The 72,089-nt window shown below is 25.5% G+C and overlaps 2 non-coding genes and 1 pseudogene across 2 annotated transcripts; 2 read left to right on the top strand and 1 right to left on the bottom strand.

Annotated features, from left to right (window-relative positions):
• The first annotated feature begins 44,932 nt into the window (after nt 1-44,932).
• LOC147066635 (uncharacterized) lies at nt 44,933-46,342 on the top strand (annotated as a pseudogene).
• A 7,563-nt stretch (nt 46,343-53,905) lies between these two features.
• TRNAP-UGG (transfer RNA proline (anticodon UGG)) lies at nt 53,906-53,977 on the top strand. The gene has a single exon. It is a non-coding gene; the product is annotated as a tRNA-Pro (tRNA).
• Nucleotides 53,978-60,334: 6,357 nt separating this feature from the next.
• TRNAK-UUU (transfer RNA lysine (anticodon UUU)) lies at nt 60,335-60,407 on the bottom strand. Its single transcript has one exon. It is a non-coding gene; the product is annotated as a tRNA-Lys (tRNA).
• Between the last annotated feature and the right edge of the window lie 11,682 nt (nt 60,408-72,089).

Below are 72,089 nucleotides of genomic sequence, written 5' to 3'. Positions count from 1 at the left end.
ATGTTATTTCTCACTTAGAAATGAGATTGAGTGCTTTAACAAGCCAGTTTCATGTGAAAAATTCATTATAATGATATTTCTATTATTATAATAGCCGTTTGAGCATGAAATTCGCTTATTGTTTATTTTTTTAATTTGTATTTTAACCTTAAGGATTGAAAACTTATACTAAAAATGATTTTAAATGAAATCTCGCAATATAATGTATCTTAATACAATAGATCTTTCTAAAAGCAGAAAAATTAAACATGAAGGATTGAAGTAAAAAAGCAACAGATAGAATAAGCAACTGGTATTTTTCACTTTTTTTCATAATAAAATTTTTTATAGGGGCTAATTAACATATAGATCGTTATATTGCGCAGAATTTCGTGTTTTAACTCAAAAAAATAGATGTATTTAGTTTTACCTTGTATAAAATATCATTTTTGGTAACTAAATAGAATAAAGGTGTTTCAATAGCTATAAAATTATAAAAAACCTACAATTTACTGGATTTTTTACTAAATACTCTTACAAATTACATATCATCCCAAAAAATAGATTTCTATGTAAAACACAAACATAATTGATTAATTTAAAGCTTCGAATTATATTCACATGCAATTTAGTTTATATTTATAAGATTAAATAACTTAAAAGCTTTTTAAAACGGATTTTAGTAAAATAATACATAATTTTGGATATATAAACAGCAAATAATAATGAATAGAATATATAATATTCGCTTCTAAAATTTATTTGTAAAATTAAATGCTTATTTTTTTGAATTACGTAAATATATTATTAACTTCATATAAAAAAATTTAGTTTGCGTCTGAATATATTAATTAATAATAATAAAAACTAATAAAATATTTACGCTAAGAAAATGGATATTTAATTATGATTTTAAAATATTAAAAATACATCATCATATCAGTTTAAACGTTAAAATTTTTATATATAAAAGCACATATGGTTTGATGATATGCTGTGCTTATAGATTTTTCCATCAATGTTCGTTTCTTCTTGTTTATCTCTAGGTATAAAATAAATTATTTAAAATGGACTAAATGATTTAAAAACCTTAATCTTTTTTAAAATTAAGAAAAATTTTTAGAACTAATTTTTTTACAATTATGTACATTTATATGCGTAAAAGAGACTTGATATTTTTGAGAACATATGATACGTGAAAGGACATATAATACAGTAATATTTTATCATTCTATGAATTAATAATTAATCTATCGACCCCGTAGTTATTATAAAACCTATAGCAAACAAATTTATTTATAAATTATAGAGAAAATATTAGTCTCAATGATAGATTTTTGTGTTTGTTACAAATATCGACTAGCTATTTTTGTTTCAATTTATGATAAACACCCACAGGAAGCGTCTGCCACCTATTTCTGTCACTGGGATGTAAAAACCAAACTTGATGCAAATTATGCATAAAACGGCAATTTTTAACTCGACATATGTGATGCATTAAAATTGATATTATTAAACGATATTGCATGATTTTTATTTATGGGTTAAGCTACTTTCTTTTTAAATTAATCTACTGGGATGTAGACAAACTGTTAAGAATATTACACAACACCAAAATGCATTTTTTTGACAATTTCCCCATATCCATATTCGTCAACACCTCTTATTCTGTCAAATGATATGAGTTCAAGTGCCTTGCAAAGTGTGAGAGCTTGTATGTATGCTTCTAATTCATCTAAAATTTTGAATTCTCTTTAACATTTGAAGATAGATATAGAATTTTATTTGTAGTATTTTGAGGCTCTACTTCATGTTATGATGGCTTAATCGATAAAAAATCAATGTAACATAGTAAAAGCTTTTATAAAGCTTATTGTCAACATCTTGAATCATTTATGGTGATATAAATGTAAAAATAAATTTTTCAATGTGTAATAACATCTGGTAACCTTTTACACATAAGATAATCATATATTGCGATTCTCTGTAGAAGAATTTTAGTAAATTTGAGCATAAATTGTTAATAAAGTACGGAAATACATATGAAGACGAAATATATTATATAATTTCATATATTTAATCATTTAAATCACGTAAAGTAAAAACCATAAATGGCATAAAAGAAATAAACGTATTGTTTCATTTGAAAAAAACGAAAAAAATACCTATTGAAGTTAAAGATATCTTAGGACTGAAAAATTAACTAAAAAGGTTATAAAGGAGGTAATAAAGCACATATATAATTTTATTGAAATAAAAAATTACTTTAAATGAGAATATTCATATCATGACTGTACCAATAGTTCTTATTTTTCGAATCATACCAAGAAGTTTTATATATATGCAGTGAGAAATGGGTCCAATTTTTATGCTGATAAATTCTAATATTATTTCAGAATTTTTTTTTGTGTTTTATTTGCTTCTATGAAATAGAAAATACATTAATTAAACAATAAGATATTTAAACAACTTAAAATGAAGTGTTTAAAATTAATTGGTAATTTGTTTCAACAAACACATCAAGATTTTAAAATGTCTTTATTGATATCTCTTAAAGCATCTTAAATATCCTTTTGTGACTAAAACATAATCAAATTGATATATCCATAACAAATTTTTTAAGGTTTTACAAGGGGTTAAAAGAAAAAGTTTAGAGTATAATTACGAAATATCTGGAATAAAGCAGTTTCATATAACCTGTAAACTAACTTAAATTCAAAAACTTCAAATAAAGTTGCAATAAAATAATCAAAAGGTATTTTCAGAAAAATTGAATGTAAGGCATAATTTCGGGATATTATAAAAGATTTAATATTCCTTTTTTATGTTTATTTCTTGGAGGTATTTATAGATACTTTATGTATTTAGTTCTTCAATGATGTTTGTGAAACGAATCGTTTTTAAATTTATACAAAAAATATACTATAATATATTCATAATGATATTTTATGCTACTTAATGATGTAAATTATGACTTATTCCCTATTGAATAAATAGGGTAAGTAAATTTCTCATGAATACATTACAATCCACATTCAGAAATTTTATATTTTATGGCTTTTCAAACCCTCACGCATCCATCCTTGAATATTTACAATTTAACTTTACGGTAAAAGATTCGAGAAATCAAAGAGGAATCTTTGTAGTCCATAGATAAGCCCCTAATGAATCCGCTAAGAGTCCTAGGAAATCATTTTAATTATTTTTCTGCGACTTAGATGAAAATTTAAACTTTGAACTATATATAGGTATTATAAGTTGAAAAATTAACCACCATTCTATGCATCATTAAAAATGGTCAGCAAAGAATTCACGGGTCGCTAATCCTGGATTATCTATAGCGATGACCTTACCACAACAATACCAGTCTTTTGTTCTGTGAAATTTATCTATGAAATATTGGTCGAGAAAAATGTATGAAAATTAATACATGTGTATTCTAAAAGGATCAAAATATTTATTTTGTTTAAGCGCTTTACTCATATAATTCAAATATTTTCGAAATAAATGGAAGACATATATTCTAAAAATGAACTATCTAATATATAAAAAGGGTGCAAATATAGTTTATCCTCCTTAAAACCCTCAACTTCATGTATAAAGGCTTTAATTGACCAGGAACTGTGATATGTAGACCCTAAACACGATTTGCGATTAAGAGGAGGCGATGTATCATTTTTGATCATAATTTCGACAATCAAAATTGCATTTCTTGGTATAGTAATATCTGACTAGGGGTTTTCAAAAAGTAAAATAGACCAAAAAGTGTATTTAAAAATCTTTATAATAATGAAAAGCCAAAATTTAATCTTTTAAATGCTATATTATGCAATCCATAAGTTATTTGTGTTTTCCCACATTTTGTTTTGTAAAAGCAAAAGTTTAGATTGCTCTAACTAAAAAATGCGAAACATTTTTTCTGTACCACATCATCGTTCCCATCTTTCTTATGCATATTTATATCTTTGACCTTCCGATACGAGAGATTCTTCTATTCTCTTGTTCATGCGTACGCTTTTGATACAACTAGTGTTCCATAATTTTATAAGATCGCACTATGATGTTTTGCGACCACACTATCCGTTTTTATGATGTATGTTACTGTTTTTTCTGCTAATATTGATCAAGGTGTGTTTATTTCCTGGAATGTCAATAATATTTTGCTTTGGATATTAATATGTGCTGCGCATTAAAATTACAAATTCTATTTCCATTATCGTGAATATGTTTTTCGTTCGAAAACTTACCAAATTATATTATCAGACGTTTGATCTTTGTGTAAAATCTTTAATTCTTGATTATACATTTTCTCCTGGTCTTTTTCTAAGTTTCTTGACTCGAGTAACCCGAATTTTATTTTATAGGAGACCATTGACTTTTCTTATAGAGCATAAAGTGTATAAATCTTGCTGTTTTTTTCAGCATGCGATTTTAAACATACATCTTTTTACAATCATTTTTCAAGTAAAATATAAATTTATGACCTCTCCACATCTTAGGAATTTGATTTAAAACCTTAAAACATATTTATATCACGCTTAAAGCTGGTTATCGCCTTTATTATTGCACATTTTGCATAATTACTACCTAATGTGACTTTAAAGTTATGCTTATTATCTATAAGCTGCAAATTTTGAGAAAGTTTCGGATGCATTCATAAAATTTTGTTTTGCTTATTTAAAAATTCGCTGTATAGCTTCTAAAAATTATACTATGATCAATAGTCAATCTTTAAGGAAGGTTGCGTAGTTTCATCCTAGCTTATTTTGTATTTGTTGCTCTTATTTGTAATATTCCTTTATCAAACGGTCAATGTATTATTAATAACTAAAAAATATTCTTTTAAGTTACAAATGCGCCATTTAATACTTCTGGTACAATTTTAACCGATAGAATATAATTTTTCTATTTTTTCTGAATGAAATTAAACAATTTTGACAGCTAAAATTTCAATTATAGAATCATGTATTATGAAAAGTCTATCTATTTTCGTTTCAAAACCTTATTTAGCCATTTAAAGGGGAATTGGGGGCTCATTCAATTTTTTGTGTGGATTTTTTGTCGTGCTGATGTGTTTGGGTAATGATAGAAATTCCTAAAATAATTTCATAACAATTTTTTCTAAAGTTTCTGCTCACATTGCAGAAATTATGTCTTCTTAGAAAAACTGCAAATCATATTTTGATTTGCATCTATAAGAATTATATATCCACTACTTCAGAACTTATTTTTTCCTATTTTAATTTGTTCATTTCTAATTACAGGTACGGAGAAACTTATTTTTTTACCCTGGCCTGCTTCGATAGAATTGAGAATCTTTAGGGTCATATTTAGCTCTTCAATGATTACCAAGAGGTCTTTCATCAGGAATAATGTATAAAGACCCGTCTACTGTAAGAAATTTATCCTTTAATATCTGTAAAATGAATCCATTTACATAGAAAAATTAGAAAAAAATAAGCTTAAACACTGTAGTACTCGCATATCAGATCAAAAATTATTATTATTTTCGTAATACCGCCGCTATTTTTATTTACTAGTTCCGCGCTTGTATATTTATACACCCAAACTAACCTTTTTCTTTTAGCATCACCATAGATGATCTTATATATTGATTCGTATACTTACTAAACAATAATTTATTGGTACTCGTCTTTTGCTGTATTCTTATTTTTTTGCCAATTTATATAGCCTTCTTACTTGATATTTTTTGACTGTTGTACAATACGTCGTTTATTTTCTGTTAAGAGGTTTCGACTTAATACTTCTAATTGCTGTATTTCCGCATCCACTTTTGTGGTCAATTCGTAATTATCATAATGCTGATTTACATCTAAATGTACCTTAATTTATATGTTAATCTTTTAGAATGAAGTATGATGTCCCTTCTTAAAGCCAATCAATTTGATCATACCATATAGCCGTTATAAGGGTATAAAACTTAAAAAAGTTAGTTTAAATAATTTTTTTCCATGAATTATTATATATTCGATATGATAAATAATGCCATATGTAATGACTTGGGATGGTTAGGTTACAAAATTTCATAAAAATATGTTGAGGAGTTAAAAATACCAGACGAAGAAGAAGCATACATGCAAGCTCACACACTTCGCAAGACACTTGAACTCATCTTATTTGAGAGAAGAAGAGCAGATGATGAAGATAGATCAGGGAAAGGTGTTAAAATATGTATCAAAGAATTGTGAAATATTCCCGATGGGCTGACCACGTTTAAATTGATATAATTGATAAAAAGAAACGTCACCCATAAATAAAAATCAATTCAATCTAAGCCAACAACTTTAAAACTAGGCGGATAATTTGAATATTTGAAATTTTACAATAAAAAAATATTCAAATATCTTCTCAGCATAAAGTAAAGTTAGTTTTTAAATTTTATCTGAAACTTGGTTTTTATAATATTTGCGATTAGAATTTAATGCTCTGAATTCCATTTGCTTTAATTATTATAATGTTTGATCTGCTTTTTATCAATATTACAATTGTAACTTAAGATACATCCTATTTTTTGGTTTTTTTGATCAGATCCTTCTTTCACATCTTATAAATTTTTTATTAGATTACTTGATATTTTATTTACAATAGATATTGTAATGCGTTTTAATTTATAGTATCTTTCTTCTTCCACTTTATTAATTAAATTCGAACATTATTATTTTTTTCTGTGTTATTCCGTAAGTAAATTAAGTTCTATTTATGATTTTGGAACCTTCACACATACTTTATAGTGATTCGTATTGGTACTTTTCTTATAAAATATTTCAGATTTACTTTGTTTTTTGTAAAAAAGCACTTTCTAAAACCTTAAAGTTGTTCTTCCCCTGAATAATTACTTCATATTATTTTTTATGATAAATTGATTAGCTTGTTTCCAATTTTTTTCTTTCAATTTTTGTCGTGTAAATTTCATCGCTTTTTATTTTTAAAAAGTTTCATAAAAAAATCTTTAGAAATATTTTTTGTGCTTTGGGTGCTGGAATTTTATTTCATCTGTTCTTTTTGTAAAGACCAGTTTTTATTCCACGTGTCGTTGTAATACCTTATCATTTTACTAAAGTCAATTTTCGGCAAACGCAGAACGTTGAAAATCTAATCAAATTATTTTTGAAGTATGAATATACCGAATAGGTACATATTTAGAAGTTTTTAAATTATCAGATAATTAAAGGAGCTGGTGTGTTTCTCATCTAGTTATCTTTCTTTTATTACAGCCTACTATTTTTACGTGAGTAACTAGGATATTTTTAAATTTGTTGCTATTTTATTCTAGTTTTTCTATTTTATACATCTTTTATTCATTTTCGAGAAAAATTCACTTCAAAATTTAAAATAGAAAGATTGTTTTTTGTTTAAATTATGATCCTTTATGTACGTATATTACACCCAAAATTCTAAATGCCTTGATGCAATTTTAATCAGAAAAATCTTGATCGATTTATAATTTTCTATAATTTTATGCAAACACGGTTTCGATTCTTTGTTAAGGTTTTATAAAATAGATCGTATTTTTTTATTGCATATTTTCTTCGTATACACAATGTCATATATGGTAAAAATAAATTCTTGTCTTTGATTATGTTTTCATGAATTTTAATTTTCCATATGAACACAAAAACGCAGGACAAAATTTTTACGATTGTTTTGTCATAATTCATTCACATGAAATTCCCAATAGTCAATTATTTTATTGCTTTTTGTCTATCAAATTTATCAAAAAGAATATTAAAATGTATAATACAATTCATTGAATATTTTTATATCAAAGACTGTATCACTATGGAATAAAAAAAACACATTTTCTTTGTGATTCTTTTAAAAGTTTAATAACAGATTATGAAGTTATATGTTAGTATAAAATACAAAGTTTACTGGTTCTTAATTGTTCAAATATGTGTGATTGCTTTACCCATAACATATCAATTTTAATTTGGCATGTCACCATGCGAAACGGCGTTTTTACTTAAATGAAAAATATTTGCATGCTTTTTTGCTTATTTTTAGATGTTATTTTCAATAAAATATGTTTTACATATAAATATAGATATTATACACTTGAGATGACCACTAAAATTTATTGTTCATCGTAAGATTCGGGTACAGTAAAAAGCCTAACCTTTTCTATCTCGAATGTGAGATAGAAAACTCTAAAATAATTCCTAGAAAGGCAAAACATATATGAAAACCCATAGATAGAGATTATAGAGTTTATAAACTCTAAGTGTTTCGCAATTCATATCCTTTTCTATTTATTTTATCATTTATTAAAAAGAATACTTACTCGATAAAAAAAAAATAAAGCATATTATTAGTTACGATGATAAATATAGCTATTCTAATTTTTCTGAATCACCTAGCTTCTTTCATATTATAATTTTCAGAAAAATAAATATCGCTTTATCTTGTGATTTTTAATTGACAAAAAATAAAGACAACCTAAAATTTTATAGATTTTATTTTTTAAAGTAATCTGTGGTAAAATTTATTAATATAATGATCTGAAAAATGTAAAACAAAATTTTAGAGCTAATTTTTATGATTTTGATTTTATTTAATCCATGTGTTGTCATGCCATACAGCATAATTTGACACTATTGCATTGGAATAAACATGAACACAATTGCCAATAAATATTTTACACTGATTATTCTTTAAAATATTAAAAGCGTTGTCCGATAATTTTCGCCTAACTACATCATCTTTCAAATATTCGTTCAATACACCAGATAAATTTTCTCCAATAATGGAATTATTGTTAATAACTGTTTTATCCATTATTTTCACGTGATTTGAGATATTAATGTTGTAATTTATAATGCAGTTTTTCCCTATTGTGCAGTTTTCTGAAATGCTGGTATCACTCATAACGATTGTTTCCTCGCCAATTTCAACATCATTTGCAATTCGACAATTTGGAAAAATAATTACATGATTACCCCATGTAAAATTTTTTTCTATGACAGCATTTTTGTGTATTGCCACATTTTTTTGGGTTTTTTTATCTCTGTAAATAAAGAAAGAAAATTTTTCGTATAATTGATCAAGGATTTCAATATCTTCATATTTTAATTGATGGTTTTCTCTGATTCTTGAATTAGGATTCTTTATAATCCATGAATTCAAATCTGTATAACTGTTTTTTGTGTCATACATATCGTAAATCATAGATAAAAAAGGTAATAACATGAGGGTATCGTACAACATTTTTTTATTATTGCTTTTGTTGTTTATTAGATCACATATGGTAACTGTTCCTTTTAGGTATTGGTCACCATTCGGAAAATAAGTCTTTCGTAATATTTGAAACAAAAATTCTAGACATTCAGATGTGGTTTTGTCGATATTACTTTTTAAATAGAATTTCTTTTTTAATAGATAAATAATTCTTTTTTCGTATTTTTCTTGATTTATGATAATATTATACTTTTCACCAACTATATTTATTTTTTCAGGATATAAAAACCCGAATTTCAATAGAAATGGCTGGTCGTTACTACATTTAAGGTATTTTCCACCAGAAATTATTGAATATAATGTAAGATAAGGGTCTTCATTGAGATTTGGTTCTATATTAGATGGAAATCGCAGATTGGTCATTGTAAAATCCTCTATAAATAAAGGTGTATATAATGGATTGTATAAGGCGCTTTTATATCTTGGATTAAGTTGATTATTAGCACCTAAACTCGTAATTTGACTGCAGAATCGATTGAATTTTCTTTTATCTTGGAGAAAATCCGATGATTGTGGTGATGGAAAATTAGAGTCGGGATATTTTTTAGGTTTAAACATTTCAATAGATGGCGTATTTCCATCTACACTTATGGGACTTGGTCTATTACTAGGATTCGACCATTGCGCTTCATCTGCAACTACAAGTCTTTTATCATCTGCTAGATCTGCAACTACTGGACTTTCATCATCTGCTAGATCTGCAACTACAAGTCTTTTATCATATGCTAGATCTGCAACTACTGGACTTTCATCATCTGCTAGATCTGCAACTACAAGTCTTCCATCATCTACTACGCTTTGCTTATGGTTATCATTAATAATCGGTCCCCAAATATTGGGGTATTGAGTTAAAGATGATAAATAAGGAATGTAATGTTGGCTAAATTGACGAGTTAAATTTGAATCATACCCAGCTTGCAACGAGGATCCTCCATTATAATTTCGACTTTTATAAGTATAATTATCTTTGTGTGTAATCTGTTTATTGGGGTTATCAAGTGATTCTGCATACTTTTTAGTTGATTTGACCACTATGGCGAAAATAAAAATCATATTTTGATGGGATATAGGAAATTTATATTTATAACTATCAATCAAAATGACTATTTTATTGATTGGCTGACTTGGTATTATTTAAAATGCGGTAAATCATTGAAAAATTGGCATTTTACTTTTATGATTTGAGTTATGTCAAATATTTTCAGGAAAACTCTCAATTTTTATGTTTTAGTAGTTCCTTATACCTTTTTAAAAAAGATACTTAAACCACATTTATTCTAAAATAGCAATAATAATTGATTGCGGATTTGAAATATGACCTATCCATCTTTATAAAACTGATGAAATTTCAATAAGATGTTGAACAAATCAATACATAGTGTATTTTTAATACAAAGTATGCAATAACACAAATTTTACACCTTTATGGTCATACAATTTCCAAATATATGATGTGATCATATTTTAATTTCATAAATCCGGAAAAAATCAATAAATTTCATTTTTAAAGCGAAAATTTATGAAAACAACTTGTTTATACACTGAAAACTTATCAATTTAAAATGACTAAATTATAAAACAAACAAAATTTAACCCTAAATTTCTTAATTCTATAAAATTATATATTACAGAGAAAATATATTTTACAAACCTCATCTAAAACAGACATGTAAATACATGCTGTACTTTGTCTAAATAAATGAATGTAACATTTTTTTCTGAACCATAGACAATAGTTTTAAATTATTGGCCAGAACAATTCTTATATCGGGTAATAATTGTGAGTCATTAGAAATATAAAGACGCTGCATTTTTAACTTGAAATACACAAAATCACGCTTGATATAAAATAAAAGCTATCCCAAGGGTAGGGGTAACGTCGGATAGGACCAGGCTACATTTTGGAATCTATAACTTAAAAATCAAAAATATTTTCTTATTAAACTTTAAAAAAAATACATAAGATTGGACAACTACGATTCTTAAAAATAAAATATGTTTGTATATAGTTTTGATTCCTGCTATTTAGATTTCTCTTGTAAAGGTTTTAATATATGACTTTTAACATCATCTTTACAGTATCTTTTTTGTACTGAATTTTTTTTGAGGATTATAGTTCTGACCGTATCGAAATATTAGCAGATTAAATACATATTATAATTAACCGAAAGGGGATATAAAGCATGTATATTTTCTATTAGTCCAAATATTATTATTGTATTTAAGATATTTTAAATATATTATACAGTCATAAAGCTTTATATTACCCAAATTTACAATAATTCTTATATACACAGCCTTTAATACATAAAGCCCCAAAAAAAAAATGGAAAAATTTTGATGGAATTTTAAGCCTAAAAAAAGCTTTATATCGATATATAAATCATACCGAAATGTAATTTTTACATAATAAAATCTTATATTATAATAGGCTTAAAATTTTTTATATGCTTTTTTTTCGTTCTTTATCATATTTATAGTGTTTCAGAATCAGCCTTTATAATTTAAATCTTAATTCAGCATCAAATTCTCATTCTTTTCAATCTTGTTAATTACAGTTTACTAGCGTTGAACTTTATTTTTATAAAATCTCATATGATGATTGATAAGTGAGTGCAAAAATCTCTATTAATAAATCTAATAGTAGTCTATAGGTAAATTTGAAGAATTTGAAAAATTATAATTATAGGTATTTATTGTATTTTAACATTTCAGGATTTGATTAATTTTGACAAAACGCTTCTTTTTGTGCCAGTTATAATTGTAAAGTATGATATTGTTTTTTTCGACAAAAAAGGATACAATCTGAGCTTTTATTTAAATAAAGTAGTTTCGCTATAAATTACAAAATGTATTTTTCTACCGAATAATGAATTTTATGCATCAGATCAATGGCAATCATGTTATATAAAAATTCAATATGTTGAATATATCTTGTATCTTTTTTTTAACAGTGAGCATGCTACCATTCAAAGACAAAAAAAGGGGATATTTCATGTGCTAAAATACGTTCATGATAATAATCCCCTTACAGTGCTTCACAGATACATCAATTACACTAAATTATTTAGATGTCATGGTTTTAAAAGATAAAAACATAACACATATTTTATATATCATATTTATGCAATCATTTCCAGAGTTTCAAAACATAGGATATAAAATAAATTAAATACAAGCTAAAAAACACCCAGTTTCTTATAAAATAAGTTTACATTTATTAAAATCAACACTTTCAAGAATTTTCTTAATAAATATAATGCAATTAATTGAAACATTAATATGCTGAATATATAAATCTAAGTTTTATAATTTGAAATTATAAGGTATTTAAATTTCCTGTTCATTATGCCCAAAAAACAAGATTCTAGCTAAATTATTGTAAATAATACATTCTGTATACATTACTCGAACTTTTCTGAAAGCCTGTAGTCTTTATCGAGATGAATAAAAAGAAATTGTATTTAAGATATATAATGGGTGATTTATATATCATATAGTTTTATTCACAACAAAAATTTATCGACGTGGGCTAATTGGATTGAAAAAAAAATTGCAATGACATGTGTGAAGTAATTTTTATAATCGATTCTAATTATAAGGATCAATAATGCTTTTTACGCAGAAGATATGCAAATTTCGGACTCGATACTTTTCGCCCATATTTAATTATACACATATTTTATATAGAAATATATTATGCAAATATATCTTAATTATGTGAATATTTCTATCATATGCATACTAAATGTTCTCTACAATTTTTAATTTGATTTTTCTTGTATAGTATTGACTTATTACATCAGATCCTACTCTTAACTATTCTTAACGTCAGAAGAAAATCCCCAAAACCTTATAAAATATTCAATATGCCTATATATGAGCTTAAAGACTTTATATATAAGGGAATATTACATCTAAGATGCACAAAAGTTGGAAATTTTGGTGATGACAAAAGTAATGATAAATATATATTAAAATTTTTTATTTATTACTTGTTAATCTTATTAAAAATATACTTAACAATACAAAATGTCGCAAATTAATATAAATTAGAAACAGAAGTATTTTTAAAAATAATTAATGAGAAAGCCCAAACGAATAATAAAAAATTTAATATATGACACTGATTTATTTAAAAAAAGTCCAATAAATATGTAATTTCAATAGTTTAAAATAAAAAAATGAAAATGTATACAAATAATTATTGAATCCACTGAGTATTACAAAAAAATAAATATTTTACAGAAATCCTAGTATTTATTTGCATATAATCATACTAGACGAAAAAATCAAATCATTAAATCACTTTTAAAGCTAAATTACTAAGAATTTTGACGTTTTTATCTGTATCCTGCATATAAAAAAACCAAACTATAGCCTCGACATGATGATAAATCGAAAAAATAAATAAGGCATCAATAATATTTTGAAGACAAGAATAAAATAACTTTTGTATTTATAATTTACTATCATACATACTTTATATACCGTAATAAATTTCTGTGATTTTTATGAACTAAAAATATTCGTGATTAAATACTTCGGATTCATGCTGCCGATTTTATAGTTTTTTTATTTTAAATTTTTATGGAAATATAAATTGAAAAAAAGAAGAAAATTAATTGATTTATATCGAAAAAAGTTAAGATAATGCTGATTTTATTTAGAATAAGCGAATCTGAATTAACTCATCTAGCTAATCCCATTTTTTCAATTATATGTGTATGTAAATTACTTTTTATGTGTTCAAACTGGTTTTATTTAGCAATTTTTTTACTTGTTCTGGGTAAGTATATTATGAATTAAATCAAGGGGTAAATAACAACATTACAAGATTCTAAAGAAAATCAAATTGTCTTTTATTTTTTTTTCATATTTTTGAGTGCAACTTTATAAGAAGGATTCAATTTATTACCATGAGTTCCACTACTTTATATAAGCAATAATTTTTTGGGATTTTGAAACATACGGATGTTAGTATAAATATTAACTGAACAAATGACCAAATTATTTTTTGTATAATATATAGAACATTTTCTTATATTTATAAAACATTGTGCTTACTATTTATGATATCTTTAAGTTTTTTGTTTTATTTTAGTTATGTACATCTTGAAATTTCTGAAAAATGAATATGTGCTTATGCAGTGTTTGCCAAAAATTTTATTTCAAAGAACAAATCTGCATAAATCTGATTTTTAATGAGAATTTACAAATAAAAAGTGTTTATTTCATCTTTAATTATTCACGTAAATGTATAATATCCCCTTAATTCATTTTGTGAAATTTAAATTCGATTTTTGACAAAATAAACCTCAAAAAATTCTTTTATTCTATTTTATTTAGATTCTTTAGCTTTATTATCGTTAACATCTTTGAATTTTTTTATGTTGTGGGGTTTATTTGTCTGAAGTTGATTGTTATTTGTGCTTTCTGCAGCATGTTGTGTATACATGAAAAACATATAAATTTCTAGGTAGAAAATACAATTTAAGCCTTGATTATAACACATAAACTATAAGATTGAAAAATAGATACAAATACATGTCTAAGTGTATTAAAATATGCCATTTATGTGGAATAAAATATAATCATTGCGTGAAAATTTATTTAAAAGCTTTTAAAAAGCAAAACATCTTTTTTTATAGCTAAATTTATACTTCTAATTTTATTTTGTTCTCGAGCATAAATTGCTTGATTTCCTGTGCCCACATTGCATTACTACTTCCACTATCTTCTCCTCGGCTATTGCTCCTTCAATAATTATCTTGCTTTCGAGACCTATTAATCCATGTGTATTTATGAATGCCAAGATTTGTATATATTCACTATCTGTTAGCGATTTCGAGTTCCTTTAGCAGCCTTTTATGATACTGTGTAAACACCATAATAAACATTTATAATACCTATTTTTTCCAAAAAAAAATACAATTGAAAATTTATCATGTCGTTTATTTATGGTTTATGATGCGATAATTTAAAAAACTGATATTAATTTTCATTACCATTTCATATGAACGAAATAATAGTATTTTATTATATAAAAAAAAAATTCTAATATTTTAATATATCCTAGAAAGATCTTAATATTCTTTGATATTTTAATTTGACTTTAATGCTAGAAAAACATTGTAATTTTTGTCTTAAATCGAAAAAATTATTAAAGAATATTATAATCTTTCTAGGATATATTAAAATATTAGAAAAAATTTTTTTATATTTTTTGATTAAAAAAATAAGACCGAAAGTTATTTATTAGCAAAAAAGCCTTAGTGAAAATCATTTCTTTTAAAAATTCACAAAATATTGCGAGACAAAACACAGAAATGGCTTTCCCATGTGAAATATTAATTTTTTACAATGCCCATCTAAAACCCACCCTTGTGGTCAAAATAAATAATATGCTCGCTCTTAAATTTTTTTCTAGAATGTAATCATTTCAAAACTTTTCTTGCAATCTAAATAAATAATATTGGTACGGGTTTTAATTTTGTTCTAAAATGTGATCATTTTAAAACTTTTATTGAGTTCTGAATAAATAATATTGGCACGGGTTTTGATTTTTGTTTTAAAAACCATTATAATTTTTTTTTGATACTTTTCAGTATTATTTGAAAAACTTCAACTATTAAGTCTAAAAAGAAGAATTTATATTTCGTAAAGATCGTAAAAATTATGAGGCTGAAAGAATTTTTTTAGTATTTTGTTCTCCATATCAAGCATGGTTTTGATAGAACAAATTTAAATGGCTAAAAATCAAATCAACCATAAAATTTGTTATTTATATTTATTTTACAGTAAAATAAACTGCTTAATCTGTTTAAATAATAAATTTTTCTGTTTGAGAAAAGTAAGATTCCTCAATATTTATATTTCCTTTTGAATATCATGGAGTATTTATTTGTAAATTGTATTTACTGTGTATATGTTGCAGAAAAGAATGAGATACAAAAATCCGCACATTCTAGAACAACGTTTATAGGCGAATCCGGATTGTCATATAAAAGAACACATGAGGATGCGAGATCGTGTAGCATAAAAATTCTTTTTAAATTAATACAGGGTACTTCTATGGCAAATCCAAGAAAATTACCATCATTATTCCCATAATTTATTTGTGGGATTTTAGTACACGTCTCAGATTTTTTATCCTTGCTGAAAACTGTAATGTCTGTTAGTCCAACGATTAAATCCAAACTTTTACAATTGAAATGTTTAAGAATATCGAAAAATAAATAATAATCGAGTTTGACATTTTGATTTGCAATGAATTCAATTTTGTAAAGTGAAGATTCTGAAATAAACAACGATGTACTATATTTGTGGCCTTTAAAAACCCAAAAAAATTTACACATATATTGCGATATTTCTAATTCAAGCTCAATCATTTGTGGTCTAAAGAATTTAATACGAGATATTGAAAAAATAAAAGGCAGAGAAGGTGATTCTTCATCTTGTTCTATCTTCAAAAAATAATCGGGTGCTAAGGTAAGATTTAGAATTAACGACTTGTCATCTTGTACTGTCTGTAATATAACATTGGCTTGGTTCAATTGAATCGTTATCATCGAATCTATGAATACACCCAGTGATTTATCTATAGTTCGTGCATTTTCTGGAGATATTGTATATTTCATGGGGGACATATTTAAATGGCCACATGAACTCCATGTTTGAATTATTCATCTTCTAATAATTTAAGAAAATTTAGATTTAATTATAACGTTTTGTTTTTAAAATGGAACAATACGCCTTTTATGTTCATATTGTTGATTTTCAGATACATTATTTATATAATAATAAGCATTTATCACTTTTATATAAAAGTATCAATTAATTGCTTAAAGTGTAGTTCAAATCTATGCAACCTCAAGATAAAGCTTATTTTTTTGTGAAATACTCTGTCTCCATTAGACGCTCTACAATTTTAAGTATTTAATACAACAGAAGGTATATTATAATTATATCCTCCAATTTTTGAAAATGGCATGAAAATTTTCAATTGACTGAAAATATTTTGAATATATTTTAGTGATTTAAAACAAGTATTTGTTTTTGCTTAAGAAAAAAAAATTATGGGGTCTTTATAGATTTATCAAATGTAATCCTTATCTTCTATTATCGAATGATTTGATATTTTATGTAGCGTCTATGATACATCAATTTAGCCCGACTTCGACCCCTAGAAACGTATATTTTTAGCATTATGTTGCAATTTTATTTATTTATGGGTCAATCCGACTTTTAGCTATTTAATATTGTTAAAAAAAAACTTCAAAATGTGTTTAGGAACATAGGTGGCTGTTAATTTTCTGCTCATCATTTTAACATTCTTAGTCAGTGAACTTTCTTCTTTCCACACTTACTAGTTCAAGTGTATTCCTAAATCCTATTTTTATGCGATGCTTCTGTTTCATTGTACATTTCTAAAACCTTAATGTTGACTTATCATGTTCTCAATATAAAATTATATTTTTGTGTGTATGGTTAATTTTGGCATTTTGATTTTTAATTTCTCTTCAAGCATGCGGGATTGATTTCCCGCTGGAGAATAATATCCAAAATCTTGTCTGTTCCACCTTCTCATAAATCTTTTTCGTTGCGTATCTTATTATTAAGGCCTATTAGTTTAATGATTGAAATTAGTTTAAAATTAAAATTGAATTTTGGCAATTCGAAAAAAAGTCATTATTGAGATTTCAATAGATAACTGTATATGTGCTCAAATATAACTAAGGGGAATCTATTATATTAAAAAATCATGTAGATTAATTATTGTAAGCTCCAACTTAAAAAGGTTTTTTTAGTAACAGCATATATTTGGAGGCTAATTAATGAAAAAATAACAAGCGATCCCTTAATACCGATTTCAAGTAAAAATGTGAAGGGTGTTTTAGTATAATAATGTGAGTTATAATACACACGACTCTTCGGCCTAATAAATTTCCATCAATATGTTTTACGTCATTAACTCAATAATATCGACATCACAATAGTATTTTTTATTTAAGGGCTGTATTTATAGTCGTAATTTTAGTTTTCGTTCTCAGGCACAGCTTGCTTGATTCTCTGTACACACAGCGTATTTATACTTTCGGCTATCTTCTCCTCTCCATAGTCTTCTTCAATACCCCTCCTTCTTTCGAGACCTATTAATTCAAGGGTTTTTCTCAATCCCAAGGTTCGAATATATGCCTCAACCTGGTTCGTGACATCTAGTTCCTTCAGTTACCTTCTATGATATCGTGTCACCACAGCGTCCCATGTTATAACATATGGAATAATTTCGACATCACAATAAAATTATATTAAGCAATAAATAGCACTTTAAATTATATTAATGTTAATTTTATGTGATAAACCTGAAATCAAGATCTTACCAAATACGAATATGAACGAAATCGATATTTTTATAGTTTTTGATATATAGTTGTCGGTAATTGGAGGAAAATCACGAGTACTAAGCTTTATTAAACTCATATTTAAGAAAATATGTGCACTCATGAATTGGATAAAAAAAATTTCATTCTAGCATTATTTAGATTGCAATATTATCATTCTTAGTTTAAGTATGCAAAATTTTTAATGTCCATTGAAAATTAGGTTTATATTCAATCTAATGCGAAAATAATAAAAAAAAAGCAACATAAAAAAATACATATTATGATGGAATATTTATTGCTAAGCGTATGTCAATCTAATTACTAATAACCAAAGTATATCTCTTTTATCGTTAATTTTATTTTTTTTATTGTAATTTTAGATTTTTTCTTCAAGTATATTTGACTGGCTTCCCACGAGCACATCTATACATACCTTTAGAGAACTTCTCATATTTTTTGTGGCTATTTTTCGAGAATTTACTTATGACGTAGTTTGAATTTAAATTTAATTTACAACATCAATTTCTTTAATATATTTCTCGTGATATAGTTTTAGAATAAAAACATATGTTACGAAGCATACAGCATTTATTAAAACAAGGGCAATCAAAATTAATAAGTATTAATACAGGGGAATGAAAAAAATCTAGCTTAAGGTGTATAATTTAAGATTATGAAACAATTATATCCCAAACGATTAATCTGACCGAAATCATTGCACTATAAATTTTGTTTATATTTAACCGAGAATTCGTTGTGCCATTCTCAAATATTTATATTGAAATCTGTGTCTATTGCAGGTTATTATTTTAATTACAATCATGATAATACAACTTATTGTTTTCGATTTAGAATAAAGATAAATCATAGCGTGGGCTTGCTCGATCATAAGGTTTGCTAAATCCAATGATAAGGAGTCAATCTGCTATCTGAAGCGGAGACAAATGAAAACAATATGTTTAAAAAAGACACTTAAAACATACAGTATTAACTGAGAAGGTGTATGGTGAAAGTTTTTGAAGAAGATGTGATTGAAAGAAAGTTCAATATAGAAAACTCTATAGAGCCATCTAAAGTTTTCTGTGTTTTTAATGGTAGTGAAAACAAACAACACATAAATTTACATTGATAATTAAATGCACAAATATATTCAATTTCTTAAACTGTAGAGCTAAATCCAAAGTTAATGAAAAGAGCAAGAAAATCCAATTAACCGAATAAATACAAATATATTATATAATACACATATATATGATTTATCTACTCTAGAAAAGTATCACAAGTTTTACTTTATTGAAAAGAATGTGAAAGGGAAACGAAATAAATTCCAATTTTTTATTTTATATATAAATATGTGCGATTGTCATGCTCTAGAAAACCATTTAAAGTTTTTCTTGGGTGAAAGAGTAAAAAAAATAAGATAAAACAAACCTACAGATAAATTAAAACAAATAATCTCATGTCTTATGTTTAAATAAATATGTAACAAATATAATTTATATTTAGAACTGTTAATGTACTATAATCGGGGAGTGTATTATACCATGAGGATAATTATTTTATTAAATATAATTCATATTATGAATATGTTGTGCTTAAATTAAAAAACACACAGAAAATATTATGATATTCCAACTTTAATTGCTGTTTATTATGTTTTTCTTAAACGACTTATATTTTTTCTTATTATATATTGGGTTATAATGGACTTTGATTTTTCTTTATTGATTTCAAAATGATGATTTTATGATGGGTATTATACCTGTTTAAGTACGAAAATTCGCAAATTTACACATAATTACCATGATTTATAGCAATATTTTACACCTTGTTATTACTTTGCAACAGATACTTACAAAAAAAGTTATTTTATTTTTGATATTGTTTGTTCTTTGACGTAAATAACACATAAATAGAAAGTTCATTATATAACATGTCACGTTTCTGTTAAATTAATACAATAGTCTATGATGAAATCTTGACCCCGTTTGATTTTATCCATATAATAAACGAATCTTGATCAATTTATATTGAGTATGAAATCGTTTTTATGGTTACTTTAAAATATAAGTTTGTTGCATGTTATGTATTTGTATCTTAAAATAAATTATCTTTGATGACAATTTATGCATATTGACGTTATTACTTAACCTTCAAGTTTCCGATTTAACATAAAAATATTATATTTAAAGTTATAGTAAATTTTTATCAACTATATCGTTTTCATTGTGCATTGAACGCTTTCTCCAACCTTACCCAATTTTGTAACAATTCTAAGCGTACTCTTCTATCATTTTTTATTCTAATTGTTTACGGAGACTGTGATATTTTATATAGAGTTTGTAATCTCCATTGTAAGCTCGGCGAAATATTTTTTTTAATATAAAATCATTCAACGTATGTAAATTTATCTCTAAGTGGTTTTTTGTCATTTAAAAATCTGGGAAACCATTGATTATTTACCCGGATTAAGAAGCCGCGCCTCAAGCCATTTTTTTGAAAAAAAATTAATTCCATTAGAACATTAAATTTTCTCTCCTAATAATTCAATTATGCCTGGAAAATTCTGAATCGTTGAGATACCCTTAGTTTTCAATGTTTGTAATCAATAAAATTAGCCAAAGTAAAATGTAGATACTTTTCTATATAGTAGAAATAAGAAGAAAAAACTCCTTATAAACATGAAAATACCAACTTAAACACAATCATCCTATAATTTAAATCCTTTATAGACTATTTTGCCTTCGAGACTCACCTAAACTTGTTATAGGATAATTTTTGATCAATATCATAAGAAGATATGTAGAAAAACACAACAAGGCATAAAAACTATTGAAATTATTCATAGATAATATTGGATATTGTTTTAATAATTAATAGTTTATCTTAATAAGAATAAAATCTTTTTTACTATATTTTTATAAATTAATAAAAATACATGATCAATGAAATATTCGACTTTTCCTTTCAACAGCGAATTTATTTTTTATTAGCAGCAAACTATTAAAAAGTCACTTATACTAGATTTGTTTCGTTAGAGATTAATTTGTAAAAGTTTATTGTTTTTCTCCATGTTGAACCACGTAACCATCCTTTTTTATTAGGATTTAGATCGCCAAAAAGAAATTCATTGGTTTACTCAAATTATCAGAATGGTTTTCGTCTATTCTAAGTTAACACGAGCAATTAAAATATTGTATAACAAACATCCTAACTTATTTCTTACATTAATTTTATTGCTGTGTTTTAAATGTATGCAGAAATTGTAAGATATAATCTCATGTAAATATGCCTAAAAAACAGCCATTAAAAATATTAATTTACTGTAGAAACAATTTTATCATAAAATGTAAGAAATTTGGTGTTTTTTACTGTGAATTTCTAAATAAAATAATTATTGTTTATATGTGAAATAGTTGGCCGATATCCCAAGAAAAAACCAATATATAAGAGACTTTTGACTACTTATGTACACTGTTTCAAGAAAAATAAAATAATTTTTTGATTCTATTCCTAAAAAATAATTCATAATAAAATCCAGTTTATGCCGCTGTCGATGTGTTTTTATAAACTCACATACATAATCTTTGCTTTCTATAATTATTCTTGCATTGAGCATTCTTTTAGGTCTACTAAATAACTTTATATGTTTTTATCGCTCATCGTGTAGGCGAGTGTGTCTTTTACATTATTATTCGGAAAAAAACTTTACCATGGTAGCAATATTTAATAAAAAAGCCGCTAGTGCTAAAAAAATTTTGAAATGAATCTTTACTTTGCCATTGTTCAAAATGTAATTTCGTAGATACAATTTTTAACATATTATCTCTATTCTAATTATTTCTTATCAACACATACAAGATAAATTGAAATCACCATGTTTTCATATAACTGACTTTTTTGACGCCAAAAACCATTTTATACAGAATCTTTATGATATTTATGCTTATTTTACAAAATAAAACACTATATTGTGTTTATAGGTCGTATTTAATGCATTAAAACACCAAGCTCACTCTGTAAATAGTTTCTATGTGTATCTAGTAGTTTATTTACTCTTAATTTTCATCAATTTACACATCTTAATGGTATTTATAATACCTACCTCACTTTTAATGCAAAAAAATATATTATTCTGTTAAATTCGAGGTTCAAGGGCTGAAAAATCTTTTAAAAAAAAACATAATCAAGAAGTAAAGTAAAATTACTCAAATTATATTTTTTTTCGCTTATTTAAAATTGTTCTCTTGTATTTTTTAGGCTTAAAATTTGAACCATATTTATAAAGAACTTTTATAATATTTTTTGGTTGGATTGTCTGGTTTTATTAAAGTATAATGTTTTTTTAGACAATGTTATTGAACATTATAATTGGTAGCTCTTGATTTTGCATTAAAATGAATAAACATATTATCAAAATAATCTGTTTTGATTATATATAGGTAATATTAAAATTTAAAACATATAATGGTGTTTTAAATGTATAATTTTATCATTAAAAGTGTCTATAAATATTATTTGTGATAAAAGATATTCAATTTTATGAGCAAAGGATAAATTAAATTCGAAAATTGGGATGTGGGGTATAAGTCTAATAAATTAATGTGTTTAAATGCACTGTTGGATGTAGTTTTTTTGGCAATAATATATCTGCTTTATAAATATCTATATATACTGTAAAAATTGATATTAAAAATTAAAGTAAAATATTGAATGATAATTTTATATAAAAATTTTAAATGATAATGTATATATATGGTTTTAATAGTACGCCAATAATCAGATATTTTATTATATAGAATCAGAGAATGCATCGAAGTCGAATCATATTCTTATATAGTATTATATAAATGCACATATGAATTAAATATATAAATGCACTATATAATGAAGTAAAATGTTATTTATAAAAAAACAAACCTAAAAAAAAAAATTTGTTATAATATTATATGATATATTTTTGTGTTGAATATATTTTATTTCTAATTTTAGACGAGAAATACGATTACAGTATGTCTAAATCTTTGAGATCTGTGATCAAATTTAAGTCTTTGATATTGTAGCGTATGAAATTTTGTGGTTTTTAATTTAAAATAATAATTTTTATTCTTAAAATACTAGTTGATATTTAGCTTTGCTATTTGCGTAAACATTTGGTTTTTTTCCAACAATAGAACGTGATTATTTATTTCTGTGATATTTCTTAGTAGCTTTACTCTAATTCCTGATCGTCTTTATTCTTTGGTAGTAATTAATGCTTTATTTTATGATTTAATGCACAAATTCATTTTTTTAATATTGGTATTATCATAGACTTACATAATATGGAATTAGAAAGTATAAATAAAATTCCACTTTATTTATATTTTGATTCCATGGTCTACTATACATACTGTAATAAAATCATTTTTTTGTTTAATATTCAATGAATCAAGTGTAATAATTTTAAAAATGTAAAGTGTATTATTATTATACCGATATAAAGGTTTGTTAGTTTTTGTCACTAATTTAAGAGACATAAATTTGTTGTGGTGGTCACAATACATACACTAGTTATTATAGAAATAAAATATTCAAATTTTTTTTGATTTCCATTGAAAATATTTTTTTTCCACTTAAATTGATTATCATAGAGATTATTAATTATTTAAGATAATTGCACAAAAAGCATCTGTATGCAAATTATTTATTCTCTATAGTATGCATTTAGTTGTATTTTTTCTTTTATATGTTCTAGAATTTTTTGTGAACTACACATATCCTCGTTTTTAAATACAAACTTTAAATATAAATCATTTTTTTACGTTAAAAAGTCTACTTACTTATTTTTGTGTTTTTTTCATGACATTAAATAAGTTTTTAGGCTTCAAATGGCATATTTAAAAAACATTATTGTGTTTTTTTATATTTTACAGTGGTTTTTATAATAAATAAAAAGGCTTTTTGCTGTACGTGTAAATTTTTAACTGGATTGCGATTGGTATTTAAAGATTTTCTAAATCTTCGCATACAAATAATAAGATCTGCTGGTTTCAATGTTACATAATTTCATACCATAGCTGTATGTTTTTATATAGTAATATTTTGAAACCATCATGTTTGCGAAATAAGGATGTGAAAGAATTGGAATAGAATAATCTGATTGCTTTCTAAACCTTTATAAAAAAAGAAAATCAATAGACAAATACCCAACGTCAATTTAATCAATTGTTGTGGAATATATTGAGCTAAAATTTATCTCGAAAAATAAGGGTAAAATTATTCGAATTAAAAATGAAAATTGATAGAATATAATTATTAAAAAGTATGTTTTTTTTCGTGAATTACAATTAAGTCAAGTAGATTTTCATATTCTTTGCCTTTATTATGATCAAAAAACAAATAACCCCGAACTATTATTTAAATTGTTTTTTTTTTGCTCCTTTATCTTTTTTATAATGTTCTTTAGCTTTTTGTTGTATGACTCATTAATTTGAGTATGTACTAAAGAATCTGGATCAACTAAACCAAATTTATGTGTGATCCTATGGTTTTCATGATAATTTAACGAATTATCATGATAGCCTTATCATTTATCTGTGTATATTGCATACCCTCTCTGACAAATTCATTCTTGAAATCAATATTTTTTTTAAATCAGTTTCTAAACAACCTTGAAAAATCATTTGCAGTGAGATTTGCTTAAGTCTATAATAAACAAGTTCTGGTATAATATGTTGTTTCTCTTCCTCTATGAAGCAAAACCTTATAGTTAAGCATGTTTCACAGCTTGCGTAGCCCATTAAAACCAACATTCTGATTGTATTTTACTATACTTTCTATTATTAAGTTCTTAACCATCCTTACTAACTCACTAGGGCATATATATTTGATCCCAACAATCTGGCATATAGCTATTAGTGGAAGGTTTTTTGAATAGAAAAACTGAAATATTAATAGTTCCCAGATTTCGATTAAAAATTTATTAACCGAATATTTTTTCCAATAGATAAAAATTTATAATAGCTTAATAAATATACCTATGGTTATAATAATCACATCTATATATTTTAGCTATTAAATAAGAGGTAAATGCTTCCTTAAAAGCCACACAACTTATATTTATTAATATTTTCTTATTTCTGGAATAGAATATAGAGTGATTGCTTCTAATTTACTTTATAAATTTGACAGTTCTTGTGGATTTTTTAAATTATTCTAAGCAAAAATAGACGAATCCTTCAGCTGGAGAGTCAAATTTGTCTATGGGCCTAAAAATCAATGTTTATTTGTTAAAAAACAAAGATTTCTTAGGCATATGTAATGAATTTAAACAAAATAGATGTATTTTAATATAAATTTATTTTTAAAAAATAAAATAATAGTTGGATAGTGCGCAAAATCCCATGTATGTTATGCTATTCTTTGTAGTGTTTTTATGATATCTTTTTTTTATTTCGACTATAACAAGAAGTAAAAACTCTAATATTTAAAATCTATGTTGGGAAAATAATTTTTATCCAAAAGAAGTAGTTTTTCGAAGATTGCAGCAAATTTTTGTTCAAAATACTAATCTACCGTATTTATCATTTGATGTAGTATTCAAATTTTTATATTTCACGAAAAGGCACCAGTAATAGAATTTTAAGTCATAATTTTATTTTTATACCGAACCTGTTTGACGAATTCAAGAATTAAAATACATACTCGGAAAAAATATATTTCAATGTGATAAAAAACATTATATATAGCTGAAAAAATTTTAAAAGCTTTTTATTTATTTTCATCGGCTTCGAAAGCAAATAATTACTTGGTTTTTATTGATATAAAGAGGATATGTCCAGATACATCATGCAAATATTCGCTCGAATGCAGCGATTTATTGTTTCATCAAATTCGTCCAGCTGCGCTTTGGTGAAACTTTTAAAATTGTAATCGGACATATTAGGGTTTCCTTTGTTAGACAGCGGAGTAAATTCTTTGTTTATTTCTTCTAAAAAAAATTCGATATGACTTACTACGGTTTCTAAGTTCTTATTCAAAGCAACATAAATGTTATTTTGAATGCATTTTAAAAAGTAAGATTTACATATATTAACAAATAAAGTGATAGAATTACATGAATTAAGAATATTAAACATAAATTTATCTTTGGAATCACTTGATTCCAATCTCTCAAAAAGTTCCATAAAAGTTGGCTCGTACTTTTGAGTAGAACAAATAAATCCACCCATATATGATTCGGTGGTAAATCTTAGAAAAGATGGTAATATAGGCTTTGATTCATAAAAAATTAATCTTTTTAATGCCATATAAACTAGTTGATAGGGAAATTCTTTCTTTTTGTTTGATATATGACAGTGTATTTTTTGGAAAAATCCCCTAATAGATGATGGTTTTATAGCCATAGTTTTTAAATATGTTGCTTTCCATTTATTATTCCAAATAAAGCAAGTCGATTCAATAATAAAGATTCTTATTTTATATTGAATATTAAAAAAAATCTCCGAATTTTGGTCTAATTTTATATTCATATTAAAATTGAATTTTTTGTTGTTTAGTATTCGCATTATCGCAATCCAGTACGTATACATCACAAAATTATTAAAGTCTATTTGTAAGTCCATTTGTTTCGATTCAAAGTACATTTCTGACATTTCTTCTCTATCAAATTGAATGAACTCTGGCAGTATTTGACTTAGTTTATGGTTTTTTTTTATTTCATTTAACTCTTTAAAGGCTTGTTCTTTAAGTTCCGGAGAAATCAACACGTTCGGATTATTTTCATTTGTTACGCGTGGGTCACCTTTAGCCACAAATTCTTCGCTCAAAAGCTCAATCACATAAATCAATTTATTCATATCATCCAACTCTTTAACGGAATCTTGTTCTTCAATGAAATTTCTGATTCTTGATAAAATCGACATATATCTTGCATGTAATATCAACCATAATTCCGAATCAAAGTTATTCCAAGTCTTTAATATGTCTATTCCTATTTTTATTTCCTCAATAAAATATACAAAATTCCTCGCGTTTTTCAATTCACAGACGCTCAAAACGTTGTTTTCCGCTACTCCGTTTTCTTTATTATGTATAAAGAATGTTATTTCATCACTTTTAAAAATTCCACAGTTTATTGTGGCGTGTTCTTCTTGATCGCTCATACCTGTTCTTCTTTCCCCCTCTAAATTATGTGGGGGTATATCTGCTTCTACCGATTTTTTTTTATGTGGTTCTAATTCTGTTCTCATTTTTATAAATAAATGGGAATCCGTTGAATCTAATATTTGATTAAACATAGTAAAATCCGAATCTTCAATTTCAAGATTGTTTATCATATGATGGGGGGTGTAAACTTCCCAATCAGTCAATAATTCATCAAATAGCTCAATATAATTGTTTTCATTTGCCATTTCTGTGTCTTTGGCTTGATTCATTCCATTTTTTTCCGAAGAATTATGGAAATCCAATGTGACGGGTGTTGCCTGTTTTCTAGAAATAATGTTTTCGTGTTTCAATTTAAAATCTTCAATATCGGTTTCTTGTGTTTCAAACTGACTTTCTCCATTAACCTGGTCTTTCATAACAACTTTTTTTGATTCTGATGCAATATAAGGATATCTGGCTGTATCGGCTCCAAGAACTTTAGGCCTAGTTTTGCTCCGAGAGGGTTTAATTATATCATCTGTATTTTCCGTATTTAATGAATTATCGGAATGTTTCTGATCTACTGATCCGGTTACATATGTATTATAATCGGTGATAATTTCAGTTTGGGGCTGCGTGGTAGACGTTTCATATAATTGGACGCCTTTTGTCAACAATTTACAATCAAAAGGGGTGAAAGATTCAATACTTGTATCCGAACTAGTCGAAAATTTCGCTTTCTTGGCTTCTCTTGCTATTTTTTGATCGACACAGCCTGTTTCTTTGGCATTTTCTACTGGCATATTTGAATCAAAAGAAGTGCATAATTCTTTCTTTCCCACGGCTTGTTTTTTTCGTGGGTCATGCTTTCTTTTAAGACCTTGTGGAGCATTCTCAAAACTTTTAATGATATCAAACCCGCCTGTAATTCCAAACAAATAATTTTCTATTTCTTGAAGTTCATCTATACTATCCGAAGATCTATTTATCGGAAGCGCTGTCTCTAGAGTTGATATTAAGAACACAATAAAAGATACATTTGACCAACTACGCATATATGGCACCAAAATATTTAAAATTAAATATTTATTTTAGACAAATTAAGATAATTCTTACATTATTATTGGTTATTTAAAAAATCAATAGAGATATGGAATTACAAAAAAGAATATGCATCAGCGACAAAAATATAAAATCTTGGAAACATAATTACAAATGAATAATAATAATGTTATAATTTTAATTATGAATTCAATTAATTCATTTCTATGGATTTTTTATCGCTTAATACAGATACTTTCCCAATATTCTGTTGGCATAAATGGCATATTTATTAACTTATATAAACCTACATCATCGCTTCGCTATATATTTGCATGATGCATAAAATTTTTATTTTATTTAATTTCGAAAATCTGCTAATATATTCAAAATAGAGAATGGTAGAAAATTATAAATAAATGTTTCAATATGGTCCAATCAATTCATTATGACGTGGACTCAATTTGAAAAAATCTATTTTCTATTCATAAATGATAATTAATATTTGTAATTTTGAATTCATGAATTAAATCGTAAGATACAATAAGATTTAACGCATGTATAATGATTAAAGAAGGCATTGTGGTTTTTTTTTAATATTCAATCAATCTTCGGATGTCACAAGACCTGAAGTCAAATTTGATCTGAAATAAAGCATTTTTTTGCTTTGTATATAAATAAGATTAATATAATTGCTTAAATTGCAGAAGAAAACTATAAAACTTCATATAAAGATGATATTTTTTTTAACGGATTGAGTATTCTGCTTGTTGTGTTAATTTTAGAGTAACGTAACTTCTATACATTAAAAAAAAGTGTTAAAAACAAAGCTACGCAAAAGATTTGTTCAGTTAAAGAATTAGAATAATAATAAAAAATTATGTGTTTTTAAGTATCTGCTCCTAAATTTTTTCGAAATTTAACATAAATTTTCCGTCGATTGCATGCAAACAAAAATTAATGTGTGATAAGATAATCAAGATCTAGTTTTCTGTGCGACAAAGGGGGTTTAAAAAATAAAAACTTATTGAATAATAAACTAATTTGTATTTTTTACATGAATATATTAGGATACAAGTTGTAAAAAATCACGTGCAATATTTTTTGAAGGATCATAAGATTATATGACGGTAAAATATACGACAAATATGTCTTCTATGGTTTCTTTCTGCTATTATTAATTTTTAAATGAATCTATGATTTATATTTTAATGATTTTAATGCACATGTTTAACTTTCTCGTATTATATATTGTTTATCGCAATCAGTCTTATAATGACTGGCTTTAATTTTGTGTGAATGTCATTTTTTATTTCATGTAGATATTTTACTATTAGCAAATTTTATGGTGATTAAAATTATGTAAACACATAATAGTTATTTAAAAAATATATTTTAAAGACAAAGATGTATGCTTAAAGTACTCAGTTCACAATAATTTGTTTCAATATTATATAAATAAAAATTTATCATCTTTTCAAAAAGGAAAGAAGTTACCCTTTCTTGACGAGTATTTCCACAAATCTTTATATTTTTTTATTCTTTGAATGAGAAAACACATTTATTTCATAAGTAAGCCATTATCGTTTTATTAAATCAAAATTATTTGGAAAATCGATAATTTATAGTTTTTAAATTAATTACGCGAAAAACCACAATTCTTGTATTATTAAGTGTTAAAAATGATTTATACTTTCTACATATTGTGTATTAGGATAAAAAAAGACCCCACTAAATAAAGTGAGTCATGTGGGAAATTTATTGCTAATGTTATTATTTTTATATCTTGAAATTATTTTCTTATTCCTTTTAAGACTACTATTGATAATTTGAACGGCACAAGTCGTAAATCATTTGATGAATTCTTTTATTTTTAATATAAATTTGGATTTTTCTGATTTTAAAGTCAATTACTAATTTTTAATAAACATCTTTGCGAGAAATGATTATAACTTAAAATCATAGATATGCATAAATAGAATGTTGATAATAGAAATCTAAAAGGGGAAGATGATAAGGATGTATGTGGATTTTTTTTGATTGATCATTTCTAAATTTGAAGTGAAGAATCTTATCGAAAACCTTCAAAACATATACAACATACAACATGTATTCTTTGATGATGCTTTATATTTAATACAGCATAAGAGTTCACACGATTCTCTGGTGCATAGAAATGTATAAAACATGATCCCTTATCACTTTCTAGATTTTTACGTGTTAAATATTATTACAATCGCTATGTTCGATAACTTTTTTTTCAAATTACAAATGATTTTTATCTCTTTCTAATCACAGTATAAATGGCATTAAAAATGTATCATTGTTAAAAAAATACCAACCGAGCGAAAATCATTAAACTTATTTCTTTAAAACGAAACTAGCTGTGAGCATATTAAAACATGCAGAATTATCATATCTCTTCCTTTTTGTTGTATAAATCTTATTTCAAATGAAAAAATGATATGGTATAATATTTTTCTTTAAACAATTAATCTTTCGGCGATATCTACAAAGATGCCAGTTTTGTAATGAAAATATATTCTCAAAACTTATAAGAACATGCATAATTCACAATTTTTAAATTTTGATTTATAGTATGCTCTAATAATCATTTTACTGTGCAGATTCCAGATTTAACTTGCCATATTCTTTATACGGTATTAAAACCCACATTATGCATTGTAAATCGGCATTAATAGATATTGTTGAGATAAAATACTCACGCAAAAACATTTTGTTTGATTATTTAATGGTTTTCCTTAATATTTTTAAAAAATAATACATTTTTAAATCCCCGACACCCTTGTTGCAGATTAAATTATTAGTTTATATATTTTACAATACTGCATATCATCAAGTGTTTATAATTCGTCTAGCAATAGACCCTTCTAATCATTTAAAAAATTAAATTGCTATTATGGGCGGCAAAGATCATGTAAAAATTAGTTTTAATTTAAGTTGGTTCTGTGCGCATATAACTTTGTTAAACTTTATGAAAAAAATACTTCATATGGTTAATCTGGGGTTTTTAATTCAATATTATATTTGTGTTGGGGGATAAGTTTGACGAGCCCTATATTTTTTTCACATATACATACAATTTAGTCGCATTTATTTCAATTTAAAGGATAAATCGATTTTTAGATGATTTTAGAGCATCTAATTTCGTAAAATTAGATTTCATTAGATAATCGACATTTATAAATAGTATTAATGTTATAAAGTGTTACATTTTTGTAATAGAATTAAAAAAAATATTTTGAAGAAAATAAGCAGGTTCTCTGCACATTTTGTTAACATCTGAGCTTTAAAACTCTGTATAAATTAAAACATGGAATATAACCATCATTATTCAAACTAAAGGCCGATTTTGTGTTTTTTTTTTATTTATTCATCTTATGAATTATTTTCATAATCATGAGATCGCCTTCATATCACATTTAACCAGTTATATTTAATTTTTTTGTAATATCATTAGATTTTGAATCTTAGAAGGTTCGATTTATTTTTATAAGACCGAAAAAAAAGATCTATGATTGCTACTTGTTTTGGTATTATATTTTTCATTTCGGAATTCAAGTAAATATCAATTTTGTCTGATTCTATAGCCATGGCTACAACTGTATCTGTTGATAAAGTAATTTACATATTTAAAGATCATACCAGACTTGGCCACATTTTGATTTATAAAAAAAAATGCTGGCAAATAATTATCATAAAAAATGTTTAAAGAATTATAAATGAGATGACGACATTAAAGCCTAGGAATATATTACACAACAAGCTTATATGAATATTTATGGAATAAGATAAACCGCATTAAACAAGTATAATAGTTATATAGAATGACAAATTAATGCAATTCCGATAATTAAATCATCACTTTTAACGCCTAAAAATATTATTATTACTGTAACTACCATGTAATTAACAATACTGAAAACTAGAAATTAGAAAATATGATTTTCTAGTATTAGAACAGTATTTGATACACAATCGTAATACAAAGATTATAGCAAACTTCTAATGTGTAATTATAAAGCCCCATAATATGACAAAAACTGCACGAAATTACTAGAAATACCAATCTAAATTGAGGCCTTTATTCCAAAAATAGGACGCGGAACGATGTTTAACTGATAGGTCCGAAAAAAAGATATAATAGAAGATTCTAGGGTTAGAAAAATGCCGAAAATATAGAACATCTATTTAAAGAGAAAATAATCTTTACATGTTTGAATAAAAAATATAAAACTACAAGAACAAAATTAGCGCATGAATAAAATGAAATTTTTATAGCATCTTCGGTTGAATATATAGAAAAATATAATAATGTAATTTGTAACTTCTTAAATATAAAAAGACTCTGTACCTTAGACATAAGTAATTTAATAATACCTTAATTTGTGCTTCTCGATTTTATTTAAAAGCCCCCGTAGCATAATTACATGAAATTCAATAATAACTTAATTGGTAACTTTTAAATATAAAAACCTCAATGACTTAGATGAATTCAATTCAATAATAGGTTAATTTGTAACTATTTAAAGATAAAACTAGTGTGGATTAGATATATGCAATGACTTACTTTCTGGTTATATAAATATAAAAAACCCTTTTGGCTTATATATATAAAGTTAAATAACATTTTATTTATAACTATTCAAATATAAAACCGCTCTGACTTAGATATATGCAATTCTGCATTGACTTATTTCAAACTATTCAATTATAAAAGCGCTTTTGGATTAGATATATGAAATTCAAAAACTATTTTTTATTTATGAGCTAAATTTATACTTGTAATTTTAGTTTTTGCTCTCGGCACAGCTTGCTTGATTCTCTATGCGTACAGCGTATTTATAGTTAAGGATATCTTCTCCTCTCCAAAGTCTTCTTCAATACCCCTCCTTCTTTCGAGACCCATTAATACAAGGGTCTTTTACAATCCCAAGGTTTGTATATATGCCTCAACCTGGCTAGTGACATCTAGTTCCTTCAGATACCTTCTATGATATCGTGTCACTATACCGTCCCATGCAATATGAAATTCAAAAATACCTTTATTTATAACTATTTGAATATAAAAACCCCTTGTGGATTAGATACATGCAATTATGAAATGACTTATTTTGTAGTTATTCAAAAATAAAAAACCCTTTTGGCTTAGATATATAAAGTTAAATAGTACCTTAATTTATAACAGTTCAAATATAAAAACCCTTTTGACTATGATATATGACATTGTGTATTTTCGGCTGAAAAAGCAGCAAATTCAAAATATTCTGATTTATCACTGAAAAAATACTGCACTCTGTTTTGTTTATTTATTAATTTTTCCATCACTTGCAAACTATAAAATTATAAGATTTCCTTAAATTCAACTTGTGAATCAATTTTTTAATCATATTTTCAAGATTGCAAACGCAAAATTTTTTCTTAATCCTGTTATTTCTACGAATTTTATACTTACAAATCATATCTTACTCCTTAGGATTGATTATATAATTCATTGATTAATCTATCTCTGGTGACTACAAAAAAAAACAGATAATGTTTTGTCTGATGTTTTATTCTGAATGACAATGGTTTAAATTTGAAAAATCATTGATTATTCGTTTTATCTGTTTTTAATGGATTGTATTTTCGGATCGTCACAAAAAAAACCCTTATGTAGATATTTATATACCCTCTTAATTTTATAATGTTTTTTTTTGTTTTTGTTTCTGTGATTTTAAACTCGGCTATGTTTACATATTTCAATCAATATATGATTTTTCCGTGCTACAAATAAATGTGCCCGAATTAATTTTTATTTTGTAGGTTAATCGCTTGATGTCCTATATCATATACGAAATCCAAAAAGAGAGTGATGCCGAATACCGAAAGCACCATAAACCAAAACATTGGCATGCTGTATACTATAAACGCTGATCCTCGTGTACTTTCGGATATTTCTTGTATGCCAAAGACTGTTCCGAAGTAAAGTATTATAGTTATCATGATAGTTATTATTGAGAACCAATTAAAGAATCCGATGAGTCTTATTTGCCTTACAAGTACTGTACTAAATATTATTAGCGAAAAATAGTTATTCATAGCCGGATATCCACCAATTAATCCGTTTTTCTTGGTGAAGTCGGATGATTCTAAGATGAGGTATGATATCCAGAATATGATTGCTGCTTTTAATACAGCAAGAATGATGTTCATTATAATTAATTTTTTTGAGAAGTATCTGTTCCCTTCGATATACTTTTCCGGGTGTTTTTCTAGTGTTTCTTCATCTTTATCTTTATCGAATAAGGCTATATAGAAAGGGATCATTGATGTGAAGAGTACGTTGAAGTAGTTCAAGAAAAAAAAATTAAGGACAGGTCTTCCAGAAAATCCATTGAAGAAGTTGTAGAAAAATTGAACTAGAATGAGTAAAAGGTTTTTATAGAGGGAGTTTATGGTTAACTTTGAGAATCTGATGAAGTTATATCTTCCGTGAACAAGAAGTAGTCTTTTTAAAACGGTAAAGGAAGGAACAGAAAAGTCGGCGCAGAGACTGGCCTGTGTTCCCTCCATTCCTTGAACACCAACACCAATGTTGCTTGCCTGAAGCATCATTACATCGTTGTTTCCATCTCCGATTGCTAGGACTGTTTTTCTATTTTCTACAAGTCTTTTTGCGATTTTAGCTTTTTGTTCGGGTGAAGCTCTATAAATAATGGCTCTTTTTGTGTTTAATTCTTTGTCTATTTTTTCGACCATGTCTGAGGCACTAATAATCAAGACTGCTTCATTTAAATCATTATTATTACTTGCGGTATTTTTGTTGCTATTGTTTGTATTTTCATCATTATAAGTGATATCCTTACTATTATCATCATTATTGCTATTATCAGTATTATTATCATGTTTTTCATGTTCTCTAGCACTACTGCTGTTTCTATCATTATATTTATATCGTGTAACCACATTATCACCATCATCAGTAAAGTCGCTTTGATTATTATCATCGCTACTCCTATTTTTACTGTTATTAGCTGTGTTAATTCTTTTTTTTGATATTCCGCACATTATTCCACAACATTCGGCAGTTTCTCTTTTATCACCTGTTATCATCCAAATAGCGATACCCGCCTTGAAAAGATCACCTATACATTCTTTTACTCCTTCTGAAACGCAGTCATCAACAAAGGTCGTTCCTAGATATCTCATTTCCCTCTCAATTTTAATGAAGATATCATCTGTGGCTTCATTCTTTTCATCAATATTTATTTCATTGTATTTTTTAATATGATCATATACATCAATATCATTATTATTTGTTTTGGTGTTATGTATTTCTTTGTAAGCAACCACGAGGGATCTATACATTGAATTATCATCTATTTTAGATCTAACAGAATCTATATTTTCGTCTATCATTTTTAAGATTACTTGGTCGCTTCCTTTCTCAAAGAGAAACATTCTCTCCCCTATTTTCACAACAACGCCCATTTTTTGTCTTTTGGATGTGAACTCGAGAGTCATTAAAACCTTGGCTTTTAAAATGCTTTTCTGATCATTGGATTGATCTGTTGTGTTTAATTTTGTTTTTTCTAATTTTATAAGTATCGTTCCATTTTCTTTTCGCTTTATAATACTTCCTACAGTTTTTATTCCTTCAATAATACATACTTCATCTTGCGACTGCCCTTCAATTTTGTTATTATACACATCAACAGAATTACATACAAGAAGCGCTATAATAAAAAGATTTTTTCGATTTGAGAGTGGGTCTCTCTCATTTGCTTCTATGCGCCATCCAATATTCTTTATCGATGTCATTTCATTGTCGTTCCAAAGATGTATGTATTTTAGGTCCATTTCATTTTTTGTAAGAGTACCTGTTTTATCTGTAAGAATATAATCTACCATTCCAATATCTTCTATGACATTACTGTTTCGACAATGTGTCTTTATAAGCACTGTTTCGTTGCTGTTTTCTATGTTCCTATTGTTTTCTGTGTTACTCGATGCATTATTGGCACGATTATTGTTGATGTTATCACCATCACGTGTTCTACTATTAGCTACATTTAAATATCTATTATCAAATTCTTCGTTATTAATATTTTCATTATTAGTGCCTTCGTTATGCACATTTTCATTATTAGTGCCTTCGTTATTAATATTTTCATTATTAGTGCCTTCGTTATGCACATTTTCATCAGCAGTGCCTTCTTGATCAATTTTAGAAACGGTCTTTATATGCCTAAACATTTTCTCATCATTTTGGATGTACAATGCCATGAAAACACGAGCAATTTCAATAGTAACGAAAAGTGAAATTGGAACAAGAAAAGAAAAAAGGATATAATTGGTCCCAACACTTCTTAAAGCATCGACGGCTGTATTTTCATTGATAAAAAGATATTGAATATTGTCTTTCGTCAGAAACAAAGTACTAAGAATGCTAGTAACCGTAAGAAGAATGAAGTAACCTAGAAATACAAATGCTAGTCTTGAATTTACTCTTCTTTCAAAGACTGAAGTAGTTAAATCTTTTATTTTTAAATTTCTTGACTGTTTCGTATTAAGACCAACGGTGAGAACATATCCCAGAATGTATGTTGTATTCTTTAGGGTGGATCCTTTTAAAATTATTGAGGTATGGTCATATGTGAATGTCTTTTCACTTGTTTTGACTGTACATTTGATGTCATTAAGTAGGTCTCCAAGAGATTCAACACTACAGGAATCGATTTTGAAAAGGAGGGAATTTTCTAGCGAAGATAATCCATTATTATTTTCGTATCTACTTCCACTGTCATTTTCGTCATTATTTACATTATTATATTCATTATTATTTCCCTTACTACTTCTGTTATCTATTTTGCTATTACTTTCATTATTATTTCCGTTATCAATTTCATTATTATTTACGTTATCAATTTCATTATTATTCCCCTTATTATATTCATTATTGCTTTCGTTATGTATTTCATTATCATTCCCTTTATTAAATTCATCATTGCTTTCATTATTGCTTCGATTATAGTTATTTATACTACTATCATTTATATTTTTATATTTAGACTCACTATAACTGTTTATATCCATATCATCCTTCTTTAACCCTCCTGTAATTTTTAATCCTCTAATGTAATTGTTTGTGGTTTTAGTGGAGTTTTCATTTGAATTTTGTAAAATTACTGCATTATGATTTTTACTTTTATCACATATTGCTCTATTATTCCCGTTATTATTTGTAAACCCCAGCTTATTCGCTTCTATATTTATAGGGGTACTAGATATACTCTCTATTCGTTCTAATACATCAGCAACAACTTTTCTCTTCAAATTAGACTCTCCATCCAAATTAGAAGTTTCAACAAAACAGAAAGATCTCTCACTACCCAAATGACCAGTAGCAGAAAGAAGAAGAAGATCTGCTGGAACTTCTTCTCCACTACATATTTTAACAAAATCCCCTGTATTAATATCCTCAACACAGACCCTCTCTAAATATGAACTGTTTCCTGATGCAAGGGTATTTATACCTGCATTATTTTGATTTACTCCTCTTTTAACACAGACCCTCGTACAAATTCTTCTATTCAACGATTTATCCGAAATATGTCTCTTCGAATCCTCAAAAGCGTCTTTTACCATGCTTATCCCAATAATCAACGAAAAAGCTATTAAATAGGTGAAAGGTGTAAATGGGGATATTGAAGGTATGCTTAAAAGAATAAGCGTGACGAGGAAAAATAGATTATTGTATTTTGTAAATTGGTAATATATGTTCAAGGGAAGAAAAGAAAAAATTGTGTATTTTGATGTTGTTATTCGGTTCGGCTTTTTCGTATTTCCACGCATCATTTTTTTAATATCTCGCTTTTTTTTTGATACCGTCTTTTTTCTTTTTTATTTATTGTTTGCTATTTTGGTTATATTAAAATCTGGTATTCTTATTGTACCTTAATTTACTTTTTATATACTCCTCGTTCTTTTTTAATTATTTATCTCTTCTGCTTTTTTAGATAGTTAATATCCTTATTGTATCTAAATATATTTTTATCTATTTTTGTATACTATTGATTGTTTTATTTCTTCTCCTTTTAGATCGTTTATATTATTATTGTATCTTTATATTTTTGTATAATCCTCGTTTTTTTTTGTGTTATTTATCTTTTCTGCTATTTTAGATAGTTAAAATTCTTATTGTATCTAAATATGATTGTATCTATTTTTGTATACTATTAATTGTTTTATCACACCAGCTTTTTTAGATCTTTAATATCCTTGTTGTGCCTTAAATATGTTTTTATCTATTTTGGTATGCTTAATTATTGTTTTGTTTGCTATATTATTTATTTCTGCTTGTTAAACTTTAAGGTAATTTCTATTTAATTCTTTAATTTATTGTTTTTTATGATTTATTATATTTGATATTCGTTTCTATAGTATTTTTTGTTTTTATATGTAATTCGCTTCAATTATATTTTGCCACAACTAGTCCCTATTATTAATTTTTTGAAATATTCGCATATATATTGGTTTTTTAATCAATAAGAAAAAGGCAAGATTCTATAGAATAAAACATAATTGCATATATTGAATTTATTTTTTTAATTTATACATAAAGTGTTATATTATAACATATGTGGCACCGAGATAACAAAAAAAATAGATATCTCATCTAAATTGTACATTTATAATTATAAAAAAGAATTGCAGCATATTAATAATATTTATTTGCCATTAAAACACAACAGAATTTTAATTTAGTATGAAATCTTAAATTAAAACACATAGATAGAAAGATGTCAATTTAATATAAAGTTCCTTCCATAAAAAGAATTTTTTAATTTAAATTAAATAGGTCTTATATTTAAACCTATAAATATAAGTACGCTATTTCTGAATAAATATATTAATCAAACAAAATTAGACCTGATATTTTTCTATACGATAAAAAAGAAAATATTATTACGTTGATTGAAATAGGTATAACTAGCCTTGACAACTATCAAGTTAAGAATGGAAGATATAGGAAGTATGACATCTTGGCGAATTATCTTGGTTTAATTTACAAATGTAAAGCAAGAATAATACCATATGTAATTATTTGGGATGGGTGGTAACAAAATTTCACAAAAAATATCATAATGAGCTAAAAATTTCGGACGAAGTAGAAGCATACATGCAAGCTCTCACACTTCGCAAGACACTTTACGTCATCTTATTAGAGAGTAGAAGAGCAGTTGATGAAGATAGATCAGGGGAAGGTGTTAAAAGATGTATCAAGGAGTTGTGCAATATTTCCAATGAGCTGACCACGTCTAAATGAATAAAAAGAAAATTAATCCATAAATAAATAATAATTTCTGAATAAATAATATTCTATGAAAAATAAGAAACCTTAATCTCACATCAAGCAAGATAAAAATCAATTTTTAATTATAAAATATCGTATTTAGACGTGATTTTCACCCTGAAAAAATATTTAAGGTATGTTGTGCAGGTTTAACTGTTTTCACTTATCAAAAAGGATAAAATGACGCCTAAAATAATTAAATTTAATCATTTTTTTATATATTATAATCATAATAATACATAGCAAAATCAAGTTGATATTATCCGAAGATAAGACATGTATTAGAAATTTTGTGTTTGATATGGTTAGGTTAATCTGAATCCCAATATAAAAAAATGTATATATGTCTAAAAAAATTTTGGTATTTCATGAAAAAGATGTAGGCACCATGAAATATTTGTTTTATATAAAAGGGAAAGATGCGGGAATATTTTACGTTTACTAAAACTATTACTATTTTAAAATGCAAAATGATCCGAATTAAAGTACATAAATTCTCTAAATTTCACTTTTAAAACTTTATAAAATCCTTATACATATATAAAAATTAATGTAAATATCAATACAATAATGTCATGTTTTCAGATTAAAATTTAAGAATTTTTTCTAAATTCTATTATTGCTTTTTTAAGATGGGATTTTTATATGTTTTAGTTTTTATCTAAATCATCAGCATAAACCTACATTTTACAAACTGAATATTATATCTTAATTTACAAACTTAGTTTTTTTAATTCAAATAATTGGTTGAAATCGGACTTACATTTAAAAATTCTAAATTCAATCTAAATATGATTTTATTTATTATCTAAATAAATATATCATACATTTGTATAAATAGTTTCGATCGTAAATATAAAGAATATTTAAAGGGGAATCATTTTATTATTGGAACGCAAATATTATATTATTATTTCATTTAGATTTTTTCAGTATATTTGGTGATGCATAAGAATATAAAAAATTTAAATTGGAATATTCTATATATCTATATATCTATATAGGCATTTATCCATGTGTCTGTTATTTGTTGTACGATAAACAATAAATATTTATAAAATTGAATTTGATGGGTAAAACTTGTATTGGAATACAGTTATACTCAAACTATGTACGGGCTGAAAATCACCTCAGAATTGCTCATCAATGGTAACAAATATACATTCTAATAATACAGAAAAACCTCTGTTTGCCCGCAAAAAATCTATCGAAGTAAGGGGTATGAAAAACAAAAAAAGAACCAATAGAGCAACTTATCATGTAATTATATATAAACATCAAGGCTTTCTATAGTCTATGCAAGTTATTAGTATAATGAACTCGAAAACAAGCTCAAGATCTACATGCTCAAAACCGAATTATACGTTCTTCTGTATAATATCTAATACTTAACTGATCAAATAGGCAGCCTTAGACAAACTATAATATAGAAAATACCTCTTCTACGCCTTTTAAAGTTGTTTAATATTAGATAAAATATTTGTAAAAACTTCAATTTTTCTATATAAAAATAACAGTCTGCTTATACTATAAACTCACATTTTTCAGCCTTTATAAATTGCAAATGCATAAAAACCAATGTTGTAACCACCACCTATAAACACAATGAAACGGTATAAATACAAAATAGTATTACAACCACTTTATTATATCTTATAAATGTGAACCTGTGGCTCAAATTTCTTAATTGAATTGATTTGAAGATGAAATTTTATGATTCCCTTCTTTTTTAGCATGTATAGGCTAAGAATTATAGATTTAGTTCTTAATTTTTGCTCATTATTATAATTTGTTCCTGAGCACAGTGGTTTTTATAGCATTATTGTTTTACAAAGATGAAATCTCCAAAAAAATAATTTTAAATGTAGATATTGTAGGAAAATGCTGAAATTAGAAAATATAAAAAAATATTTTTGTATAATAATAATTTTTCATAGGAATATCTTATGCAAAAATTTAGTGTAACTGTAAAATTATTGTATATCTGGCTAAAATAAATGTTACCGATCAAATATTGAATTTACTAAAAACAATATATTGTAATTTTGAAACATATTTTATTCTGATTAAAATAATTTTAACAATGAAGTCTTGAATATAATTAAACTGCTTGGTGAAATTTATAAAATATTGCATTAAATTGTAATAAAAATTTTTATAAGTTAAATATTATAATGTAAAAAAATGTAGTTAAATTTTAGAAAATATACATTGCCATGAAAACTTGATTTTAATGTAATAAAAAAGCATTCTTTAAGAAAAGTATTGTTTCATCGATCATAGCAATATATTTTTATCCATTTATAAAATAAAATTGTTAGGATTATAAGCAAGCATCATCGAGTAAAACGAACCACAATAAAATTTCGTGGTTTTTTTTGAAAATTTTGATTGTATCTTATATTGCTTTTCAGACAGTAAAGACTTCCAGAATTTTTTATTATTATTATTAAATGTTTTACGCAATAAAACTATGATTTGATCTTATAGTAGCGCCTTAAAATATTTTAAATCGTTAGTATTCATGACTCTATGTTAGTTCAAAACGTATAAAATTCATTTCTGCATCAGGAAATATAAAATTCCATAATATTAAATCCACGCTAAAGAAATTGAAGATCCCACAACCCCGAAAAAAACACATATTTCAAAATAATACAAACATTCTGTATTAAATTTATAAAAGATCTCAAACCCTGAAAAAATTACCATAACTCATATTAATATAGGTAGAGTAAATAGATAAAATTATGTAATCTGAATGAGATAATATTTGTAAATGTATGTTTTTTGCACAAATTTCTGATATTTAACATCCATTTTTTTTATATTTTTCTATTAATCAAATATAAGTCACCATAAAGGTTGAAATTCAGATTTTTTGTTTGTAAAATGCGATAAAAGAAAAGAAGACGACAAATTCAAAAAAAAAAAAACTTATATCATAAAATTTATTTAATTTATTAAAAAAAATAAACTTATGGGAACAGCCTGTAATACATCAGAAATTACATTAAAAAAATATAAGCTAGACAGCATAAAAATACAATGAAAATATTATAAAATAAATAAACATCGAATCAGTTTTAAAAAATACCAATAGAAGTATATTTATAGCAATAAATAACTTTCGAGGAGGAAATAGAGGCATTAGAAAAGGTTTAACCGCTAGGTTTTTTTTATTGGCAATAAATCTTCTAAACCGAGAAAAAGCTTAAGAATTCAGATAAAACTTAAATATAATTTATAAAATGCTATTGCTAAAATTTTCAAGATTCTTCTTCTAATTAAGCTAGAAAAAATATAAGTGAACGCATAAACATGTTTTTTTAAAATAGACATATTTGGTGAAATGTATCAAGATATTACAATTTATTATTGTATCGTGTGAAATTATTTCACTAAAAATATCAAATTATTAGAAATATTTTATGCAAAATTTGATCATGTATTTTAAGTACTTCTAATTCAATTAATAAAATATATTGGCTGCGTTTTTAATTAAAAAAAAGTGAACAGAATTTTTAAAAAATTTATAATTTTATATTAGAGTTTAAAAAAAAATAGGAGTAGTATGGTTCAGATTTAGTAGAACTGTATATTTTTTTTGTACTAAAAATCTACTTTTCAATAATATCCTTAATGGTAAATTGCCGGCATTTATAAATGAAAAAAAGAAATATTAATTCGACTAGATCCATTATTCTCGCTTATATAATCTTAAATTTGATATCATCTTTAAATTTCAAGTTTTGAGGGAATTGACACATTTAATACCAAAAATAACTTTGACTTTTTGAATTAACTTGCAACAAAAAAAAGGTTTTTGATATAATATATCCTCATGAGGCAGCATATACAATGTATAAATCTAAAAGAATGTTTATGTGTGACCACATGCAAAGATATATTCGTAATAGATCGAATTTATGCATTTAAATCACACTTGAAACCGGATTCTAAATTTTGTAGTGTTATATTTTTTTATTTGACTTTTAATTATATTTTGATTTTTTTTCAATGTCGAAAGGATTACGGTAGTTTTTATTTTTCATGGTCAAATATTTTTATTGTTGAAGCCAAAATTTTTAAAGGTAAGTGAAAATTTTTTCGATGCTCATAATTTTGACGATTCGCAAAATAAGGAGACATTTGATTTTACAAACAAATTTAAAATATTTATGTAAAAAAATAAATTGATTTTCTTTTATAATCAATTTATAGTTTAAATTTCCATAAATTGAAGCATGAAACTTAACAGTGTTAATTTAAGAAACTTTCAAAAATAAACTTGAATTTTAAGCTTATAAAGATATATTTATGATAAATTGTTATATGTAAAAATAAAATCCGCGATTTGCATATAGTTAGAAATGATTTGTATATATTTTATTGTTTTGTAAATTTTCTAATATCGGAAATTCTTTTTATATCATTATTTGTTTCCCCTTAAAAAGAGAGAACCAGATTATTCGATACGGTATAAAAGAAGATGGTAAAAAATTGTTCAAATAAAGAAAAAGATGCAGATGTAGAAGAGATAAAAAGTTTAAATACGGAATTCCAAACGGAGATTGATCCGAAGATAATGCGTAACCAAGCAACAATAAATATTGGAACGATAGGACATGTAGCCCATGGTAAATCGACACTTGTTCGTCAAATAAGTGGAGTTTCTACAATTAAATACAAGTCAGAGCTCGAAAGAAATATAACTATAAAGCTTGGTTATGCAAATTCTAAGATTTATGTTTGTGATAATACAGAATGTCCACGACCTGGACGATATAAAAGTTTTGGAAGCGGCGAGATGAGAGAATCCATTCCTTGTAAGAATTGTCGAACAGAATTGGCACCGAATGAAATTGTTTTAAAGGTTAGAGGATCTATTGATGAGAGCAGCTGTGGCAGTAGTGATGGTTCCGAAGATTATGATAGTGATGAAATGGTTTATAAAAAAGAAATTGATGGTAAATCTAATAATAACTTAGAAAGTTCACAGTCAAAGAAAAATACAGAACCGGAAAATACCAAAAAGGAAATTTCAACAACGAGTTCTGAAAAAGAGATTATGGAAGAGGAAGAAAGTGACGATAGTTATAGATTTAAGACAAATGGGTATTTAAAATTAACAAGACATGTTTCATTTGTTGATTGTCCTGGTCATGATGTCTTAATGGCGACGATGCTAACAGGAACCGCAATTATGGACACTGCTATTTTGCTTATAGCTGCAAACGAAAATTGTCCCCAACCACAAACACAAGAGCATCTTTTTGCTGTTGAAATTATGGGTCTTGATAAACTCGTCATTGTTCAAAATAAAATTGATCTAATTTCACGTGAAAAAGCGATTGAGCATCGAGAAAATATAGCGGAATTTTTAAAGGGTACTCGAGCTGAAAATTGTCCGGTTGTACCTGCAAGCTGCCAACTGAATGTAAATGTTGATGCCGTTTTGGATTACATTGTTAATTACATCCCAGTGCCAGATCGAGAAAATACATCTAAAAATAATAAAAATGAAGAAGATAATAAAAAGGATACACAAACTAAAATGGTGGTTATTAGATCTTTTGATATAAATAAACCGGGTTGTGAAGCGGAAAATCTTCAGGGCGGGATTATTGGTGGGTCGCTTGTTAAAGGTCGTCTTTCAATAGGAGATGTAATTGAAATAAGACCCGGGCAAGTTGTTAAAGAAAGAGGTAAAACATTATGTAAGCCCTATATTACCCGAATAATATCACTTAAGGCGGAATCAAACAACCTCGATATTGCTGTTCCAGGGGGGCTTATTGGCGTAGGAACAACTCTGGATCCCTTCTTTTGCAAATCAGATAAGCTTGTTGGTCAAGTAATGGGCCATGTCGGAAAAATGCCAAATATCTTTTGTGAAGTTACAATTCAATTTACATTGTTTAAGAAAATGGCCGGTGCTGGTGCAAGAGAGGGAAATATCGCCGGATTAAACGAAAACGAGCAGTATTTACTAAATATAGGTAGCACAACAACTGGGGCGTGTATCTCGAAAATATCAGGCGATAAAGAAGCCGTTTTTTCTATTGCTAAGCCTGTTTGTTGCGAGCTTGGTGAACGGATCGCTATCAGCAGAAAGGTAAATAATCACTGGAGACTAATAGGCTATGGTCAAATTTTAGATGGAAAGATTATTGATCCCATATACAAGTGAAATTAAACTTTTTTTCTATTTAGTTTCTCAAAAAGGCGAATTCTTGGTTATTCGAATCTAGCATAATTGTCACAATAATTTTTATATGTAATTATTTATATATTCATTTATTGCCCGAATAAAAACGGATATTTTAATCAAACAAAATACACCTGATATTTTTCTATACGATAAAAAAGAAAATATGATTACGCTGATTGAAATAGGTATACTAGCCTTGATAACTTGACTGAAGTTGAGAATTAAAAATATAGGAAGTATAACATCGTGGGAATGAACTTGGTTTAATTTACAAATGTAAAACAAGAATAATACCATATGTGATGACTTGGGATGGGGTGGTCACAAAATATCATAAAAAATATGTTAAGGAGTTAAAATCCCGGATGAATATAAGCATACATGCAAGCTCTCACACTTTGCAAGACCCTTGAACTCATCTCATTTGAGAGGAGAAGGGCTGTTGATGAAGATAGATCATGGGAAGTTTCCAAAGATATATTAAGGAGTCATTCAATATTACTTATGAACTGTCTATATCTCAGTAGATTGAATTTATAAAAAGAAAATTAGCCCATAAATAAATAAAATCTATTCATTTGAGCTGATTGTCTTGTGATGGGGTGGTTACAAAATTCCATAAAAAATATGTTAAGGAGTTAAAAATCCCGGATAGTTATAAGCATACATGCAAGCTCTCACACTTTGCAAGACACTTGAACTCATCTCATTTGAGAGGAGAAGGGCTGTTGATGAAGATAGATCATGGGAAGTTTCCAAAGATAATTTAAGGAGTCATTCAATATTACTTATGAACTGTCTATATCTCAGTAGATTGAATTTATAAAAAGAAAAACTTAACCCAAAATAAAAAATACTCTATTCACTAGATTTACAGAATTCCATAAGTTCTTTATTAAGGTTTTACTAATACCAACGGAAGCAGAAGTATAGTCACAAACAATGGGATTTGGATAGACACTTGGTCTAATTAGGCTTCAGATAAGAATATGTATTGAGAGGATTGTAAAGATGATCGGTGGGAAGGAGTATCAGCCAAATCTGTGTTCCACTGATAAATCCTAAGTTTTGCTTTAATAACTATAAAATGCTAAAAATTAAATTAACCATGCATGTCATTTTATTATTCACTTGATTGTGTCGGAAATTAACCCGCTTTGTATTTTTATTACTGACTATGATAAAAGTAGAATTATGAAGGGGCTTCTATTGCAGTAAGCTTTCTTGATATTTTTTGTGAATATATTCGCACTCCCATACGATTTTAGAGTTTATTACTTGGTATAATAAAATAAGAACGATCAAGATGATCGTTATGCGGTAAATTTTTTTGCTATTTTTTGTTAATATGCATCCATTCACTAGCGATTTTATTAATTCTTGATTTTTAAACACATAAACTGTATCTTTATCCTTGATTGGTGGCATTCGAATTCAAACTCATAAATTGAAAGTAGGCAAAAAATCCATCAAGTAAATGCGGGCTTTTATAAATCAAAATATTCATAGATTAAACATTTACAACAAAAAAGATACAGCGTTTAATTTGCCCACATCAATCGAACCACCGCTTCTTTGAAGCATCCCCATCATGCCAATAATGGCTTTGATTACTTTGGGGTTTAAGTTCGTCAATCGATTCATGTTGTACGAATGGCAGAATCAAGTCTATTTTAAGTTCCGAGACCTTTATTATGCCTTAATCGGCCTACCAGTATAGGAGGTATCCCCAGCAACCATGCAGTATATATTACCAGTTTGATCATTTGATAGTGTCCTTGCGTTTTGAGCATTTAAACCTTCAGTTATAAAAATTGAAGATCCGAAGTTAAAAATTTGCATCACTCGGTTATAATTATTCACATTCACTCTATTTTTTTACACTAAAAGTTTGAACTGAAAAATGATTTGATCATCATAAAACCAACCACATAATTCCCTGTTAATTTTATATATACGCAAAGTTCTAGTATTCGGATATAAGCTTATTTTGTTGTTTCAACAATGAAACTAATTAAACTGATTAAAAAATATTATCGATGGCTTTTAATATGCCAAAACATGGGAAAATAACAAAAGATCTACAAAATATTTAGACATATATTATAACTTAATCATTAAATTTTTTGCATTTTTTGTGCATATTAGAAGAAGAATACTTGTCCATAAAAAATTATAGTTTATAAAAAAACATAAAGAATTGATTATTGATGTTTTTCGTTGTAAAGAAAATTATGTCTGTTATTCTTCGTGTGTTAGCTAGTGCAAGCACTAAAAATGATGTTTCTACAATTAATATAGTTTTTGCAAAATATAATCTTTAATATATGTGATTGTGTTGTGTTAAATGAACATTTTTTTCGGTCAACACAAGTGCTGCCCAAGTATTGGTTTATTATGATTTGATTTTAATTATAAACAAAAAAAAAGAATACAAAGGTGTTTTTATGGTGCGCAAAGATTTCTAAATAAATTCGTAGTTATTTGAATTTTTTTATTTTTCAAAGACATATCGGAGATAATAAATCCTCAATGTGGCCCTTTAATGTATTTATTCTATCAGTTCATTCAAAATAATCAAAAAATTTGTTGTTTGATGGCTTTTAAAAATTTTAGAAAGCTAGGTGGTAAAGCTTTTTGTGTAGTTAGGAAAATCTTGTAGATTTTTTTCTTTTTAGTTGACCTAATCGTAAAAAGTAAACCCCATTTAAACCAGTCGAATTTTATCACTCGTGACCATTTAATATTACGTAATTATCGACGAGACCCAAATAATTATAATCAATATATGCTCATACTGGGCACATAGAAGCCATCTGTAAAGAGTTAATAGCTTTCTGTGACCTGTTCTTTCTCAATTAATAATAATTTTTCTGGTTGATTAATTATACAGTAAACCATAGTATTTGATTTATTTATTTATACCAGATATGGTTTATAGAGATTAAATGTATTCTGTGATTGCAATCTAATAGTCCAGAAATTTATTAGTAAAATCTTTGGTATTACATCTATTAAACTCTGTAACGAACTCAAATTGTTTTTTTTTTCGTCGCAATATATAAATACAATCTGGTAAATCTCTAAAAAAATATAGCTCAGAATTTTAATGGACACAAGGAGTTCAAAAAAACGATTTATATTTGTATTTTAAACATTCAAAACATGCATGATGATTCTTATAGAGCTTCTATGAAAATATTTAAAATTAATATCGCTTAAAATTTGAATCGAGATGGCAAAGTAGCATTGAACATGTAGATCTAACTATTGGTAAAATTTAATAATCTGAGAAAATTATATTTTGAATCTAAATTTATAATATTTATGGTCTTTTGACTATGATAATCAAATTATCGATAAAAAATTAACCATTTTCAATTACAAATTTGTATTTTTTCTCTGATAAACAGGGGTAAAATATAATTTAATCCAAAGTATTATTAAAATAAATTGAAATTATCTATTACAGCGCAGAAGCATACGCACACACAACAATATCATATAATTGTGAAATTAATTACTCGTGTAAAAAGAATGGGCATGTAAAAATATTTTTAATAAGATGTACTTGCAAGAGTATAAACCATGTCTATTATATAGAGTATTCTGATGTTTTACATTTGAAAAATCAAAAAAGAGAAAGACAAATTCAACTATATTAATGAAAATTAGGAAATAAATTAAAAGATTATACGTTTTAATAAGCGATTTTTAAATGATAGAGACTTAAATATTTGGTGTTTTAATGTATATTCAATGATAGGCCATCTAATAATGAGGCGATAATGACTAGAAGAAAGGTGAATTTTAAACTAAAAAATTACAATCGGTAAAAAATCAAGAAAAGTGTGTTCATTTCCATTATAATAAGAGGAAAATTGATTGAATCAAGATTATATGGATATATGTTAAACTATTAAAAATAAAAAATTCCTAGAAATACATACACAAATAAAGACATGGGAGATTGAGTATAATATTTTTTAATTGAGCGTAATAAATTTAAGAATTTATAAATCCTAAAGATTATTTTTTTTGTTATTTTGAGCAAAGTAAGATTTAAATTGTGGTTCTTTAGTTTTAAAAACCCTGGAAGTTTGTTTTAATTTTTTCCACGGTTTAGTTTTATTAAAATACAGCTGATATAACACATATAAATTTCAGGAAGAACAATGGAATATACATTTTTTTGTATAAATTTATCATTTTATACTTAAATATCCAGATTGCATTGTTTTGCTTGTGAATTTTACGTATTAATACAGCGATAGTCCAAAAAATGTCACTGAAATCATATACTACGATCATATAAATTATTTATGCAATGTTTTATTATGGGGTAAACTTACAGGATGCACAAAAAATCGTTTTTAGTGTAAGAAAATTTAAAAAATCCGCCAACCATCTATAATTTATGGTGTCCCAGCATATAATTGATTTTTTTTATTTTTTTAAAAAATTTTCTATTTATGTGGGTTGATTTTATTGCTTTCGTTAGCATTCGCCTATTTAAATTCAAAATGCAATGGAAAAAGGGCACCCCATATGTAAAAATAAAAGGAAAATTATAAATATCTTTTTGATAAGTTCAAGCATCATTATGTATCTAAAATTACTTTGGTTATAAATTATAATTATTTAAGCATATTAAATGTTCAAAAAAACATAGGATTGAGAAAGACTCTTGAACTGATTATTCTTGACTGAAGAAGGGGCATCAATGAGAATAAAGCTGAAAAATAGACAGTAAAAGGTATTTATAAAGTTTATTCCAAGGATGGTATCACATAATCTGCTTGAGAAATATAAATTTCAAATCAAAAATTAACCCATCAATAAAATAAATTCACTTTAAATGTTCAATAATGTTTTAGAATGTTTACAGGCTGTAGAATATAGTTTAATATACCTTCCGTTGTTATATAAAATCATTCTAATCTAAATATTTCAAAAATAAGCAAAAAAAGTTACATATTGACTAATGTAGATGTAGCTGTAATAGTAAGCGCAACTTCTTTCATATAAAACATAAAATTATTTTCGATAAGTATTTTAAATTACCTTTATTTTTATTATAAAAATCCCTGCCCATCGCAAAAGTTTGCAATGCGTGATTTTTAAAATAAATTCATATAATATGCCCATCCACGTCGATTTAATACATACCAAAATTACATGCATTTTTGAGATAAAACAGATAATATGAGATAAAAACATAAACATAGATCTTTATTTTATGATTTAAATATACATACACCAAATATTTGTAAAATCGTTCATAATAAGATTTACTTCATATTTTAGCCCAAAAAAATTAAAAATACAGGAAATAATTTTAATTATTTCATGTATTTGAATTCTATTAGGATAATTTATACGTTATGTGAATGGTTTTTAAATACTTGACCTCTGCTTCTTTTATTTTATCATTTGTTAGCCTCAATATATTTCAAGATATTTATAGGCATGGCGCGACTATTTCCTTTTTTAGCACATAATTTTACTTTATGTTTTTAATAAATACATTCTAATGATGAATATTAAATTTAAGAATATATCGTTGTGTTGCTTTTTAATTCAAGCACACGCATTTCAGCTCTAATATTGTTATTTATATCGTATAAAAAAATAAAACACCAGCAAAAATCATATAAAACATATTATCTGGTATTTTATATATAATAGATATAATTTATTCGTAGGATTTTAATCTTTTTGGATATAATAATATGCATTAAAAATATAGTTGATACATATCTTATACGAAGTGATGGTGCTAAAAATATTGCTACAACCATTTTTTTAGAAATCATTTATATTTTTTAAAGACATCTGAGATTCCTATTGCCTTAGGTGTATTTTATATAATTGAATGATAATTTCATGATACAATTATCCGCCAATAAAAATATTTAATTTTTATGACACGCTAGTCCTCTATATGCATCACTGATTATTAATTTGTGATTTTATTGTGTTAAAATCCATTTATAGATCTTTTGGGGTTCAATGTTTAGTTACATTATATTTTATTTTATAGTAGTTATACTAGATAATTTATATTATATTTAAGCTTATATTGGGGCTAATTTATTCGATTTTGCTTGTTAAGGTTTATATCGGCCAGTTTTGATTATATCGTACAAAAAAACTATGTTAAAAGATATTAACTCTAGAAACGATCATGCATAATGCAATAATCCAATCATCCCTTTTTAATAATTCAAAATATTTCACATAAGAATTTTACCATAAAAGGAATTTTTTTAATCTTATAGGCATTGGATGTTATCAAACGCATGTGGATGTTAAATTATTCAAAATACTTATCGCTTGAAGATTATTGGTCCAAGTTACATATTTATAGGTGAAAACTGCATCCTACATTGCATGTTGTTATATACAAAAATAATTTTATTTTTTCATTTCTTGAAGAATTCTTTCCCAACCTTCCAATTAAGATATAAACTGGGGATTTATAAATTCGAGCATTTGTACCCATTATTTTAATTATGGAAATTTTCTTAGCAAACATAAGGCTGTTTATTACATATTTAAACTAGATGGAATTTGCTTAACCTTTTTATTCACTATACGAACACAAAAACAAATAAAATTATATGATAAAAATTAAATATTCTAAAAAAATAAGCAATAAATATTTGATAAGTTTTGTTCCTGCTATTGTAAATTTATAGATTATTTATATTTTATACCACATTTTAGACGAAGCAAAACTTTATATGACTCTATCAAACGCTCAATTGTATATATTTGTATTTAAAAAAGTTGATTAAATATATTTAAAGGACATATTTCATCTTATTGCTTTTTTCTTCTATTCAACCAAGCGAAATATATGAGGGCTCTATTGAGCAGACCAAATAAACACTTCGTTTAATCATTCTACTTGACATAAATTTTTCTATGCATATTTTTTAAGACTTATGGATAAAATGTCTTCTAAACTTTATTATGCATCTTTCTGGTTGTTTCTATTCGCAATTTTTTCAGTGCATGTTCTTCTTATGTGAATTATTGATTTAAGTGTCTTCTCAACCTTATTATGCTTATTTCTTATTAATGATCTCTCTATACATATGTTTCTTACAAGAATTATTAATTCAAGTGTTTCTCTGCCATATTATGATTCTTCCAAGTTGATTATCTTCGTAATTTTCCAAATTGACTTCTTCTCTTCAAGTTGATTCAAAATTCTTCTTAATCCTATTATGATTCTTCTAATTCAGTTTTTTTTTCTAATATTCTTTACATTTAATCTCGTTTCTATTCTACTATATTATATGCCTGCTAAGACTCGTCTAACTCACACAATTTCTAGTACATTTTTTACTTTAAATAATTATAAATGAAATCTTCCAGCCTCATTAATATTTGTATGCATGATAACACTTTCATTTTAATTCTCAACTCGTTAATATACATCCAATTGTACTCAATTGTTTGGATTTTCATTTTTTATATAAATATTGAAGTTAGAAATACGTAATATATATACTACGTTGTACATGATTCCAAGGCCGCGTGGTTTAATGGTATAATTCTCGCTTTGGGTGTGAGTGGTTCCAGGTTCGAGCCCTGGCGTGGCCCACTTTTTGTCCAACTTATTTTGGACAAAATAGCATTATATTATTTATTGAGCTTATACCTGTATAATAATTAAAAACGAAAGTAAGGTAATAATTTAATTAGTAGAAATCTAACTTTTATATGAATCTAGTATGTCTAAGATATTTTTACATATCATATATACTCTGGTAAAGAACTCACAGCAAATTAAATCCACTATTATATTATCTACACTGAATTTCGGTCCTAAACTAGAAATATTAATTTTGCAAGTTATACTATCATGTATTTTGGTATGTATGGACTATAATTTTATTTTCTATAAAAATTCATTCTTGTAAACATTATAAAGTATTATCATTTGAAAACTATAATGTTATTGCATGGGATGAATGACTAAATACAATGGGAGTTCTATTTTAAAATTTTAGTAACGCTGAAAACCGAGTAAACAATAGTGTTGGTTTATAAAGGATAATTCTTGATGTGATTTATCTTATAGATGTGGGCGATTGAAAAAATTATTTTTATATTTTCTGCAGATAATCACCATGTTATGGACTAGAAATTATAAATTCTAAACAATTACTAATTTTCAAGCTGAAATCAATAATTGTCAAAATAAATTATGTGAAAAAAATTCCAGAAAAAAAAATTTTACTTATGGGTTAATCTTGGTATAAAATGTTAAATTTTCTTTTCACCATAATTTGATTGATTTCTCGTGGGCCCATCCTATATAACTCTTGGATTTATCCTCTTCTCTTGCATCTTCTTATATACCTCTACTCTTTTCAAGTCCGATTAGTTAAAGAATTTTCTTCAATCCTATAGTTTGAATATATGCCTCGATTTGGTTTATGACTCCGAGTTTTTATCAAATACATATTATGATCTTGTGTTTTCACTAGATCCCATGCATGCATTAAAAATATATTTGTTTCAAAAGAATCAATTTTTCTATAGGTAATCATTTTTAAGAACAACTTCAGAATACTAATGGAATACAATGACACTTTATTTTCTATAAAATGTTTTGAATTAAGTAAACTTGGGATTTTTTTTTACAAAATATCATAACTCGTATATTAGGAGTTAGGAATACCAACTAAAGCGGAAGCATACCCATAAACAATAGGATTAAGGAAGACGCTTGAACTAATAAGTTTTGAGAGAAGAATATACATCGAGGAAGATTGTAAATATGATGAGGGGTAAAGAAGCAACAACCAAATCCTTTATATAGAGCAATCTAAAGTTTTATTTGAACAACTATAAAAAGCAAAAAATTACCTTTACCGCATAAATAAGATCAATTTGAATTACTTAGAAATTACAAAATTCTTTTAAGATAGCCTACTGTAAAAACCAACTTTTTTAGCTTTATTTTATTTTTTTTTGTATTTTTTTCATCTTATTCTTAATTTTCAGAATGTTTATTTTTATAATAGCTCGCTTGGTTTGTTTTTACCTAGCATATTGTCTTAAAACATACATTTTAATAGACATTAATTAATATATATCATCATTACAGACGTTTACCAATTTTTATTTTTATTTAGTTTGCGACGCAATATAAAATGGTTGTATCAAGTTGGCTTGTTCTTTTTTTAAGAATAGCTCTCGCATGGATATATAAAACCACTACAACTAGCGCAGTTTTAGATGAACGGGTGTTTTTGCGAGTCTTCTACCCCGATAATCAAGCTGTAATAACACATAAAAGTTGTTTTGTGTTTAAACAATTCTAAATATCTGCTATTTGTATATATTATGAAGCGTTAGAATTTTAAAGGCAATTTCATCAATTTTTTTAGGTGTCTGTTTTATTTATTTATATTGTGTGGATTATGTAAACCTAGGTTATGTATAAGAACAGAAACAGATCTATTTTATAAAATCTTTCTTAAATAAGCCTAAATCAACAAGAAAATTAGGTTTTCTATATTATATACCAAACTTCAGAACAAAGAATTTTCAATAAATTTTTACACGTTTAAAAATATTATATTTCTTTGGTATTTTTATACTACAGAATCTTTTTTAATAATCTTTATAATTTAAAATTTTTATGGATTTTTGGATGTTTTTCTTTCATTTGTTCACATAAATTTTAGAAAAAAATACATTTTTTTATTTACAAGAAATTTATTACGATTAATTTATTTAGCAGCAAATTTAATAAACATAATCTATAATTTCAAGATTTTTAAATCATGTTTAGAAATAAATTATATTTATTAATCTAAAACTAGGTGACAAAATATATAGATAAGCATTATAAGCAGCAGATCAACAGAAAAAAACAACCAGTAATAAATCCATGACAATTTTCTTGAATTTTACATTTTTTAAGACAAGCAAACCTGAATATTCTGGCATTTTCATTTTTAAGCTTTTATTCTTTAGTAAATAAAGGTTTTTTTTATCTTGAATATAAAATAAATTATTTATTTTTATTTATTTCTTATGCATAGTGTTTTGGTTTTTAGAATAAAATAATCACTTATAATAGGAAATTTTCAAAGATTTGGAATGTGATTACAAATAACATTATGACTATGGCTTTAGGTTAAAAAAAAATTTATGTTTGTAGATACATATCCGTACTTTCGACAATAAGTCAATTAAAAAAAAAGCTGCCATAAAAACAAAGGTTCATAAGTGTGTTCTGTATAAAGAAAAATATTTTTAAAAAATTAAAAGACATATCTAGTTTAAGACCACTTTACAACTTGCCAAAGAATCTATAAGATCTCTAATGCCGAATTTTATATGGTCTAAACTTAATTTTTGTGCAATGGATCCTATATTACAGTTAACAAAATCCAACACCTGTACACACATAATACATATATAATCTATTTGGACCGACAAAAAACACGGAGGCTTACAAGGAAAAGAAGACAAATAAATTTTCCTTATATTCTGAGATTTGCAGCTCTATAGTATAAACAACTACGAATTTTGGTTTTATATGATTTTATAGTTATTATGATTTTTAGCCTTTTTTAACCTTAAGATAATGTTGTAAGGGCGTAAAAAATAATACAAAAGCTTAAATTACAAAGTAAATGCAAAAATTTCGTCGGATATTTGGCTTCTGGCTGTAAAATTCATAGAAATCAACTTCTGTTACATTATTCAAGTGTTTAGAGCGGTTTAGTAGTTTTTGTTAAATTTTTAAACAAAAAATCAAAAACGGTAGCAAAAATAAGTTTTAAGGCGTTTATAACACACATTAAATATAAATAATCGAAAATAATACTTACATTTTTTTGATTTTTTACAATTTAAATTGACTTCCTCACTCTTTTTTTTGTTTTCATGATTTATAAAATATGCTGGTAATTAAAATAAATTTATAGGCATTAAAATAGACAATAGGTGCAGGAAAATATTTTAATAAATAATAACTATCGTGATATGGCCATATATAGGCTACTTTAAAGTCAATACGTTCTGCATATGTCAAGCAATGTAATCGATATCAGTGGGGTAGCTTTATTTTAGTGTAAAGATGGATATAAAGTATTTAAAAAAATCAAAATGTACTTTTTATGTCAATAAATTAACATATATACTTAAGTAAAAGGTAAATTTAAACCTTAAAAATAGAGCTTAAATTCATGAAAACATAATTCAAAATTCCGTTTAACTTTTATTTAAAAAAATAAAATTGTAAATTAAGATATTATGTCTGTTTAAACGCAATTATTATGTATTTATTCATCTAAATACAGCCCCATCTAGTAACACAAAAAATGTTATAAAAATAATTTATTCGCCATTTACTTTATATTCAAACACTTAAACCTTTTTAATTATATAAAGTTAACCACCTTTAAATATCTTTAATATTTTATAGTATTCATAACCTTCACTATGTTTTTAAATAAGCATTGAGTCCTGGAATTTTTAAAATTACAAAAATAAATAGTGCGATCTCTAGGTAGGGTTTATTAATATAAAAATAAATTTATAAGCATCATTTTTAATTTTTCGGGTTAGGAAAAATAATATTTTTTAAACTCCCAGCTGGGCATTTGTTAATATTAGGGGGCTCATAAATGTCTAGATATGATGAATTTTGTTTTATATCAGGAATATTTCTATCAAATTTTCTTCTTTTATGGCTGACTCTTTCTGTTATACTTTGATATATTTTATGTAGTTTCTCATTATATTTTTTTCTATGATCACTAAAATCAGGTAATCCACATAGCAGAGCCTTAAAATTATCCAATAAAACAGAGCGCAAATTTTTCGTGCTTTCTTTGATGAATAAATGAAAATTTGAACTTATATTTGTTGTTAAAATCTGATTTGTGAAGGCATCTATCAATGCCCTTTCATTGTAAAATTTACAAGATTTTATCAATTTTATTATTTCTGTATTTTTTATTGAATCACTCAAGTACATAGATGCGCTATTATTATACATCAATGAATCACTTATGGATTCGATATATATACAATTCTCTACATTTATAATTCTATATACTATATTAGTTGTATTGTTTTTAAAATAAAGAACTTGCGATTTAAGTAAGCTCAGAATGATTTCATTATCTGTATTGCACAGAAGCATTTTATCTCGAACCACATTTTCATAATTGTAATCTTCATATCTACATTTGTTTTGGCCTAAAACTTCATCTGTATTTTTTAAGTAATCTAAATCCACGTATCTTACTTCTAAATTGGGTTTTTGGTAAACAAAAATATCGATTATGGGCTTTATCTTTTTGCCCGATGAATCCTTAACTGTTATTCCTTTCAAATATACTTTATGGAAGTTGTATAGATTATATAAAGTTTCTGTAAGTGTTACTCCTAAAACATCACGTATCACTTCCTTTCTACACATGACATGCCCATCTACAACAGGATAATTTGTGGATGTTTTATTGGTATTTTCTTCATTAAAACAAGAACTTCGTATGGATTCGGATTTATCAGCTTTTAATATTATTTCTTTTGAATCATCTTTAATAATATTTTTGTTATATCTAGAATCAAGGATATTTTCATTTTCTTCATCTATTATTTTGATTTGGATGTGTGTGTCTATAATGTTTTTCTCAAAAATACCTATGGATATATCATGCTCTGCAATCTCCATTCCACTTGATAAAACTCTTTCAATTATATGATCCTTTGCTAGTCTTAATTTTTCAAAAATAGCGTAGATATTCGTGTTTGCCTTTAAATTCTCTGCTTCAAAAATTATTAGTATTATCATCACAGGGTATAAATTTAATGACAAAAAAGAAATGGCTTGAAACTAATTAAAGATATAAAAAAACCTGTAAATTTAATTATTTTAATTATATTTATCAGACATATTTTAAGCGTAAGATGGCATATTGAACTATATTTGTAATTATAACGACTTAAATTTTAAAAAAACAAGCAGTGGAAATTACAATGGCCATTGTTGCTACTGCGAACTAATTTAATCTTATCAATAATCAGCATTTCTTTAAAATTTTATTAAAGGCCTATTAATCCCCTTTTATGTACAGCACAATATTTTTAAATGGTATTTCATATAAAATTGAACAACTACCTTTTCAGCATTGTAAGGTAAAAATAATATTAAAAGAGCAAATTGTAAAAAAAATTATAATCGGATTTATTTTATTTATTTATGTTTTACTTCTATTACTTTTAGAAAGTTCGCTTTAAACTAATAGGAACTATTGCTTAACTGATGCGTCTCTCTGTGGAACTCCCCCAGCACTCATTGTCACCCGTAATCACCGTGGATTGGACCCTTTCTCATAGTCGGCAGTCATTATGTGGAGGGAATGAGATTCTGTCTACTGTTCATCGCTAAGAGTTACAATCACAATCTACACTTACCTATGTCCTTACTGAACGGTGTGGGATCTTTTTCATTCTGGAGACACAGTTCAACGGTTTATACAGCAACCACCTATTTCCCATGGCTTGTCAATGCTTTAGGGTTTATCTTTTATTGTTCACTGGCCGCCCACTTGGGTATTTTTCTTTAAAGTAAATTCGTTTGGAAATTAGTGGGGTGGATGGAAGTGGAATCCGCGACCCCTCACACTGAGATCCGACTTATAAACCACTCAACCATACCTCCCCCTGTCCTAAATTGAAAAAAAAAATTTATAAAATTATTGAATGTAAAAAGTATAGATCTTCTTGAACAGGTTGTAATCTCGTATCAGGAAAAGTTTAGAAACATTTTATGGCTATTCGAAAATCCAAATTCATCGCATTTATAATTTGAAGATTATTAAATTTATTTTATGTCTTCTGTTCATAAATTCAGTAGATTATTTAATTGATTGCCCCTCTTCTTTCATAAATAATTTATTTATCTTGTACGAATTATAAAAACATCGCCCCCTATGGGGATCGAACCCACAACCTTTCGGTTAAAAGCCGAACGCTCTACCGATTGAGCTAAGGAGGCATGGAGAAATATATTATCAACTATAAAATTCTATTTTTTCTGTTTATAAGCGGCAACATGTATATAATAAAAAAAAGTCATTATAAGTTCTTAAATGATAGAAAAAGAGTTGAATGTATTAGTCTTGAACTTAGATATGTATTTTATAAGACTGTAAATATTATGTGCTTGAAAAGAATATACATAAAATCTATAATATAGAGTAATCCAAAGTTTTGCCCGAGCAAACATGCCAATTCAAATGAAAAAATAGCGTTTGGATTATTATGTATATATATAATTACGTTTTTGTCCAATAAATCGCATATTAAGGAGTTAGGAATACCAACTGAGGCATATGCACAAACACTAGGGTGATAAAGGCACATAACAATAAGTCTGGAAAGAAGAAGGTGGATTGAGAAATATTGTGGAGATGGTGACTTGTGAAGAAATAATAGTCATATCTGTTCTAAAGAGCATTCAGAAGTTTTACTTGAATATTATTAAACAGCTAAAAATAAAATTGACTCATAAATAAATATACATATAATCAAATCATATTTTTTTTGTTCTTCAAGTCTTATATATCCATAAAAACTTATGTTTCCAATCCTTTTTTGTGATAAAAACAAATGAATCAATATTAACATCAATTATCAATAGATCTAGATCTTTAAAATGATTAAGAATCGAATGTGTAAATTCAAAGGAATAGGCTACCTTTTCTTTAATCGATATAGAAACATGATTCTTGAAGAAAAGTCAAATGCCAACATTACGGAAATACATAAAGCTATATATCACTTTACAAGTAGATGTAAAGATTTTTTTCGATATAAATATAAGCAGAAGCATCCTGAATTATTAAAGTGTATTCAAATTATTTATGTTCTCAAACAAATTTAGCTTACAAAATTACAATCAATCAGAAGATATTTATTTAAGAAAAAAATAGAACTAAATAACAGTAATAAACGTAGATACTAGAATAAAAACATAAATATAATTTTCGCCACCCGCAAGATAAAATTATGCATTATTAAAATAAAAACCCTTGAGGATATTTAAAGAAACTGAAATAACGAGCGAAAATCATCTGATTAATGTTATAAATAAAAAAAAGATATATTAGCTAATGAAATCCCCCTAATTTCAAATCCTTAACACGTATGATACCATATGTCATAAAATAGGATAGTGGTGATCATAAAATATCATAAGTTGTATATTAACAAGTTAAAAGTCTACCGAGGCAAAATCATCCCAAAAACAATATAATTGGGTGAAATACTTGAATAAACAACTATTTAAAGAAGAAGAGCTATAGGATATTGTATTGATGAATAAATAAAAAATTTTAATTAGATAATCAATTTCATCTACAAACTAAAGTTTTTATCGAACAAATTTAAATCGCTAAAAGTATATTTTTTTATATGCAAATATAGTCTAAATTTATTGACCAGCTGGTTAATCTAAAAAATGAATAGAAGATCGACATGAAAAATGCCAAGATTACAAAATTTTAATTTTTGATAAATATCCGCCATTTAGATATAAATCAAAGGATACATGTGCTGCTAGATACATTGGACAATTATAATTTAAAAAAAAATAAGTCAGAAAATTTCTGCTGTATACTATAAAATACACCTGTACTGCCAAAAACTTCTATAGTTTCAGATTTAGTTTTTTTCCAGCAATATTTGGAATTACTAAAAAATCATGATAAAGATAAAAAACTTCCTGTAAACAGAATAAAAATAGTTTTAATAGATAAATAGTCTTTTACGAGAAAATTTAAAAATTTTAAATTCATTACTCAGAACTCGGAGTTACAAAATCAAGACAATCAAACACAAGCACATTACTAAGTAAAATTGTGATTTTGTTTGTTATTTTACAATTTAAAAATAATATATACGCAATATGTGTATTTCATGTGTTGTATATGAGCATTATGAAATCAAGGAATTCTTGAAACAAGAATCGAGTGTAATATACCATGTCGGATCAATGTACTAATAAATTAAAATTTTAGTTATTTTAGAGGCTGAGATGGAAATATATTATATGTAATGAATAAAAAAGGCTTTGTGACTAAACTATATTAAAAATCAATTTTTGTCAATTTAAAATAATTTTATTTATAAACTGTACTACTAAAAACTTTATCATGCAGAAATATTTTATAGATATTGACCTAAACCATATGAATGATCATAATTGTCATTTAAATCTTGATGTAATTACAATTTAAATCATATGACTAAACTTGCCTTAATTGTGTATGCATGTAAATAGATGATATCAGAGTAAGTAGTTCAAAATTTTAGATTAGCAGGTATTTTAAAAAATTAATTATATTACTATATGATATTTTTGTGAAAATTTGAAACGGGTTATGACGATATATTCCTATATTCAACATATTGTCTTAATTTTTCATACTTCATGTGTATTCAGCTCTAAATTATAGTACTCTTCTTTTTTGTGGCATTATATCTACAGAATTATGCAAAATACACAGACTACTTTGCGTTTTTTCAATATATTATTAGGCAGCTCTTATTTGTATATTAATGAATCGATTTGAGATGATTATGTCTTAGTTATGCAACGCAATATTTTTAAAATCGTTTATATGTAATTCGTTCAATACAACTGCCTGATTAGAACTATTCTCAAAAGATTCCCTAAAAATTTTATCATGAACAAAAATAAAATATCTATATAAACGATAAAATACAGTAGTAAATAAAAGTAGCAATCTCGGGCAGAATATGACAAGATAAATACCCTAAAAAAGAAGAAGACAAAGGATTGTAAACTTAAAGAGGTGATTAAAATTAGAATTTGAATAGATTGTTCTATTCTAATATAATCAGCTATTTTTAGGTATTCTAAAACACTCTGAATTCAAATAGACAAATTGTAATCTATTACCTAAATTATTTTATTTTATGTTAATACTAAAAATTTTCCGACGTAATATTTACATGACAAAAAAATAATTTTTATTGTTTATTTACAAGGTTTTCTTTTCATGGGCTAAAACAATTGATTTTAAACACAATCATTTTTTTGACTGGATAATTTCTTTCTAAAACATAGTTCCTTTATCATCAGCTAAAAATCCATACATCAAGGATAAAAAAATACGCCAGCCAAATAAAAAAAAATTGTCTAGTTCTAAATTTATATGTGGGTCTTCTATCAGATATAAATCACAAGAAATGATGTTAAGTAATCCAAAAAATTCATTCTTTCCTCTTATTTACAGATATGTATCATCTAACTTTGCAAAAATATTTATAAATTTTTCAATAAATTTGATAAATAGCGTTTTAAATAGTCTAATATAGTTATTTTTTTTATTTTATCTTAGAATATTTTATCTAAGATATTTTTATGTAGATAAATCTGCTCAATATTTTACAGTACAAACCAGACACATTTATTGCCAAAAAAAGAAAAAAAATATCTCTCCGATATGGTAAACCTTATATACAGAATACTATTTCAATCAAGTTAAGTAAAAAAATTGTCTTGCACAATTGGATAAAATCTTTAAAGAATAGCCAAGGTATATTTATGCTAAAGGTGACTTGAAATAAAATAAAAACTATCGAAATACATCATCTATTAATTTATACCAATTCAAACAATTTATTTGAAATCAATTTTGATACTTAAAACAAAATTATGTAATTACTGAATTGTAAAAGCAAATAAATTGCACATAAAACCACTTAATCCGAAATAAATTTAAATAATCCAAAAGTATGAATATGAAAATTCAAAATAATGATTTATTTACAATCGTAAATACAAAAAAAGTGCTAATATTATCATTTTGCATCTATAGTACATGAATACTGCTCTAATATTGTTTCTTAAGCTATTTATAAGGATATAATAAAGGCGAAATTGATAATTCTATTGCTAAAAAATACAAACAGAAACCATGTAAATGCGATTTATATTAAATAATTTTAACATGCAGCTAATTTTGTTCCAGATTAAAACATATCTATCGATTAAATATTATAATCTAGTAATCGTATTTATTTTTATATACATACAAAAATGTAATTGATGTAAGGTCTTCTCTTACCTTTAAATCGGTCTAAATTATGAATTTTTAGAACCGTTATTAAGAAATCGAATTAAATAAGTTTTTTAACTTTAATATTTAAGCTGGAAATAATTTAACTAGCAACTTTAAATATGCATGCAAACGATAACACTCATCACAAATTGTCATATTTTTAAAAGATGAATAGATTCCAAATATTAAAAATAATAGTGAAGAAATAAAAATATATTAAAAGACTTAGAATGTTATATTTGATTAAAAAATATATAAAATAATAGTGAAGAAGCAAAAATATATTAAAAAACCTTTTCAATGTTAAATTTGATTAAAAAATATTAAAAATAAGAGTGAAGATATAAAAATATATATAAAGACTTATAATGTTAAACTTTATTAAAGAAATAAAAATATATTTAAAGCCTCTTTTTGCATAAAAATTTTCTTCTTTATTATTATTTTATATTTTTGTAACCATAAAATTTTTCAATGGTCTTGATAATCTAGTTTTAAGCAGAAAAATGGTAAATATCTTTACAAGCGATAATAAGTATTTAGGGTAATAAGCAAAAATGCCATAATTTACCATTTATAAGCTAATTTGAAATACAAATAGACTATAGAAGCTATCATTCGGAATATTTTATGGAATATATGTTTTTAAGATTCATACTACTTTTCAGTGAAAATTATTGCCATAACATAAATGTACAATATAAAACTACAAAAGAAGAAATTTATTGCTAGTCCTCAAAGTAAATCTGATGCATTTCAAAATAACAAGTTTTTTTGTGATGATTATTATGGTAGCATACGCTTATGCTGTTTTTATTGATGTGTTTCATATATTTAATAGTTTATTTTAGGCAGTAATCTCCGCATTAAAAGAATTGGATTCTTTAGGCAATATTAGACATGTTTTTCGCAAAAATCTTTTTGATGTTATTATTATTCCCAATTGAATAATTTAAAGGAATACAGCAGAAAATTCAAAAGAGCTAATTTAAAATTTCTAAAATGCATTACCCCAATTTAGAAGGCTATTCTTTTCTCAAACCATGGAAGAAATTTTGCAAGCTGTTCTTGCAAATTACGGAAATTTCACTTCTTGGATCTTTTTATAAAAACTTTTGATTAATCTTTATATTGTTACTTACTTATTGCCTGAAACCAATGAATTCGTTTATTTAAAAATTCCATCATGGAAAAAAAATCGAATTCAAAAAAATATATTTTACATTCTTAAAAGCATATATGTTTTTCACAATCTTGCCTACAAATTTATAAATTTTTTTTGGTTACAAATGAAATTTTTTCTGTGTTTTTTTATATATATTTTGCAAATAAAAGTCTGATTTTTTTAATGAAATTTTTGTATTTTATAAATAAAAACAGATAGGCAGACTGTTATTTAGAATATCAACATGTAGGCAGACTTTTAAATTTAAATATTGTCTAAATATGGTACATTTTATTTTATAAAAAGCTCTTTTTAAATGAAGTACCAATGTTATTTTATCAATATCATATATTTTTTTATATAAGAAGCCTGTATAAATAAATATATATTTTTTAAACAAAAAAAGATTTATTAAACTAAATGAATGTACATTCTTCAAATTTTGAATTCTTTTATATATTATGATACCCTTAAATATGCCAATAAAATTTTTTTAAATAATTTAAATATAATTTTTTTTTAATATTGCTTTAAATTTTTAAATTTCCAATCTAGGTATAAATTATTTTTTTTAAAATTTTCTTTATCGGTTTTTTTTGCAATTAATTGGGAAAGATCATATTATAAATCTGATATAAAATATTTCTGTTTATTGATTTTAAAAAATATAAATACAGCTAAATATATTCATATAATGAATACTAAAATATATTGTTTTATTTTGTTTCTATACGTAATTTTTAATGTTACGGCTTTAGCTAAAATGTACTTTTCGAGTGAAGCCACAAGAATTCAAAGCCATAATAATAGGAAGTGTAAGAATTTTGGGTTATTTCAGAGTTTTGAATCAATAAAAAACATTTATCCGGAATTCGAAGATCGCTGCATAGAGAAGAAAAAGCTTCGTAATTACATAGAAAAATTTCCTACACTTAATTACAATATGTGCTGTGGTAAAATTGCTGTTAGAGATGCATGTTTTGAAGCTCGCAGAATCGCTTGTATTGAGGCTGATAGAAAATACATCAAAAATAATTGTTATATAGCAAATCCAGGAAAATTTTTTAAAGACTGTATTGAAAAAAAAAACAAACACAGATATGAAATATAAGACGCTTTAATTTTTCATAGAATATTTTAGTTAAGATAAAAAATCATTGAAGTTTTTTTTAATTTTTAGCGCCAAAAATTTTTAAATATACGTTATACAGTTATTTTTTTCAATTATTAAATAAAATATTAAGTATTTTGAGCAAATATTCATGCTTTTCATGTATTCAATTTAATAGAACTTAAATTACACATGAATAAGTTTGAAAGAAAATAAATAAGAAATAAAATTTAAATTAAGTATAATAAAATTAATAGTTCTCTAAATTTTTAATAAAAATAAATAAATAGTTAAAGAAATTAGAAAACACTTATTTTGTTCTTATTATATATAAATTATAGCGAAAGAAGTAAACATTAGCCATTATCATCTATAAATAATAATAATAATACCAATATAATATATTGACAACAGAGGCTATTAAAGTTGGATTTTAAAGGTCATTTAAGTGATATGACCCGGGTTAAAGATTTGAAAATCCTCTAGATATTTTAGAATATTAAATTTAAAAATTTTATAGAATTTATAATAGAAAATATTTATTAAGATTCATATACCATTATTTACCCGTTTTTTACAAAATTTAACGGGGGTTCAAAACTGTTATTTTAATAACTTATTTACTAATTTTACCCTTTTTTGATTTAGCTACTATTTAATTTTCGATTAAGACTTCAAATCTTCTTATAATAATTTTTTCAATACTCTACTATTTTCTTTTAATAATATATTAATATTTCCTTTAGCTCCAAAAAATAAATTTTTGGCGTTTAATATGATACTAGGAGTTCTTTGACATGTGCGTGGCATTTAAATTTACGCTCGACGATATTTTTACCCCATATTTGACATTTTTATCAATAATTTTATTGTTAAAGGGATCACAATCTCGTGTGCACTAAAAATCGGGATTTATCTAGTGAATTTTAGCATTTAACAATGTAAACTAAATCGTAAAATAATAACATGTAAACTTTATGAAATAACTAAAGATTTTTAAATTTTAGAATTAGTGAAAATTTATTCTTAGCAACGTATCATGTAAAACTCACTTTTTTTTCGTAACTTCTATAAAGTTGTTTTATGATTTATATTCAAAAAATGTATAGAACAATATAATTTATTAGATGATATCGAAGTTTAAATTATAGAAAACAAATATATCTCAAATAAAATGAATATGCACATTTTTGAAGTCACGATAACAGTACAAAAATACAAAAGGTTTAATATTTTATGATACATAATCTTGTTAAATCCTAAAAACGGGGGTCATGCATCGGAATTAAATATAAATTGTAGATTGATGCATAGTATTTTCTGATATTAATTAAATCAGGAAATATATCATAAAAATTCAGTTTAAAACAAAAAAATAATACAAAAACTATACAATTCTATATTATGACCATATAAAATGATAAAAAACATGACTAAAAATATGTGTGTTATCAAAGCTTTAAAATATAATAATATATAATTCACAGGAATCTAAGGGTTTTTTGATATTGCTCATTTAATTCCGTATTAGAGTTTACGCATGGTTTTTTGCCAGCAAAATAACATGTGTATCTATAAACTGGGTTATGAATTAGAATGTTGGTTTGCCTTTGTGGGTAAATTACCTATTTTTTAGTCATATAAGAAAGAGTTTTGAATGATTCTTAAATAATATCTGCTTTAAAACTCTTATAGTTTCATAAAATTATATTTTATGTTATGGTTATTCTACCTTAATGTCTTCCTCTGTTCTATTATTTGTACATATGCTTCTTCCCATTAAAATCTCTAAATATTTATATATATATTACGTGCGATTTTTCACCCTAATATCCCATATTATCACACATTCTTTAATCATTGTCTTGTTAAATTTTTATAATACTATTTAATGAGTAAGTCAAGCCCTTTTTATATTAATATATTTAAATACATAATGATAGAAGAAAGGAGAGGAATCGAAAAATATTTAAGCGAAAGTATGTGATCATGTACATAGATATGACGTTCCTGCGGGAAATATATAACGTTATGTTCGAAGAGAAAATGCAAAATTATAATGCTTTAATCAGCACATAATAAAACTATTTTTTAATGATGGTTTATAAATATATTTCTATTCATCTATGCTTTGTATTTTTCTAAGTTATTCACCCACAGTGTTTTAGTATTTTAATTTAAATCTCTAATAATGAATTTTTTTTAAAATTTTTCATATATTTTTATCTACTGCCTTCATAAAATTAAATTTAGGCCCGAAATATATCTTCCTTCAAACTAGTTTATTCTGTTATATATCAAGTTTCCGCAATAATCATATTTTCTGATGCTTATTTACTCATTTCATTATATTTTAATTGCCTAACTCTAATAAATATTACAAATTATAGCAAAAGGTCATAAATTATTCGCATTTTATTTGATTTTATATAGCCAGGGTGTCATTATATTCGAATAGCATTGTTTAATAAAAATCCATAACATCGTTTCTATTTTTAATAAGCGCAATAATTTATGACTTAAAATAGTTAACGATGACTATGTATCTATATTCTCAATTTGTATTTGCGTATTGGTGCCAAATTCGCTTTAGTCATCCTACAAATTTTTTCCATCTTTACTGTAGGTTATACGTATAATATAGTAAAGTGTTTGTTTACAGATTAAATGCTCTTATCACAATTCATATACACAGAAAATTTTGAAACCAGAGAAAATGTATTTATTTACTTTTTTAAAAGGAAAAAATATGGTGAAGCTCAGAATTTTTGAATGGTGGTATCTCTTTAACTTTAAATTCATAGATAAATTAAGATGATCTTTTTATAAAAAAATGCATAATAATTCTCAACATTTATATGAATATATGTATGTTCGTCATTTTATATACAAAATTCGAGATGAATTTCATCTAAATCTCTTCATTATAAAGATAAATCATCGAGGTCGTCCATTTACATATTCTAAAATTCTATCTACCCTTATAATTTTATGATTATCCGGGATAAGCGACTTCCAGTTTTCAATCACTTTCATATATGATGCTCTGAAATAAATATTACAATATTTATCCCTTTATTGTAAAAATTTTTCCTCATATTTCAAAAAAATCACAAATAATTTCATTTTTATTGTTTAGATCAACCACACACAATGTGATTTTTACATTAAATTTGTCAAATATACACAACATTTACTTGTCGGAATGATCTACGCCACATTTTAGAAATTAAATATTTAATAATTTTCTCTTTTTTATAATTTTTTTTTATGCTGTAAAATATGAACAAAGATAAATGATAAATGTGAATCTTTTAAATACATAATATATGTTTCCGTAGTGATTACTGATCATTTATATACTTTCATCAATTAAATTTGATTTTAGAAAAGTATCACAGTTTAGTTCAATAAAAATCACATCTTATAACGAATACTTTGCAAATTGATATTCGCTGTCTATCACACAGAATAAATTATTTTGCGATAATTTTTTTTGTTTTACACGTAAAATTGTCCTTGGGATTACAGAATATTTACATATATTTTTTAATATTAAAATCACCAGTATTACTCTTTAAAATAGATGCAGAGTTTTTTATATTATTCTATTCTTCCGTTTTTCTCCTATATACATATAATAAATGTAATTCCCGCATGAAAATATAAACATTTAGTGTTACCTTTTATAGTCTTGTGTCAAAACTACTAACATCGATTCAATATATGCCTTTTAAAATTATACAAAAAATATTCTATGGATTTTTCAAAAATATATTCATAGAAGATTTTCTATTGATGCTCATTTTAAGTTATTTGTTTAGTGAATGAAATAAGTATATATAATAATTATAAAAATATATATTAACAAAGAAATAAATTCGCTAACATGATGTTTGTTTTAAAAACATAACTTACAATATCGTTCTATAAATAAAGCTAAAATCTCTTTAATTCGGAAATTTCTTTTTTCATGATGCTAACAAAAAATAATTTGTGACTATAGTAAAAGAATATTAACTTACTATTTTTTTTATCATTTAAATTAATACATACTTCGTATGGCATATTCTAATATATCTTAAAATGTGCTCATTGGTTCAAGGTGTTCGCCTATATCGTTAGATATTACATCAAAACCATACATTTTTTAATTCATATCTATTTTTTTTATAAACTCGCGATAATCTTAATATGATTTTATATTGTTCATTTATTTTTTTGGCTAAAATTTAATAATTTATGCATAATGTTTACTCCAAAGTGTGTTTTTACAAGATATCGCTTGTGATCTTTTTTTAATCATCAAAATTTATATTATAATTGAAACAAAATAAACGTCGATATTTTATATAATTTTAAAGTATACTGTTATATCTCATATAGGCGAAAAAATCCCAGGATGATGATAAAAATACAGCGTATTTTTTTTTGCTGATATCGTCTATTATTTTTTTGAATAATTATGCTATTTGTTTTTTCTGAAAATACTCTTGTCGTTGCGTGATATTTTATTTATTTTTACGTTTGAATCCAGCAGAAAACTTGATTTTTTTTAATTTCAAGATGTTCTTGCATTCCCTTATCCCGCAAAAGTCTTGAAAGCTTAAAAATTAAGTTTCTATAAATGAAATTATACTTGAATTGTCAAAAAACTTCTAATTATAATCATATTAGCTCTCTAGTATCCCCACGGGACAAATAATATGAAATAAAGTTTGATGAATTCCAAGTATATCAATTTAATTGCAATGATAACAGAAAATAACCAGAATTTTACTTATAAATCGCAGGTATATAAATAAATTGTATACTTACAGCTATAAAAATAAATAAACTTTGATATTATTTTCTTTATATTTTTAATATATTCTGAAACGGGACTATTCGTAAAATTTCAAATATAATTTCAGTATATTTATTGTCTAATTATATTATTTATAAGCGGCAGGTAAATTATTTTCTTTGGAATCTTCGAATATAAATAGTCAATATTTGAGTGAGTTTTAGATAAACTCTCTAACAAAAATGATACGTTCTATTTAATATATACAGAAATGTCACAAACTTGTTCTTTTAATTTAAAATACAAACATAAATTTTTTCCATAAAATACCTAAATTTGATGATTTTTGGCTCAAAAAAATCCAATAAGCATAGAATGCTTAAAATATGTACGTAGATGATGTAGAAGTTATTTTAAGGGCTTATTTTATCATTAATATATTTTCATTGATTATTTTTAGCTTACCTGTAGAATAAGTAAGCTGGAAATTATTTTAATAACTTTTAGATACTTAATTTTAACAAAAT

Source organism: Rhyacophila brunnea, unplaced genomic scaffold, assembly GCF_057557595.1.
Source record: "Rhyacophila brunnea isolate RB1 unplaced genomic scaffold, BYU_Rbru_1.0 scaffold_44, whole genome shotgun sequence".
NCBI classification, from domain to species: Eukaryota; Metazoa; Arthropoda; class Insecta; order Trichoptera; family Rhyacophilidae; genus Rhyacophila; species Rhyacophila brunnea.
This window is presented reverse-complemented; position numbering and strand designations above follow the sequence as displayed.